Source organism: Saccopteryx leptura, chromosome 2 (genome assembly GCF_036850995.1).
Source record: "Saccopteryx leptura isolate mSacLep1 chromosome 2, mSacLep1_pri_phased_curated, whole genome shotgun sequence".
Classification (NCBI taxonomy): Eukaryota; Metazoa; Chordata; class Mammalia; order Chiroptera; family Emballonuridae; genus Saccopteryx; species Saccopteryx leptura.
In genome coordinates this window covers 220,064,376-220,136,014 of record NC_089504.1, presented here as the reverse complement: position 1 = coordinate 220,136,014, position 71,639 = coordinate 220,064,376, and the positions used below count along the sequence as shown (strand labels likewise).

Here is a 71,639-nt window from a genome sequence, read left to right as displayed (position 1 = left end):
CATCCTACATGTGTACATTGTGTAAGCTTTAGGTAAACGTCACACAAGCAGACCTGGTCTGTGCTAGTCCCAAGTGTCCCAGCATGGAGAACAATCCTGCCACTCAGATAAAACCCAGTAGAGTATTTTCTGGGTAAATGAACACATGAGTAGTAAATGCTACAATCTTTGTAGTCTAAGTTCCCATCCCCTCTCGCCTGAACTATTTCAGTAACTACCTCATTGGCCTCTGGGTCTTTGACCTGCTGCTACGTTCATGCTCCAATAAAAGTTTTGGTTGTATCATTTTCATCCAAATAAAATTCAAATTCCTGTAAATATTATTTCAGTCCTCTATGACTTGGCCTCGAATTACCTTCAGGAGCAGAAACCATCTCTACACCCACAGAGCTTCCTGTCTACGTTGAGATGACTTCACCATCAAGCCGCCTTCCCTCACTTGACGGCACTGTCCCACTGTGCTTGTCGATGACTTTATTATTCTAAGAAACCCTTGTCCTCAAGTTACTAACTTTATTGCTAATTATAGGATCGACTTAGAAAAATCCATTTAAATAAACATTAAATGATTCTATTATTCAACAGATAGTATCAAGGATTGTTTATTCTCCAAGGCTGTTTTGAAAATCCTGCTTTAAACCCTCACTTTGCTGTCTGCACTGTTATCCTGAACGGTTACGTCGTGACCCTACCCAATCCCAGTTGAGCTTCCTCCCATCTTGAAAACTGGCCAACCTCTCAAAACCATATTAATATCTCAACTATTCTGAACATTTCCTATCAATGAAATCATATAACACGTGGTCTTTGGTGAATGGCTTCTTTCACCTAATAGTATTTTCAAAGTTCATCCAGGTTGTTGTACTGGTATTGATTTTAAAGAGAGGAGAAGGGGGAGAGAGAGAGGCAAAAACCTTGGTTTGTTTCTGTATGTGCCCTGACGGGGACTGGACCCACAACCTTTGCCTACTGGGACAATGTTCTCTGGCCAGGGCAGCACTTCATTCCTTTTTATGACCGAATGATGTTCCATTGTAAGTATACATCTCAATTTGTTTACCCATCTGTCTGTCGATGGGCATTTGGTCTATTACACCTCCTGACTGCAGAGAATGATGCTGCTATGAGCATGCACACCCCAGTCTCTGTGTGGACATACATGTTCATTTCTCTTGGGCCTATTTCTAGGAGTGGAATTGCCAGTTAAGATAGTGACTTCATGTTTAACTTTTGGAGGAATGATCCTTTTCATCTTCACAGTAGCTAAATGAGGAATTGGAAACACTTATGATCATGTGCCTGAGGTGACTCAACAGAAGGAGGTAGATCCTCCCCTTTATTTCCACACATTTAGCTTGTTTGGCTTATTTCAACCACCATTTCCAATTGTCTATTCACCTGGAATGTGGTCTGGTACTTCTCAATTCATGTTTTTTTCCTCACAAGTTTCCATAATTGCGAACTCAGCAATGCTCCGTTTTGTCTCCACAGTCCCAGCCTCCCAGGCCTCTCCTAACCTGACCTCATGCCACAGGCATCCCAGCTTCCTTCGTTCTTCACACGGGGACCAGAAAGACGTTTCTAGAATGCATATCCACAGTCATTGCTACCCTGATCTACCTCCAGTTCAGCCCCTACCTGTACGTCTTCTATATTCTACTTAGAAGTCAATTGTTAAGACCCCAGTACATTGTGCTAGGTGTATAAATAAATCTCAGATTGATTCCAAAGAGAGAAGCGGATGTAAAGCCAGTAGCCACGGCCACCATCACAGCCGCCTGGCCCATGCAGGTTCACATTTGATTTGAACAGACGGTAATGAAACAACAGAGCCAAGAACTGGTGGGCCATTAGCTTTAATCCTAGCTTGCACCCGGTGGGCAAGAAATACACATACTGGAAAAACACTTCCCTTTCCATTCAGGGCTCCCAAAGCCACTGACTTATCCAAGTTTCCTAGAATCAAAGGTTTTACTTCACCAGCCCTATTCACCTCTGTTTCCTATCTCCTTCTCTCTGTACAAACTGGCTTCTCCTTCAGCACTCCGCAATCTTGGCTGCCTCTCTTCTCCTCCACGTGGTCTTTCTCTGCTCTCCTCTCTAATGCTAATCTCAGGAACCAAGAGAGAGCAAGCTCCTCGGTCTGCCCCATTTTATAGTGTAGAAATCAAAGCCTTTAATCCAATATACAAACAAGGAAGTCTCTGATACAAAGTCACTTATCTGAGGCATAATGGAATTCCTCATAAGAGTGCACCACCCCCTATCATGCAACAGTCAAGGGTGTGGGGAAAAGCTTAGTCTTAAAAATAAACCTTAGGCTATAATGACCCTTCCTGCTTACAGCCTGTCCCCCACACCCAATAAAAACTATAAGCTAGCAAACATATATATCATATTTACAAACTAATCTGACCAACACGGGATACTCATCTTTGGTGAAATGAGCAGAACCCTGGTGTTGGCACAACTCCACGTAATCATTAGAGGTTAACGTCTCCCATTAGGAACGCAGCACACTGAAGTGCTGGGGTTCAGATCTGCCTTCTTGAATCTCGTAACCTGACATTATCTGTGGAGATAAAGGGGTTCGATGGAAAGTAACCTCACAGGGTGATTGGATCATAAATTCCTCACTGGGTAGATAGCGGTGGGTAGTCACACCCCAGGCATAGAACTTCTTTAGTAAAAGGTTTATCTTTGCCTTAGGCAAGCCTTGTCCATTGGTTCTGTGTATCGAGGTTAACACATCTTTGAAATGCTGCTTTCCAGACCTTGGAGAAGTGGAATCACCCTCAAGAGAGCACATCATCTTGTTAGCTACCCTGTAATCCCATCACCGCCTGGCTTTCTCCCACCTCCATGTAATCATCCTTACAGTCCCTCCTTAATTCCAGGTGTATCATAGAAACAGAAAACTGCCATCTGGGAAGCATTTTTCTCAGCCCATGTAGACCATCCCTTTGTTAGGCTAAATTAAATTTTTGTGCAGTTCTCTATTGATTTGGACTTTCTCATGGTAACTGGAAGTAAGACCCTGCAGCACAGCAGAAGCCAGATCATTGTGGGAAGGTGTCTGTCAATCTCTCACACACCTGGGGAAGAAGCGAGGATGAAGAACCTCCCTGTAGGAGACATAACTAGGTGTGCAGAAAGCCCCTGCACCACTTAGATTGGGGATGGGTGGAGGGTTTTCAGGGAGACTGTGGGGCTGACCTTAAACTTTGCAAAAATTCTTTTCTCCTATTGTACCATGCCCTGAACATCTGTCCCATCATACCACTGCCCAAGCCTTCCCGGGTCACTTGGCTTAGAATCGAAACTGGCCGGAGGTCAAGAAGTCCTTTCTTGTAATATACCATTTAGATTGAGACCTGGTGAAAGGAGCCCATTTGAAAGAAAAATTCTTGCCTTGGCTGAGTGGCTCAGTGGATAGAGTGTAATCCCGGGGTGCTGAGGTCATGGGATTGACCTTCGGTCAGGGTGCATACGAGAAACAACCAATGGAACAATTAAATGGGACAACTAGTTGGTACTTCTCTCTCTCTCTCTCTTTTTCTCTCTCTATTCAATGGAAAAATTTTTTAAAGAGAGAAAAACTCTTACCCAGAATTTCAGCTTTTCTGACTCCAAATGGCTATGAGAATCTGGTCTACCATTTTACATCTCTGAAATTGTATATAGAAACAAACCTTTTAAGGGATTAATTTGGCATTCTAGATTTATGTCAAACATGGTCTGTTCAGGAAAAAGAGAGAACCTCTTTCAGAAGGGTAATCATATCGATCAAGCCTTTATCAAAAGGGAAGGTTTTCAGAACTGTAATTTATTTTCACCCAGTGGTTCACACTGGGCCTGCTAGAGAATGTTCACTGTTCACTAAGCATCAGGTTCTACTTAAGTCAAAATAGTTTCTACAGGTAGACCTCTGAGATATTGCAGATTATGCTCCAGATCACCACAATAAAGTGAATAATGCAATAAAGGCCCTGGCCGGTTGGCTCAGCGGTAGAGCGTCCGCCTGGCGTGCGGGGGACCCGGGTTCGATTCCTGGCCAGGGCACATAGGAGAAGCACCCATTTGCTTCTCTACTCCCCCCTCCTTCCTCTCTGTCTCTCTCTTCCCCTCCCACAGCCAAGGCTCCATTGGAGCAAAGGTGGCCCGGGCGCTGGGGATGGCTCCTTGGCCTCTGCCCCAGGCGCTAGAGTGGCTCTGGTCGCGGCAGAGCGACCCCCTGGAGGGGCAGAGCATCGCCCCCTGGTGGGCAGAGCTTCGCCCCTGGTGGGCGTGCCGGGTGGATCCCGGTAGGGCGCATGCGGGAGTCTGTCTGACTGTCTCTCCCCGTTTCCAGCTTCAGAAAAATACAAAATAATAATAATAATAATGCAATAAAGCAAGTCACATGAATTCTTTAATTTCTCAGTGCATATAAAGTTATGCTTACACTATACTGTAGTTGATTAAGTATGCAGTAGCATTCTGTCTAAAAAACAACGCGCATACCTTACTTAAACAATACTTTATTCCTAAAAATCGCTAACCGTTCTCTGAGCCTTCAGCAAGTCTTAACCTTTTTGCTGGTGGAGGATCTTATCTTCAATTTGTAAAAAATGCAGTATCTGTGAAGCACAATAAAAGGGGGTCTGCCTAATTTACATAACTTAAAGAAGGTCTTCAGAAAAGGAAGAAAAAGGCTTTGCTGAAAGTACTTCTGCTTGGCTTTAAGCAAATGCTTCTAATTCTTCTCACAACCCTAACGGGAATTTCAGAACATGTATTCCATTTTATAGAGTAAGAAACAGGCCTTGTGCTTACTTGGTTACTACAGAGGGGGGCGTAAGCTCTCACTCTCCACCATCTGATGTAATAAAACTAAACTTTGAAAAGACACTTATATTCTATAACAAAGCAGTGGGCAGAATGAAGACAAGAAAATAATAACTTCCGTTTCTTCTTAGTTTCCCATTTTTACTACATTTTACTAGGTTCTCGGACTTTCATATTCTACCAGGTTCTCAAATTAGAGAGGTAAACAATCCTACTTTATACAAAATCATAAAATTCAATTTTTTTTGGATGTGGTATAACCAATAACAGTGTTTGTGTTTCCAACACAGACTGTGCCAACACGTTGTGTATGTGTCTATAGATGGTGAGATAAATAGATCGATTGATCGATCATTAGGGTGGCTACTGACCCTCACAACATCATGTTACAGCTAAGGCCCAAAGATGGTCAGCACCTAGCCCAAGGTCACACAGCTAGTAGATGGCAGAGCCAAGACCTGAGCCATGCCAGTATCGAACCCAGGCTGTCTGGCTGTCTTCAAAATACATCCAAAACAAAACTCACACTTTGTATAATGAGAGCATTGAATTCTGCTAAATTGACCCCAAATCAAATTACACACTAGCATAACACAACCTAAAATATCCAGTTGTAAAAATATAAAAATAAAAAATGTGGCTGCATGCTGTATATTTGTTCAAAGGTGGCTGCTATTTGGCCAACTATTTATTCTAACGTTGGAATCCTACTGTTAAGTTTCCGTAGGTTTCTAATCCTAAATTTGGCAGCTTAGACCTGTTAAATTAATTAAACAAGGAAGCCATTAAACCAAGGTGATCCTCTTGCCATGGTGGCCTATGTCAGCAAACCAAAATCTAAGCCTATAAATACCTCAAGGTTAGGAAGTCAAAACATTCCAGGCAACCAATGACGAGCAGCCAAGGAGGCTTTAGGTTTGCAGTTTCGGTTGCAGCAGATCAATCACTTCATTCTTTGCTTCCACACTCTCTACAACCGTCTCCCCCCAACCCCCACCCTGGGGCCTGGTAGGGAGCGCTCCTAACAACTTCTGCTCTGGCATTCCCAAATTCAAATGAATTTTTTCTCAAATCACCTCTCAAAAATGTTACATGCCTCAATTGATCTTTTAACAGGCCCCAAAGATACTGTTAGAAATTATTAGAGAAGATCATTTAGATCAGTGGTAGTCAACCTGGTCCCTACCGCCCACTAGTGGGCGTTCCAGCTTTCATGGTGGGCAGTAGCCAAGCAACCAAAGTATAAATAAAAAGATAGATTTAACTACAGTAAGTTGTTTTATAAAAATTTATTCTGCCAAACTTAGTGAAGATCCAACATAAAGTACTTGGTAAGTAACTTTTATTATATGCTTTAACTTGCTGTAACTCTGCTTTATAAATTTTATAAAGTAAAGTTACTTCCCTACTTTATAAATCACCATTACTGTGGAACTGGTGGGCGGTTAGAAAATTTTACTACTAACAGAGATACAAAAGTGGGCGGTAGGTATAAAAAGGTTGACTACTTCTGATTTAGATGAAACCAATTTTAGCATGTCATGGAGCAGACAGTCTCCTTTTGGAGAGCTGCAGATCTGGGCGGAAGGCAGGAAGCTTTTACAGGATTAAGGATAAAAAACAGGAAGTGAGTGCAGAGCTGGGGGTTGGCTTGGGTCTGGGGACTGGCTGGCCTGATGGGCTGAGCTTCTGCTAAAGCACAGCATTTACAGGGACCTGAAAGGTATCTATTCTGTTTTGCAGACAGGGCACCCTGGGCAGGAGCGGCTCCATCTTAGGCCTCATCATTTATCTCAACAATATCTAAAGCTGCTGAGTTTAGTGATCACCCTAGCCCTTGAGGCTGGGCGATAAAGGTTCCAGGGCATTTATATGATCTGAGAGGGCCAACCTCAAACTCTTTGAGCCCTGCTGGGTTTAAGCCTCCATGTCTGCATCTTGACTGTCCAACTTTTCTTAAGTTTCTCCTGAAATTCCTGTGTCCCCTGATGCATCTGAGGCCACCACAAAGCAACCACTAAAAAAAAAGTATTCTCCATCAAGATAAGGATTTTCTCATAAAACGTATGACTTTATGACATCAAAATAACTTTTATTTTTTCTTCTTCAATCTGCTCCTATTTACTGAGCACCTACTACCTGCTGAGTGAATTGAGCAAAGGAGGGCTAGGAGTATGCATCATTGAGAAGCCTACATTTTCTCATCCCCTGTATTACACCAGTGGGGAAAACACAGTGTATCTGACTCAGGCACAGCCAGGATGGTCTCATGAATATGGTAAACTGAACAAGGAGTCCACATTCTCATAGTTCATTGGAAGATGGACAAAAACTTGTTCAGTTAGAATAAAAAACAAAGCTTCTCATCTTACCCACACCCACAATACTGGCCCAGTGCAGAAAGTTTACAATCAGTATGTTAGATTAGTGAATGCTACTGATCATAAGTGATACTAGATGAGTCAATGTCACTAATAAGAATGTTGAATTCTTATTAATAGAGAGATAAGAGTATTCAAATGTCATTTCAAAGGAATAAGTCTATGGTTTTTAAAAACTATTTCATGTTAGTGTTAAATACGGTGTAAAATTATTTACATTTTCTAACTTTTGTCTGTATAATTTCTCTAGATTTTAAAGCAATGACTTCTAAGTTGGCATTAGTGCTTAGCCTTGTCATGAGAGGTTATTTATAGGCCAAGATTTTGCCATCTATGCTTAATTATACTGTCATTTTATGACCAAATTCAATTAAAGAGTTGAAAATTTGAAAAAGCAAACATGAAAATGAATTTTTTATTTTATTTTCTAGAATATAGTACATTAAATATCTCTTTAAATTTATTGCAGTTTCAAGGAGTACATTAAATATTTAATAATTCAAATTTGGAAAGGCCACAAAACTCATGTCAGCCCATTTATTTTATATCAAAAGTGTCTCAAAATAAGGAATAAAAACCTTAAAATATAGGTTTTTAGTTAAAGCTGTTTGTTAAAGGAAAAAACGCTAAACTCTCTGGAGCTGGTCTTCCTGTTTCCAACTGCAACCTGGTTCCTTCTCTGGCTATGTTCCCCTCCCTTTCCTCCTCTCCAGAAGCCCCTCAGCCTGACTCCTATGGGACTGGTTTTACAGATCTCCATTCTACAAGGAGGACCACCCTGTGAGATTGGCAAATGAATAGTGGACTAGCATAACAGGTCCTGGGAAGGGCTTCTAAATCCCCACCAATTTCCTGAGCCCTGGCAGCAGGGCTCTAGCAGCCCCTGGACCCTGCCTGCCTGATGGTGAAGTCTTTGCTTTCTCAATCCTGCCCAGGCCCATTGAATGATGTGCATCATATTTTTCTACTTCGTTTCTGTTTGTCTCCTCGGCCTTTGATGGGGACAAGTGACTCACCTCCAATGCTGTCACTACTTTCTATATCTTGATACCATCTAGATGACTAATGCCTATGACACCTGTAGAGCTGGGTGAGGACACTGTTTGTTGAGACCTCACTCACTCTAAGGCTATTCTATTCCTTCCTAGAATAGAAACTGAAAGTTGTTGGTGACCACCACCAGATTTGTTTCCCTGTTCTCTAAACCAGAGAAGTTAACCCGGTCACAATTTCAAGTTGCTTGTTGTGATAAAGCCGACTTGGAGGTCATGGTGTGTCAAATTCACCTGTTCAGAACATAGAATGTTCTTTCAAGTGTGACCGCCAACCCAGAGCAGTTCATTACCTGCCCTCCATTGGTCAAGATTCAGTTTCAGTCACCTTTGTGCCATTCATCAAAGGGAATGTTTACCACAATTGTAATGACTCCTGCCATTGTACAAAAGGCTACACCTAAAACACACAGGCCTTTCAGAAAGCACAAAGGGGCATTGTGCAAACTGTGTCCCATGAGATAAACAGGCTGATAAACACGCCATTTACAGCCGTGCTCCGCGGGCCCATACCACTTAATCTTTGCCCGTGTATGGCCTTCGAGCCTGTGGCCTATTTTTTTCAGAAGCTGAGTCTTTGCTATGAGCATAATTAATTTGTTCTGTGTTTAAAAATCAAGCAAAAGCCTGACCAGGTGGTGGTGCAATGGATAGAGTGTTGGACCTGGACACAGAGGACCCAGGTTGAAAACCCCAAGGTCACTGGCTTGAGCGCAGGCTCATCCAGCTTGAACACAGGCTCACCAGCTTGAGCGCAGGGTCATTGGCTTGAGCGTGGGATCATAGACATGACCCCATGGTTGCTGGCTCCAGCCCAAAGGTCATTGGCTTGAAGCCCAAGGTCGCTGGCTTGAACAAGGGGTCACTCTGCTGTAGCCCCCCACCCCCGTCAAGGCACAGATGAGAAAGCAGTCAATGAACAAGTAGAGCTGCAACAAAGAACTGGTACTTCTCATCTCTCTCCCTTCCTGTCTGTCTGTCCCTATATGTCCCTCTCTCTCTCTCTCTCTGTCACACACACACACACACACACACACACACACACACACACACAAAATCAAGCAACCGCTAAACTTTATGCTGGGGAGAGAAACTTGGGCTAAGGTGAGATGTTGTGGGTCTGGTTTTCAGTCTGTGCTACTAACCAGCTAAGACACTTTAGAAACTCACACTGTCCCACGGGGAACCTCAGTTTTCTCAATTGACAAGTGAGGAGATTGGAGACATCAGAGTAGCAGTCTTCAAAGTATGGGACAGGAACCCCAGGGGTCCCTGAGCCTCTTATTGGGGATCTTTTTTGCTCAAAATGACTTTCATAAGTGGTATTTGCCTTTGTTAAAAAGTTTATTGAATTTATTGGGGTGACGTTGGTTAACAAAATTATACAGTTTTCAGGTGCACACCTTCTATAACATACCATCTGTACACTGCACTGTGTGTTCACCACCCCAAGTCAAGTCTCCTCCACCACCATCTGTCCCCCCTCTACCCTCCCCCACCTCCCCCGCCCCCTTGCCTTCCTGAGTCCTCACACTGCTGTCTGTGTCTGTGAGGTTTTTCACTCTTGCTCTCACAAGGGTACAGTGGAATTTCCCAGGGGCTTCATGACACGTGAGACGGCAACCGAAAGATGGAGGCAGGTATGAGAACCCACTGCTTTCTGTTGAGCCAGACATTGAGAAGATTTCCAAAAGTGTGAGACAATGCCACACCTCACCATAATATTTTGCTGTTTCAGAACATGTAGCTACTTTTCATTTAAAAATGTTATTCATGTGAACATGTGACAGGTTTATCATCATTTTTAAATAAATAAATATTTTCAATGCTCGGCAGTTGTGATTTCTTTTTTTTAATGTTTATTTTATTGATTTTTTAGAAATAGACTAGATTTTGATTTGAGTGAGAGACAGGAACATGGATCTGTTCCCGTGTGTGCCCTGACCTGGAATCGAAACGGCAGCCTCTGTGCTCTCGGATGATGCCCTAACCAACTGAGCTATCCAGCCAGGGCACAGTTGTGATTTCTAATATGGTAAAAATCAATAGACTCCACATAAGCAAGAAATTTTAAGAATGTAAAGGAACCCTGAGACCAAACTGTTTGACACTCAAGGCACTAGATCATCTTTAGGGATCTTTTGTCATTGGAACCTCCCTTGCCTGGTTCTCATTTCTTATCTTTTCCCCCCATTGACAATATTGTCATTTTAATTACTAAGACTTCACTTATTTGTTATGTTTATTATTTATGTGCATACCTCCTTTTTTTATATAAACTCCTTGTGGGCTGAGATATTTGTCTATTTTGTTCATTTATTTATCCCAGGCTGCCTAGGACTAGGGTGGCACATAGTAGGCCCTTGATAATATTTGTACAAGGAAGGGGAAAGAGGGCATAGTTCTCCCTGTATCTTTAAAACTGACAGGACAAGTTGCACTATCTCTGTGTTATGGGGGAAACTGAGGCTTCAAAAGTGAAGGGCCCTGGACAAGATCACACAGTAGGAGACAGAGTCAGAAAGCTTCTTCTTTGTCATGTGACTTTTATTTGACACCCAGAAGGGAGCCCCTTCTCCAGTAGAGCCTGGGGATATCAATGTCCCCTGGAATTGGTATTAGCAGAGAGTTTCTGTCCAGCTGGCCCTCAAAGGTGTGGGGACACCACTTCCCCCATGCACAGGTTGCCAGAAAATGACTTCAGAGCACTTTGAAAGAGCTTAGCAGGAAGGCTCAGGTCCACACAGGTGGTGTGAGAGTTCTGGGTCTGTGAACAATGCAGGCCATGGAGTCACTGGAGAGCCTCTGAATGAAATCTGGTGACACAGGTCAGGTTCCATTGCCCACACCTGAAGTGTTTCCAGCTATGTCAGGAATGCCCTCTGAGGGCTCCCATTGCTTTTGCTCCTGGCAAATAGATGATTAGGTAACCATGATCTCAGAGTGGGCCTTGCTGCTCACTCTGGAAATCTCCAGGGACGAAGAGGTAGTACTGCTCTTAGCCAGCCAGGATCCTGGAAGCCATGAGCTTGTAGGACCCATTTCAATCTCAGCCTCTCTAGCCTGGCAGTAACTGCCTACCAACTCTTCTAAAAGATCCTGGTGTTTCCTTCATGGATGGTCAAGACCCTGGAGAAAGGGGAAGCTTCTGGGCCTTAAGGAAGCTTTGGGTTTCTATGGAGGAATAGTCAGGCAACACTAACTGTTACAACCCAGAAATTAAGATCCAGGAATAGGTGCAGAAAGCCAGGAAAACTACTGTAAGAATAACATAAAAACAAGACCTAGTCCCAAGGGGCACCCAATATATTGCAATGATGATAGTCTCAGTCTGTTTGGTAGATGAAAACAGAAAACTGTAGATTGGTGGCTTATAAACAATAGATCTTGATTTTTCAAGTTCTGGAGGCTGAGAGTCAGACCCAAGTGCCAGCAGATTCAGTGTCTGGTGAAGACCCAGTTCCTGGTTCTCCTTGCTGTGTCCTCACATGGTAGAAAGTGGCAAATGAGCTTTCTGGGATTGCTATTATAAAGACATCACCCCATTCTTGATGTCTCTGTCCTCATGTTACAAAGTCTCCACATCTAAATACCATCACATGGGGATTAGATTTCAACATATGAATTTTGGGGCTACACAAATTTTCAGACCATAGCAATGATTATTACAAAAGGCCCTTAGCGCCCTGGCCGGTTGGCTCAGTGGTAGAGCGTCGGCCTGGCATGCGGGGGACCCGGGTTCGATTCCTGGCCAGGGCACATAGGAGAAGCGCCCATTTGCTTCTCCACCCCCCCCCCTCCTTCCTCTCTGTCTCTCTCTTCCCCTCCCGCAGCCAAGGCTCCATTGGAGCAAGGATGGCCTGGGCGCTGGGGATGGCTCCTTGGCCGCTGCCCCAGGCGCTAGAGTGGCTCTGGTCGCGGCAGAGCGACCCCACGGAAGGGCAGAGCATCGCCCCCTGGTGGGCAGAGCGTCGCCCCTGGTGGGCGTGCCGGGTGGATCCCGGTCGGGCGCATGCGGGAGTCTGTCTGACTGTCTCCCCGTTTCCAGCTTCAGAAAAATACAAACAAAAACAAAAACAAAACAAACAAAAAAGGCCCTTAGTAAACTTCTGTTCTCTTTTCTTCTCACTCTTTCCCTTTCCCTTGGCTGCATCTTCAGGTTCACAGGGTAGCTGGTGATGGGGAGTGTGAAATGAGGATGGCAATGCAGATAAAAGGCATGTCAAGCAGTTTAGATTTCACTCAAAGAGCAGGGCAGAGGCATTGAACATTTCTGAGCAGAGGAATAACATAATTAGAGCAATGGATTAAGAAGCATGTCTGGCTGCCTGGTGTAGTACTGACCTAAAGGAAGCTATGAAATGGAAGTTATCTGATGGGAAAACAACTGCCAGATGCTATTGTGCCTATAAGATCAGGGAGAATAGTAATAAGAAATTGATTGTTGAAGAAATTAAGGAGCAAGAATCCACATGCCTCAGTTCCAGATTAACTTGGAATGGGCAAGAGGAAGAAGAGCCTAAGGATTGCCCTTGGTTGGCTAGGAGATAGCCCAGAGGAGGTGCATATTTCACAGATGACTATGGTTGATCCCATTGATACTCATTCTCAGAATAGGTTCGTCCACCTAAAGACTATACTTCCCAGCCTCCTTTGCAGCTAGGTGAAGTCATGTGACTAAATCCAGTCCAATGGGAATGAGCAAGACTGCCATGCGTAATTTCCAATAATGCCCTTACAAGGAAGTGCCTCTGTTTCCCTTCCATCCTTTCCCAGGGAGGAGCATGGACATGTTAGTGAGCCATCTTTAGCCAGGAAGGACGAGGGCAGAACAAAATAAGGGGAGCCTAGGTCCTAACGTCACTAACCAACAAACCAACCTCAGATCACCTTTTTTGAGTGTTATTCTGGAGGACAATCAACTTCAACCTCATTTAAGACCCTGCAATTGTGGTGTCTTGTAACTGACATACTGCGTTCAAATGCTCTTCTCTGTGAAGGGCAGACCCATTTGCTTTCATTGTATTTTAAGTGACTGGGAGATTGAGAGACTGAATCTCCACCCACAGGCACTGCATCCATTTGTGGTGTGAAGAGAACCTGTGAGGTATCTGAGGCTCACGCCAGCTTGGGGACAGAGGCCATTTGGGTCTGCAACACATCTGGGCAGTAGTGGACACTTCGCATCTGCTCTAGCAGGACCAAGTTGGGTAACACACCTGCCAGTGAAGGCCTTGGAGTCATTAGGGTTTCGTGGAAACAAGTGGTAACTGTGTGACCTGACAGGTTTACTGGAAAAGCAGATAAGGCGAATGTGACAGATGTCGGTATTTGTTCTCCAGCAGGATATTCTCCAATGTCTTCTATCTTCAGTGGTAGTTACACAAAAAGAGTTAATCATCTAGGGTTAATGTCTCTCAGAGGGAGAGTCCTAGTGACATACCACAAGCTTTGCCTTAGTCACTATTTGTTGAATGGCTTGTTTATCAAGTTTATAGGTGGTCAATGAAGTCAGTAACAGAAGATACTTTGGATAACAAAACTCAGGAGTCATAAGAATCTAAGAGACTGGAATGATGCACTGAATCTCACCAAATTCATTCATTCATTCATTCATTCACTGAACACATATTAGTCGACACCTAGAACAGGCCATGTGCTGTCAAAGATGCTGGGCCATAGCAACAAGCAAGACGGACAAGGGTTCCACTCTCATTGAACCTGCATTTTAATACACAGGAGAACAAGGCAGCAAAATGAAATGAGAGGTAAATTAACAAGAAAATGTTGTAGCGATAAATGCTTGGAAGAGCGTTATCAGTGTGACGTGACAGTGATGGAAAGGTGAGCCACTTTCTGATCAGGGTCAGGAAGCACTGCCCTGAGCCAGTGACATCTGTCCTGGATGATGACAAGGAGCAGCCTCACAGAGCTGGGGGAAGAACCTTCCAGTAAATAGCAAGGGCAGAGGCCCTGAGGTAGGAGCAGGGTTAGGGTGTTCCAGGAGTAGTCTGAGGAGTATAATGAGCAAGGAGAAGAGTGGTGAAAGAAGAGTAAGGCCAGGTCTCTTAGGGCATTGAAAGAAGCTGGGGCCTCACCTGTGGTAGCACAGTGGATAAGGCGTCGACCTGGAAGGCTGAGGTTGCTGGTTCGAAACCCTGGGTTTGCTTGGTCAAGGCACATAAGAGAAGCAATTATAACTTGATGCTTCCAGCTCTTCCCCACCCACCCCCATCTCTTTCTACTCTCTTTAAAATCAATAAATAAAAGGAAAAAAAGGAAAGGAGTTGATCTATTTTATATGGACTGAGAAGCTTTCAGAGGATTCTGAGGAGAGAGGTGGCTTCACAGGATTTATTTTTTCAGGAACTATATTGGCTGCTGTGTGGGGGAGGGGTTATAAGAGGGCTGGAGCAGCGGGTGCTGAACAGTTAGGAGGTTGGTGCATGGTCAAGGTGAGCAAAATGGTGGCAAGGGTGCAGAAGCACAAAAAGTGAGAAATTAGTAGATCTGAGATATGTTATGGAAGTAGAGTCCACAGGACTTGCTGACAGTTTATGGGGCTGAGAAAAGAAGGAAAATCAAAGGCAACTCCCAGGACCTTGATTGAGCCACCGGGAAAGTGAGGCACTGGTGCCTAAGATAGGAAATGCTTCTCTTCGTCTCCACCATTAACTCACTGGCTCCAGCCACCTTCATCACCTACCTTGATTCCCACTGCAGTCACCTGGCTGGCTTTCCTGCTGCCACCCTGCCTGTCCCCCACAGTCTAGGATGAAGTTTGTTGAGATCAGCACAAAGGGTTCCACATCAACTCCATACATGCTGACATAAACCCCCAGTGTGGTTTATGCACAGAGGACAGGCTGACAGGTAGTCATTGTGTAGATTGTCCTTACATGTCAGAACTTGGACACAATGTTTGTGACAAGGGAGGGAAGGGACTGAGGACAGCAAGCAGGGGAGAAGTGTGAATATAAGAAATGAAACCAAGACAGGAGCTCCATCCAGGAAACCTGAGGTGACAGAAAGGGGAGGAATGTGCATAGCAGAGCAGGGACCACGGGAGTTCTCAGGACCCAGCAGTGACCCTGTGCTGGCCAGGACATAGTCCAATCTCCACCACACGGCAAAGCTGGCCATTGGCGTACTTTTGATCCCTACCCAGAAGTCCACAAGACCAGCCCAGTTTTCTTACCAACTCAGGAGCAGGAATTGCATCAGATCCAAAGCTGAAGAGCCCCAGAAAATCCAATTGGAAAAAGTAGAAATGAGCAGAAACAAGACAGCGTAGATGACCTTCTGGTTCCCTCTGATCTTCTGGTCACCGACCACTCCACATCATTATTAATATGCAATTGACATAAATTCATAAGTTCTTATATTTTTTATCTTTATGATCTTTCATGTGAATTGTAGATGACTCACCCCTGAGGCTGCCCTTAACATTCCAACAGGCAATTGCCACCATAAAGTCACGTTGCCCCCACTGGCTAGAGAGTTTGCTAAAGTGATTTCAGAAATCTCTTTTTTCTTTTCATTTTAGAGAATGTCAAAGATCCAAGTCACGACCTAATTTAACATTTTACTCTTTATCTGATTTTAAAAATGTACTCAAAACTTTCTTACTCATATCAGGATCCCTCGCTTTCTCAGAAAGCTTCGTTATCTTATGACTTCCATCCCTGGCACTTAATCAAAATCTGACAAGTTCGTTGATTACTCAACAAATGAAGTGCGGTGTGTCGGGAACTGTTCTGGGCAGAGCAGAAAAGCGGACACATCCCCTGCCCCACTGGAGCAGGATTGTGCTGCGGAGAGGGAGAATGAATGAACAGGGTAAAAGAACGTCAAACATAAGAATGTTAAATAGTGATGTGGCTTAAGGGAAAAAAATCACACTGGGTCAGAGGGGGAGTGGCTGAAATTTTAGAAGGAGTGACCAGAGAAGTGCTCAGCAAAGGTAACTAGTTAGTAAAGGTCTTGAGGGATGTGAAGGAAGGAGGCATATGGCATCTGGAAAGAGCTTTCCCAGGACAAGGAACAGCATGAGGTGTGGGGAGCCAGTGGCTGGTGACCAGAAAGGGTCCTGGATCTAGGAGAGGCCAGTGATCACAGAGACGGAGGGAAACCAGGTCGCAGCACCTGGTGGGGACTTGGGCTTTTCTTCTGAGTCACATGAGGCCATTGAAGGGTTTTTAGTTAAGGAGAGACAGATCTGACTGATGTTTTAACAGGACCCTCTGGCTGTTGTCCTGAGAACAGACATAGTGTCTAGAAACCTTCAGACATGAGTATAAGTATTCTAATTCACAAGTCACACTGAAAAATCATGCTAAAAATGTCAAATAATGTCAATTATATCTCAGTAAAACTGAAATGAATGGATGGATGGATGAATGAACAAATGAATGAATGAAATGTCAGGTGGTTGCTTTTTTCCCTTAAAGTACATGGTTCTTGCAGAAAAATAACTTACTCATTTTTCTATACAAACACTATAACATATAGGGTGAAAATAAAGAGACAAGGAGGCACAACTCACTAGGTGCAGTCAAACATTCTTCTTGCTACCAAGAAACAGGCACTCAGGTTCAGAGGGGAGGGGCTTCCTTGGTCTTCCTTCCCCCAGGAAAGTGCGCGGGAACCACAGGCATGTTCAGTTGGCGAAGTCTGGCATGAAGAAGTAAAGAAAACATTCCCTGGGAGCATAGCACACAAGGAGAAGTGATTAACAACAAGTAGAAACAGGAGGTACTGTACCTCAGTGGGTCTGAAGTAGACACAGTAGCTAAAATTCATAAATGCAAAGAAGTGGGGGTGGGGAAGACTTGCAGCCATTGGAAAACCATTCTTCAAAAGCTTGGATGCTACCCAAACATCCCAGTGACCTAGTGATGTACTAACATGGCTGCTTGAGTCTTCTGTGCTATTAGCTTCAAAATGTACATACGGGTTATATTTTGTCACCCAAAGTGGCATGCAAGTTAAATGACAAACCATCTGCGAGGCTGACTGACACAATAGTGGCCGACCCTTCTGTGTGTGTGAAGACTCCTGGTTGAGTGTTTCAGTCTTTGATATCCTTAATGAAGTCGTAGCTCGGGGCACGCCTCTGTTCAGTGCCTACTGTGGGAATCACAGCATGATTCAGAAAAAGCACACATCTGTACAGGTCTGACTCACAATGCAGACACATTTCTTTTAGGATTATCAATTCTATAGAATACAGCAGGTCCTCTCACTATTTTTGTTGTTTGGACTTGCCTGAAGCATGTCATCATGCAGCTTAAAACCATGGTGGATTTGGAAGGTGGCTTCTGTACTCTAGAGTCCTGCCTTATAAGGGAAATGACTGTCTGGAAGGACTGTGGTCCCAGCCCCACCAGGAAGTAGCCACATGACTGTGGGAAAGAACTGATTCTCCTTGGGCCTCAGTTTCCTCATAAAAACAGGAGTTGGTCCCACTTTGCCAATTCTCTAAAGCGCTTTCCAATTTGAAAATAGTGTTTCATGCCCTCGTCTCTTACCACTAAAGGCAAGAGAATTCTAGAGAAAGAAGGTGTGAGCCCCTATTGGCAGCGTTGGTCTTGACCTCATTCTTCATTGTGACCTGAAATCCTGACTGAAGTGCATAGCAAAGCCCTGTCAGGAAGGCCACCCACCAGGACAGCAAACTAGCTCCCCACCCCCACCATCAGGGAAGCTCTTACTTATCACACACTTAGACTAATTTTACACACTTAGATTAATTAAGTGCAGGGCATTGTTCTGAGTGCTCAAAAACATTAACTCATTTCATCCTCTGGCAATCCTAGCAGGAAAGTAGTGTTGTTATGCAAATTTGACAGAGAAGGAAACTGAGGCTAGGAGAGAATAAGTAACTTGCCCTGGGGTTCACAGTTGGAAGGCTAGTGATAGGCTGAGCTGGGATTTGACCCCAGGGTGTCTGATCCCACAGGCTGCCCTTCAGAGGGTAAGATCACAGGCTCCCTCTAGTTATTATGCCTTGGTGCCCACTGGGAACCCAAGAGACAAAGGAGGCTGCCAGTAAGAAGGAAACAAGTACAGTGGGGACTTTAGGAAAAGGCTGTGACTTCTGGAGAGCCCCATGTTGGCTATTCTCAGGAATTTTAAAGAGGAGTGTAGATACTGCCTGCTCTTGCATAGTTTGGGACCACCCTGTTGGGAGGCTGGGAGGCTGCTGGATGACCTCAGGTCAGTTGGGAATTCCTGGTACTTTTGGCATCCTACAAATGGACAAGAGTGGAGGGCCAGTTGGAAATTATACCTGCTGCACGTGTATACTCAGAGGTGGGATGGGGTGAGGAGGTTGGCAAGGTTGGAGGTGGTTTAAAGCTTGACGTTACCTATTCCTTGACCCCAAACTGTATCAGTAGAATAACTGTTGCTTTTGAGCACCAACCAGTGAGCCAGGATTAAAGGCAGCAAAGGAAACACAGGTGCAAATATACTTGAATTAAATTATTTCTAAGTGCGTTCTTCTCCTCTCCTGCCCACGCCACCCCCACCAGGAATTCCAAAGCCTCACATTTGTGTGTAATTTTAACAGTGCTGGGCACTATTTTTCCTTCCCCAAGGTCAGGGACGAAGCCTTACTCATCTTTGTATTCTCAGCAGGTGACACTGTTTGCTGAATGAATAAATAATGCAGCTCAGACCAAATGACGTCTGTTCAGCTTGCACCCTGAACTGTCTGTTGACTATTGACTTGGATTTCAAGGGAAACACAGACATATTTCCAAGGAAATGTTTTTTGCTAATTTTTAAAGGATGACTTGGTAAGCTAATCATTTTTAATAATTGCATCTGGATTCTAAAGAGCTTTTTATCTACGATCGATTCCCTAGACATTTGGTGTTTATAATGCTTGCGTACCTCTGTAGTATCCCTTTCCCCCTTTTGTATGGGCTTCTCTCTTTCTTGAGAAAAAAGAGACTGCTCTTGAACTCAGTTGATATAGTGTAACTGATTATTTCATCCCGCGCGCCTTCGACTGTTAATTTCCTTCTAACATCTTCGACTTTTGCTCTTGAAGCACAAGGGCCATCCTTTTATTAGGTTTAATTTACTGTGAAGCTCTGTGTTCCTTGTGAATCAAGCCATAATAGTCAATGAGTAATCACAGGCTTCAGACAGGCCTGGTCTTAGTTCAGCTGAGTAACTAGGAAACCAACTAATCACGAAGGTAAAAAAATGTTAGGAACCCTGATAGCGTCCAGAACGAGGATAAACCATTTAAAACAAACCAATTTAACCATGTGACTACCCAGACATAGAAGGGGATGGCCAGAGGGTAGGACCCAGGGCAAGGATGCTGCCTAAATGAGCCCAGGCCCCCTCAACAAGGGAATCAGGGAGTGACCAGGGCCTGGGTGGGAGTCAAGGGCCCAAGCTGGCAGATGACCTTGCTTCCCTCCCTGCCTCCTGTGTTGCTGTCAGTTCTGCCATTTGTGCGCTGGCCAGATAATTTTCAATAGGGTTTCACACACTTTCCACTGAGAGGGTAGGGATGATGGATTTTTTCATGTATATGACATTTTTTTCAAAGGGTCTCTTTCATATGATGCTCTCCAAGGGAAGTTTGGAAAATAAAACTTACTAACTAGATCATGTTGAGCCTCTCTGCCATGTGCTCAATGCTGATAAATTCTTGACCTATTTGGTACTACGTCATGTGTTCATCCCAGCCTGATGGCATAGGTTCCAGAATCACCATTTTTTCTGTAAAAGAGAGAAGAAGCCCAAGATTTAATAAGTTAGAGCAGAAGTGAAATTGGTTGTCAGGAATGGGTTGCCTGCAAACTGCCATGCTCCTTCTTTTGACATCTTTCTGCTCAAATATGTTGGAAACAGCCCAATATGAGCAAAATGCCCATTTTGGCAGTCCTGCAAACTGCACCAGCCCCTTAAGGAGAATTGATGCCTTCCCAGAGAGTCCAGGGACCTCAGTGACTCAGCTCCTGAGCACTCCACACTGAACACCCATGGGTGCAAGAGCAGGTGCAATGGATAGAAAGTCCCATTTTAGGCAGCTGAACTTGACCCCATGGCTGTGGGCATCAGCTTCTCAGACACTATCAAGGGCTGTGTGAGTAGCCTGGGGTGGGGGTACCCCTCTATATGATAAAACTGCAGCCCAGATGAGCCAGTATTTTCTGCTACAGTTAAAAAATGAAAAGTAGCATTCTCTTCATGTCTCCATGGCAACTTATATGGATCTGTATTACATTTATGAAACTCCTATCCATGTTTTTTTTTTACCTATCCATGGTTTCTGATTGGGCCTGAGTATACACTGAGAAGCCACCAGAATGATTTCAATATCCTGGAGATATACACCCCACCCCACCCACCCCATTGTATCTGGTTGTTTCAGCCATGTAGATCCTGCCATTGACCAGTGACATACTTTGAGAGCCTCAGGTACCTGGAAACATTAAGGTACGGTAGGATCTCAACTATCTGAATAACTTGGGATTTAGGGTTGCCATGGAAACCTGGAACCTTGGTAACGGAGAAGTGAGGCATTTCCTCTGGCTTCACAGCACTGGATCCCTGAGATGCACCAATTTTTAGTCTCATAGCCTTGCCTAAGCTGGGCTATTTTATTTTATATCCATCTTCAGGAATCTAAATTTTCCTCCAAAATATTGAGAATTCGATGTGAATTTGCATAAGGAATGCACACATTTCTAGCCACCGACTCAAGTATTTTCTGCTAAAAATGGAAACTGGCAGAGTATGGGTGATGGTTTTGACCAGGGATCCCCAAACTACGGCCTGCTGGCGGCATGCAACCCCCTGAAGCCATTTATCCAGCCTCACCACTTCCTGAAGGGCCACCTCTTTCATTGGTGGTCAGTGAGAGGAGCATAGTTCCCACTGAAATACTGGTCAGTTTGTTGATTTAAATTTACTTGTTCTTTATTTTAAATATTGTATTTGTTCTCGTTTTGTTTTTTTACTTTTAAAATAAGATATGTGCAGTGTGCATAGGGATTTGTTCATAGTTTTTTTTTTATTTTTTATAGTCCGGCCCTCCAATGGTCTGAGGAACAGTGAACTGGCCCCCTGTGTAAAAAGTTTGGGGACTCCTGGTTTTGACCATGGTTGGGAGTTATACATTTTATGACCCGGCCAGTTATTGACCTAAGGTTCAATTCCTTCACTTAAAGTGGGAATAATAATGCCTCTTAAAGTGGGATAACTGTGCGCGTTTGCCCAGAGAAGCTCAGGTTGGTTACTGTTAAGGCACTGCTCAACTGTAGGGGGTGCCACTCACACAGAGGCTGTGGGAACAGGGCTTTCCGGAGCAGGACGACCTCTCACAGGGCTCAGTTCATACGTTTATCATCTCACTTGAGTCTTTTTGTGATAAGAATGATGAATAAAAAAGCTAGGAAGAGGTCCAAGAATGGGGCTCCTTATTATCCAAGCCCTGCGGCCGCTCGGTGCCACAAGCACCCGCATACCGCTCCTGCCAAATTAGAGAGGCGTGCTTGATGAGGGACAAGGGGAGGGAACCAAGGAGAGGCTCTCCGCCTGAGCTCCAAGGCGGACACTCACCCGCAGGCCACCGCGGTCCTGGCACAGCTAGGGAGGGACAGATCCCCGAGGTCCCGGTCCCCGAGGTCCCGGTCGGAAAAAACTGGCTCCGCCCCCACTCCCCTCTCCTCTCTCTCTTTCTCCTCCCCTCCTCTCTCCTCCTCCGCCCATCCCTCTTCCCTCCCCCTCTCTTTTTCTCCTCCTCTCTTTTTCTCCTCCCCTCCTCTGTCCCTTCTCCCCTCCCCTTCCTCCTCCCTCTCCCCCCGCCCCCTCGGATCCTGAAGAGCTTGCAGCAAAGGGGCCGGGCCGGTTACTTCCTCCAGCGGCGAAGCGGAGCGCAGTGGAGCACCGGCCCCGAGCGCCAGATCCGCCTGCTCGCCTGCTTGCCTGCTCGCCTGCTCGCCCTTCCGCCCGCCTGCCCTCGTCCCGGCCTCCCCGAGCGCCCCACCGCGCCCCGGCTCCGGCCCCGCCGCGCTCGCACCCAGGAGCCCGGGCCCGAGCAACTGCCGCCCGATCGCGCGCCGGCCCTGTCCCAAGAGGCGCGGTAAGAGCGGAGTCCCAGGCTGGGGGTGAGGGTCCGTGGAGGGAGACTTCCAGCGCCGGCTTCCCTCCCTGGGGACCCAGAAACCGGGCTAGGGACGTCGGCAGCGCCGAGGTCCGGATGCCGGGGTCCAGGTGAGGTGGCGACTACTCCTAAGATTCGGGGTTCGCGCGCGTCTGGGTTCCGTGCTTCTCGGGTTCGTGTTGGGGCCGGCCGGGACTCTGGGTCCGGGGCAGGGCGCGGGGTGGGCCCGGTCGTGACGCGCGGAGCCGGCTGCGAACTTGGGCCGCGGCCCCGAGAGTCGCTTAGCAGGCTGGGGCGGGCGTGCGCGCCGGCTTATTTCGCTTGCTTTTGTTTTTAAAAGAAATCGAGGCCCTGGTGGGGGCTCCTGCCAGTGGTCACCCCGGCGGACCTGATTTTGCGAAGGGGCTGGGGAGGGGACGCAAGAGAGGATGTCCAAAGGGGCTCCGGCGCGCCCGGTTTGCGGTGACTTATCAGAACGCCCCGAGCCCGGGAGGATCTGGGGCTCCCGCCTCCGAAAACACCTGGGAGGCTGCGGCTCCCAGAAAACGCAGGGCCCCAGGTCATCTGCTCGGCCACGTCCAGTGCCGGGCCGGGGCTGCAGGCGAGGGAGGCAATGGGAGGCTGAGTCGGAGCGGCCTGCGCGTCCTGCCTAGAGGGTGAGACCCCCGATGGGCGCCCTGGACTGGTCGGGGTCACTCAGCCCAGCGAGGCGAGCACCAGAGTCTGTCTGAAACGTGATGCGCAATGCTGCCTTTATTTTCTCGTTCTTAAAGCATGTTTAATGAAGGAGTATCAGTGAGCATTTGTGCATGTGAGTTTTTTGTTTGTTTTTTTTTAACCACTGGAGACTTTTCATTTTGGCCTGTATTCAATTTCAAGGTAGCCTAAAATAGTAGTTAACGTGCTAATTATTTAGAAAGTAGAGAAGTTAGCAGTCCCCTTTGGAGATAAGGGTAATTTATTTTAATTCACCACTAAGATATGATGTTTGTTCCAGACAATGGAAGCGCCTATGCGCCATCTGCCTGCCCACAGCACTATCCATCAGGGAGATAAATCTCCAAGTTAAAGTTTATTAAAATTCTGAGTAATATCATATAAGTACAGTAAATGTTAGCACCGTGGGTCCTGTGAGGAAATATCAAACACTGGTTGAGATTAGTCATTCCTTTCGCTAAAGTGGTAACTTTCGAAGGTAAAAAGCACACCAGCCTTCAAAAAGTACATGGGGTGGGGGTGGGGGGGGGTCTGTTTTTTTGTTTTGTTACGTTTTTGGTAAATTTACCTAAATATAAACCTGTGGCCTAATCTCACATAAGTGATCACTTGTTCCAAGAAGGGTAGGTTATCTGCTTGTTTTAAAACTAACCATCCTCAGCACTTAATTTCTGCTATTCCCTCCACCCTCTTTTTTTTTTCACAAGCAGCGACTTAGAGGGCAACAGCAAAAGGACCCAAATTTGAAATTGATTTACATGGAGAAACTTGGCTGGTCTGCCACCTTAATGAGCCATGTTGAATAAAATAAGTGAACTTAAATTTGATTAGTTCAGTGCCTGCCTGAAACCACTTTGATTCTGCATGGTTCTTACAAAACAAATTAAAAGCTGGACAACAAAAGAATTCTTCCATTCTTTAGCAAGTAATTACAGCTCTTTATGTCTTTTCTCTCAACTATTTGTACACAAAACCCCCCATGAAGGTTTTCCATCACCTTCCATATCCATTCCCTGTCCATCTCTGAGAAGATGGGAAATTATTCTCCCATTTCCCAAGTCACCAAGGGTCTGCAAACCGGAAGTGGAAAAGAAGTTGGCCTGGTTGGGTAATTGCAGTACCCAAGATGCCTGTGCATTTTGGTCTTCTGTTTGAGGCTTGTGTATTTAATCAACAGGTTCACAGAACTTAGTTCATTCAGATAAATGACAGAAAGCTCTGAATTAAGGACTATTTCACATCATAAAGAGTAGCACACAGGGGCTGGGTCTAATAGTATCTGTGTGCTGTCTGATCTATAGGATGTGGTAGGAGAAGACCCTAGGCACCACCACTCAAGTTATTCTGGCACATGGAGGCATTCAGGATTTAAGGGCCACTCTCAACTGCCATGTGGTCCACACTGTGCCCCTTAAAAGCCCCCACAGTAGTTGTATGATCATGGGCAAGTTCCTGGAGGTCACTGGACCTCCTGTGTGATGTTCACTTCACAGGAATGTCTGGAGAGTTCATTGAGGTGGGAAGGGATGGTCCCCCAGCTGAGGCTCAGCCCTTAGTGAGGAGGAAACTGACATGGCAATCATCATCAGTAGTGGATATTGATTCTTAAGTGCATGTGGGTGAAATGACCCACCATGTTGAGTTTCTGAGCAAATGCCGCCACTTTTGATCCAGGATAGCCCCCCCACCTCCCCCCTTCCCCCATAGCACTGTTATTTATTTGCAGTGCTCTCCAGCCCCCACTGGCCACCAGGATAATTACCACTCTCTGAGGGTTTTAACAGCCCTCTGCAGTGCCTCTGGCCTCCCCCTGGCAGACCCTCACCTCCCACGCTGCCTTTCCAGCCATGGGTTGTGTGTGCATATGTGTGTGTGTGTGCATATGTGTGTGTGTGCACGCGTGTGCATGCATGCATGTTGTTCAGAGGTCTGGTTTAGCCCATAACATAGATCATAAAGAAAAAACAAGAAAGCACACACACACAAAATACCCCATTGAGTTACCGGAAAATGCAATCAATTGCACAATATTTAATTACTTGAAGGTCTTAGGTATAACAGGTGGGAGCACCCAGTGGAGTGGGGAGAAGGGGGGAAACTAGCACCCCGTAAAGCTGCCTTATAGGTCTTTAGTTCTGTGGTCAGGAAGCCAGGAGGGTGAGGAGGGCCTCAAAAGGTAAAGGTTACTATCAGCTATACAAACCTAGGTTATTCAAAAATAAGTTTTAGTTTCTCTGATTTTTTTTTTTTAATCTAACATTTTGGCGGCATTATCTAGGTATCCATCTTATTTATAAATATGTACCTTACCTGTGGCCAAACAATTACATTTTAGGGCCTCAAATAAGTTCTTGGTCTATTATAGCATGATCCAATTGCAAGCCACACGTGTAACTATAAATTTTCTAACAGTCATGTTAAATATGTAAAATAGGTGAACTTAATTTCTGTATGTTTCCATTCACTGAATATATTCAAAATTTTATAGAAACATGCAGAAACTATAACATTATTACTGAGATATTTTACTTTTTTCTATGAGAGATTTGAAATCACATGTATATTTTACATGCAGAACACGTCTCAGCCATGTGCCAGGCTCTCAGCCGGCCACATGTTGCTGGTGGGTACCACATTTTGCAGCACAGGTCCAATTTAAGCTTGGATGCTATCTATCAAAGTGAGTAAAGCAGATGATTGGAATGACTTCTTGAGAAAGTGCACAGCCAAGTGACATACAAAGCAGGCTTGTGTATTTAACAGGGGAGGATCTGGGACCAGGCAGGATGGGTTGGTTGGTTCTCCCTTTATTTTTTTATTTAATGTTTGAAGATTTATTGATTTGAGAGAAAGAAAGAGAGCGAGAGAAAGAAACATTGATTTGTTGTTCCCATTCATCCATGTATTCATTGGTTGATTCTTATAGGTGCCCTGACCGGGGATTGACCCACAACATTGGCATATCAGGATGATGCTGTAACCCAGTGTTTTTCAATCACTGGTCCGCCAGAAATTTCGTGCCAGTCCACAAAATTATAGTTAATACAACATCAGGGCGGTTTCCTATTTGTGGACCGGCACCAGTCAACAGACCGGCAGTTGAAAACACTGTTCTAACCATTTCAGATACTGGTCACGGCTGGTTCTCCCTTTGATCTTCCTGGGCCAGCGTTTCCTCCAATGTGGAGAGGAGAGGGCCTCCCAGCTGCTCAGCGTTCTTTCCTAGATCTGGATATACCTGGAGCTGCCTGGGGCAGGGCACCGCTGCGGCACCACTGAAGCTCCCAGGTGGAGCTCACTGCCAGCCCCCTTGCAGACCAGATGTGACCCATGGCCACCTGGCACCCCTCCAGGCTGCACCCTGGTGGCAGTGAACAGCAGTCCCTCCCACTACTATGGTGGAAGGACACGGGCTGCCTTGGGAGACTGGACAGCCAGCCAAAAAGTGACTTTATCTGTGTACCTCTCTCTTATCAAAGTGGAATTCAGGTGGGAATCAGCATTAGTATTTAACCACTTAAATAGCACAGCCTTTGTGAGAAGGGTCTTTTGAATAACCGTCCATGGCATGCGGTTTTGAATGACTGTTAGGCTGTAGAACTTGACTGACTGCCAGAGCTCAGTGTCTGTGTAGCCAACAAAAGAAATCTCCTTAAAAATGTACTTACCTTAGTGCTGCCTCTGACTCTTTCTTTTCCTCTTCTTTTTTTTTTTTTTTTTTTAAGATGAATGATTTTGGAATCAAGAACATGGACCAGGTGGCCCCTGTGTCTAACAGTTATAGAGGGACACTCAAGGTGAGTGAGCAAATCTTAATTAAAAGTTTAAAAAAAAAATATTTGGAAAACTCAATCTCTGGAAGAAGAAACAAACAAACAAACAAACAAACGAAAACAATGTGCTAGGTCCCAGAAGGCCTGTTCTAGCCCCAGCTTTTAATTTACTGGCTGTGTGACTCTGGACTGTTTGCTTAATCTCTCTGGGCCTCAGTTTTCTAGTCTGTAAAAGGGTTATTCTGATGCTTGTTCTACTTGTCCTCCAACATGCACATCCATTTAATTTATAGAAGATGAGGCTTTGGTAGTTTATTTCTGAGACTCCTACCAGGTGAAAAAGCCTGTGGTTCTCAGTGGGACAGGACTGGAGTTTGCTTAGATAATGGCTGTTTGAGGCAGGCAGGCCTCAGCGCTGCTTCCGTCAGACAGGGCTGAGCCCACTGGGCAGCCTGTGTCTGTGAACCAAAAAACAGATTAAAGATGAAAGCTGCCCTTGCTACATACATTACAAACACATGGCATGCATCTTCTATCTTAATTCCTCTCAGGAACATTCTGTAGCAACACACTGACAATTCCCCATTTGCTTTGTGAAAGTGTGATCTGATTGCTTTGAGCTGTGTGTGTAGTAAACACATCTCAGAAGCAGTGGTTTTAGATTGGCCTCTTCTGAGCTCACTGTTCTGTATAGATATGTGCCTCTGGCATGTTATAGTTTCCTCTGACGGTCACTGAGGGGTTGTCTGATAGAGCCCAAAGATCCCGACGTTGTCTCAGGCCTTTCTTGAGTCGTTTGTAGAACATCCAACTTCAGGCTAGTGAATTTTCTTGTTGGTTTGTCCAGAAATTTTCAGCATGGCAGAAACTGGACAAGATATGATGGTCCCAAGTTTGAAACCACACCCCTAGAAAAATTCTCCTGTAAATTAAAAGAATTTAATGATGTCCATGCGATTTCTGGATTTGGAGAAGAAACAGTCCCTGGAATTGATGTGTTGAAGTAACGCAGCATGAATTTGTATTGTCTTTTGACTTCCTGGTTTTAAAAAAGAGCTTATTGTCAGTGAAAGAGGGGCAGTACTAGAGGGAATTTTAAAAGTTGATGGAATATTTACACAAAATTAGTCCAAAATGATAAAGTAGTTAATAAATCCAGTTGAGTATTTTTATACTTACCTGATTGGTTTTTCCCTCAAAGTCCTAGGACATCCATGGGATGGCACTGCCTTGGGTTTTGGGGAGCTGGTGCCATCATGGGACATCATTGTTTGGGGTGTCTTGGGCCAGTTCCAACCTCGACCTGCCCCCTCACGCTATGTGTCATCCATTGTTCTGCATTTCTAAAACAAAAGCACACACACCGATTTTATTTGTAAATGTGTTACACATTTTCTTATTGGTGACTCACCAAGTGGGTCATCATATTACACATAACATGGGATTTCCAGCTTATGTTGGAGAAGTATAATGTTTCTTCACATTTTTTCCTTTGCAAGTTGGGCAATGATGAATCAAGACTTTATCTGTTCCTTATGAGCAAGCCTTACATTAAAGGCTGTTTCTTTTGACAAACATTAGACGAGGAGATCAGAAATAAACAGTGATCGCCCGAAGTTGCTGTTTATCTTTTTGTGTGTACCTCTGCTTCTCCTTTCCTTCCCTAAATAGAGATCGTTTAACTTCCAACCTGTCTCCTTTGGAAATCTTGCCCCATAGGCAATTGTGGGGCAAGGGAAGGGAGGTTCTTTTTAATATGCTTTGCTTTGATAAAATTGAGCTTTCAGGAACTTTTTCTGTGTTTTATTATTTTCTGAACCATTGGACTTGGTGAGGAAGGAGAAACACCTCATTTTCAGTTGAAGTGTTTCATTGTAAACATTTCAAAGTAAATGCTTCCACAGATCTTTTATGTTATTGTTTGATTTTCAGTTTTCATTCAATCGCATGCCTTTTGTTTTAACTGCGGCGACCTAAGACTGCCTTGCTGAATGTTTCTGTGATGATGTCATGAAAGGGTCCAGTGGGCTGTGAGGCCCCCTCTCCCAGCACTTTTCTTCTGGGATTCTAGTATTTTTAGGTTTGTTTACTTAATTTATTAATTTAAGTGGGTCAGGCCATTAACAACAAATTCCCAGTCGTTCTGACTCAGAGGGTGATTAAATGACCCAGAGTAAGGTAGGCTTCTTTCGGTCCCATGGGCCATCCTGGAAGTCTCTGAGTACTGCTGGTCCCTTCCAGGTGTGGCTTTCCAAGGGCTCATGTAAGCAGGGTGCATAGGTCAGGTTACCCACGGACCACTTTGAAAACAGGTTAATTAAGTAAGCAAATGTTACATTTCCGTTTTCTTTCCGTCCCCCTTTGCAGCGCCAGCCAGCCTTCGACACATTTGATGGGTCCCTGTTTGCCATCCTCCCCTCCCTGAATGAAAAGCAGGCACTCCAAGAAGTGCCAACAGGCTTGGATTCCATTTCTCACGGTAATCTCTCACCCAGATTAACAAATTGCGAGTGATCGCCCGAAGTTGCCCAGTTAATAAAGGGATGACAGTTGATGAGCAATGAGTACCGTGTCTTGAGTCTTTGGTGTGAAAGTCAGATGGAGGCTCTGAGCCTGGGACAGTTTTCCTTTTTGATGAGTGTGATGATTCTGGTGTCTTCCTTGCCAGACGCACCCCAGGGAGAGCCAACGTCCTGCTGTTGGCACCCTGCAGGGGACCTGGAGATTTACATCAGGGCGTTTTCAACCGGCAGCTCCTGGGTCCACTCTGCAAAGCAGACCAGGGCACGTTAGAATGCACCCCAGCTTCTTGTTCTGGATTCACAGATCAGACCCTGGAGTTTTGGTGCAACAAATAATTCTTACTGACTACCCATCTGTATTTACTCCTCTCATTCTTGTGTTATTGTTTGTTCTTTACAAAGGACTATGCACTTCAGGTAATGCCTTTGCAATTACTGTGATAGAGTTATTAGTTGGAAACATTCCAGAGATGACTTTGTCATATGAAGTAGGTGCTAGACAATAAAGCCCAGAAAATTAATTAAAACACATGTGCTTGCATGAGCATGCCATCATGTAACAGTCATTTATCATTCCTGAAGTGGCTGAGGGAACCCAGAGGAGACTGTTTTTCAATAAAAATGGAAAGTGTGCCAGTGTCATGGGTGCTGAGGGGGCTGTGTGTTAGTCCTGAGCTCCCAGTCTCTGCCTGCTGCTTAGTGTGATGGAGGGACTTCCAAACTATGTATTGACAATTAATCCCTTAAGCCTTTGGGCTAAAAATCATGCAACTTTGTTCATTGTCTAAAATTTTCCAATAGATGCCAATAGACGTTTTACCTAGGCATAACTACTTTATGAAGGTTTGCCTCATAAAATAAAACTTGAGTTTTATTTTTTTTAGTAAGTGAAGTTATGAGATAAATACTATTTTTTTCAGTGTCAAAAATTTTTTTGGTAATATTTATACTCTATTAAGGAGTTAGGTCAAGGTTTGAGATCAGAAGTGTTCTTTTTAAAACAAAAAAACTAAAATTTCTCCCCTAATGTTTTTTGTCTGATATTATCAGCTTGAACTCCTAATGTCCCCTGGGTTTCTTTCTAGACTCGGCCAGCTGTGAATTGCCTCTGCTGACACCCTGCAGCAAGGCTGTGATGAGTCAGGCCTTGAAAGCGACCTTCAGCGGCTTCCAAAAGGAGCAGCGCCGTCTGGGCATCCCCAAGAGTAAGTGCCGCTTTCTGCGTCGGTGCCATCCCAGACGAGCGAACTTGACTGCCATTGCTTGGGATGGGGTATATATTTTTATTTTTATTTAGACATTAAATTGAATGGGGTGACATGGATCAGTAATATGTAGTACATAGGTGTCAGGTGAACATCTCTACAGCCTTTGAACTGTTGATTGTGTTGTGTGCCCATCATGGGTTTTTTTAAAGCCTTTGTTTAAGGCATTTAATTGCAAAGAATGGCAGAGATGTGGGTAAGCTGAGCCAGTTTTCCTTTTAACCCTGTCACCTGAACACTTCACCCAGCCCTGGTGTTCATGTCTTAGAGGTTGCCTGGGCGTCTCACTGATTTCATTGATCTTTGGTGCACTGGGGGCTTTGTGGGTCAGTCGGGAGACGACACCAGTCTCACTGTCTTCTTCCATGTTTCCCCCCATGTTCTGTCTTGTCTTCCCTCCCCATAGACCCCTGGCTGTGGACGGAGCAACAGGTCTGCCAGTGGCTTCTCTGGGCTAGCAACGAGTTCAGCCTGGTAAACATAAACCTCCAGAGGTTCGGCATGAATGGCCAGGTGTTGTGTAACCTGGGCAAAGAGCGTTTTCTGGAGCTGGCCCCTGACTTTGTGGGTGACATTCTCTGGGAGCATCTGGAACAGATGATCAAAGGTACCCAGCTGTGGGAGGGAGGAAGGCACCATCGTAGGGTCGGAGTTTCAAGTGATGGAAGTTGCTTGAAAATGCCACTGTCATGAGTCAGATACGTGGCAGTGATTATAGGTCTGAACCCTCTTAAGTACGTGTGTGTGGCATTGAGTGTAGCCCTGAGGCAGTGGCCTTAGTTACTATTAACTTGTTCACTGTCGCTAGACGGCATTCATCAGAGGAGGATGTGTTGGCTCGGGTACAGAGGCCAGCAAGGAATTCCTCTGTTCTGCGCCTCACCTTATAGAACCAAAAGAAGCAAGGCAGCCTCGACGAACAGGAGCCTTTATTCAGACAGGCTTTGTGAATTTTACCATAAATTTTCCTAAGTCCAAATGGGTTCCAACAAAGAGAATTTTTGTTTTGTTTTATGTTTTTAAACAAATGTAGAAGTAATCGCTAGGTATTTCCACACTGGTATGTTATGCATAAACTGGCCAGTGAGCAAAGAACTCTCATCGTCTAGCCTTGATTCAGACCCTACCAGAGCATTGAGACCACTGTTAAAGATACATTGAGCTGAAAAAGAAAATAGTTGTAGTGAGGGATCACGTGAATGAAAACATTAAGGACAATAGCCCCTTTGTAGAGTTCAGAGAGCTAATCCTCATTTAATGGTGCACCGAGTTTCAACGTCTGTTACAGACTCAATCTTTTCTTTTTTTTTTTTTTTTCTCTTTTTTCATTTTTCTGAAGCTTGGAAACAGGGAGAGACCATCAGACAGACTCCCGCATGCGCCCAACCGGGATCCACCCGGCACGCCCACCAGGGGCGACGCTCTGTCCACCAGGGGGCGATGCTCTGCCCATCCTGGGCGTCGCCATGTTGCGACCAGAGCCACTCTAGCGCCTGAGGCAGAGGCCACAGAGCCATCCCCAGCGCCCGGGCCATCTTTGCTCCAATGGAGCCTTGGCTGCGGGAGGGGAAGAGAGAGACGGAGAGGAAAGCGCGGCGGAGGGGTGGAGAAGCAAATGGGCGCTTCTCCTGTGTGCCCTGGCCGGGAATCGAACCTGGGTCCTCCGCACGCTAGGCCAACGCTCTACCACTGAGCCAACCGGCCAGGGCCAGACTCAATCTTAACAAGACCTCAGGAGTCAGCCGCCAGCTCTTTAGGTGTGGCTCTCGAGGGCCAGGGAAACTTATTTCTAACAATCCCCAATTTTTACCTGAACTTGGAGAAGTCTGACCCGACAAGATTCTGGTGAAGATCTATTTGTTGGCAAGTTGGGTCTGCTTTGCTATTACTCAGATATGAGTTTGTGGGTGGTTATATGTGTTTTTAGGAGGTAGAAAAACACAGAACCACAAATCTTTTTCCCTTTTAAAGTTCCTAGGCATGTGTGTCCATGTAGCGGGTAGCCCCTCTCTCTCTGTAGCGCTCGCCACAACCTGGGGGACCTTTCAGGGTCTGAAACGGGCCCTGAGCCTCGTGGAGGCCACTGAGTCTGCTGTACTCACCTGCTCCATCCTGTTCCCGCCTGGGCAGGTGGGACCTCACCAGTCCTTTACTATTCGTTGACACATGCATGAGTGAAATACACCGTCTAGATCTTTCAAGTTTTGCAGTAGAAAACTTAACTTTGCCTACGACAGCATTCATGTTGGGAAACTTACTCTGCTTATTAAAAAAACATACATCTCTGTCTCTAGATTTTTAAAAGATGTATTGACTTGGAATACTGTCAGATTAAATGTGAACCACTAAATGCACTGAGTTATTCTGAAACAGCCACATCACAGATAATTCAGAAAGTCAATATTTTTCTTGTGTTGTTTTTAACTTTGATTTGCAATCTTTTCTCTCCTGTGTCTGTTTTTCAGAAAACCAAGAAAAGACAGATGATCAGTTTGAAGAAAATTCCCACCTCAACTCAGTTCCTCATTGGATTAATAGCAACTCATTAGGTCAGTCCAGTGGGTTTTGCCCGTAAGACCTTAATCTGAAGTCATCCTGTTAGTTCATAGATAGTCCAAAGGCACTGTCTAGACTAGTGCCAACCCAAATGGTGGCCACATGTAGCTATTAAGCCTGCTGGGCACTTGAAATATGGCTGGACCACATTGAGATATGTGATAAGAACATAATGCAACAAGATCTGGAAGTCTTAGGTGAAACAAAGAATAGAAACTCTATTTCCTTCCTAGTTTTAAAAATATTGATTACCTGTTGAAATGATAATTGATGTAGTAGGTCAATTAAATTTTTTAAATTACCCATTTCTTTTTTTAGTTTTTTAATGTGGCTGCTGGAAAATTTTATGGCTCACGGGTTGTATAATGGCCAGTGCAGGTGCAGGCCGCGCACGGGAGGGGGGGGTGATGGGGGGCAGACATAGTGAGTTGATTGTTGATTGCTGGGTCACATCTCATATAACAGATGAGAGGTGGCCAGCACAGGAAATGTGTGGGAAGCAATACCAAATTTGCTGTGAACTGTGGAGTTTAAAAAAGTGTTTCGGAATTCAGTTTCTCCCTTTAGTCACTGACATGGTGCACGTAGGTTACAGGTGCACCTCCCCCTCCCTGGTCAGCCTGGGACAGGTGACTGGAGATGCCCCTTAGGAGTCACATACTGGGGAGCACACCACTTAGTCTGAGCCTTAGTGTCTATGGAAGCCAAAGGAGCCAGTGTCCCTGTCACCGTGAAGGTCATGTTAAAGCCCCTGGTATGTAGAAACATTAACACTGAGACATTGCACCCAGGGTCCAGAGGCAACAGGCATATTGAAAAAGGGACAGTAAAGCTGGTTTGAATAAAGAGGACTTTGTGGAAAACTTGCCCACAAGTCCACCAAAGGTTTGCAAAGGGGGAAGCATACAGAACTGCTTGTGTCCTGTTTGGTGAGAGGTGTGGAGGGTCCCTAATTATCAAGTGCTGTCATCTAACAGTGCTGCCATCGGATGGTTCTGGCCCAGGTTTTGGTGTGGAGCAGGCACCGTATGGAATGCAGACACAGAATTACCCCAAAGGCAGTCTCCTGGACAACATGTGTCCATCCACAGCCACGCCTCCTGGTGCCCTCAGTTCCGAGCAGGAGTTTCAGATGTTCCCCAAGTCCCAGCTCAGCACTGTCGGCATCAACTACTGCTCTGTCAGCCAGGACTTTGCGGGCAGCAACTTGAGTCTAATCACCAACGGTTCTGGTAAGCAGGAGCCTCTGCGTTTTTTTCAGCAGGTTTGGTTCCAGGAGCCACGGTCAGACAGTGACATGAGCTTCCTCAACAGTAGTCCTATGTTGGATGAAGTCAAGGACTCATCCTGTTCTAAGTAACATTAGGTCACTATCACAGAGCACTGATTTACTCCGTAAGCACGCTCCCGTGTTTCATTCAGGCTGTGGTCTGGGTCCCAAGGGGATTGAGTAAACAAGACACAGTCCCTGCTATTGTACATAGATTCCTCCACCCAATGGGATATTTTAGGAACCGATGTAGGAATGTAACATTTCTTTTTTACGGAGATGTGTATACACAGTGCACAAATATCAGGATATATAAGTGGTTGAATTTTTACATACATAAACACCTGTGTGACAGCCACCCAGGTGGAGATGGAGAAGACAGCATCCCGGAAGGCTCCCTTGTACCCTTTCCCAGTCATCACTAGCATACCCACCCCATGAGGAAACCATTGTCCTGACTTTTATCATCATAGTTTTTCCTATTCCTGAACTTGATATAAGTGGCACCATGCTGTATGTGTCCTTTGTGTTTGTCTTTTGCTCATCGTTCTGTCTGAGCTTCATCCATGTTGTTGGGCGTAGCAGCCCTTTGTCCATTTTCACTGCTGTATAGTGCTCTGTCCTGTGAGGTTACACTTGATGTATCAATTTGCTGTTGATGGAAGATGTGGTTGTACAGTATACTTACCAGGAACAAGGCCCTCAGCTGAAGAGCATTATGAAGTCAGAATGATTCTGCCCCAGCAGGGAGTGTGATTGAATGGGGGGTGGCTGGCAGTGACACTGCCCATGAGGCCAGAACACCTGCAGTTCACTTACTGGCAGTAAGGTTAGACATGTCAGTGTCCTGAGGAGTCAATGTGTGTGCCTCACTTGCTTTTGCCAGGGAAGCCCGGAGACTGTGACTCCCCTGAGAACGGCGGGGACAGTTTTGAGAGCTCGGACTCCCTGCTGCAGTCCTGGAACAGCCAGTCGTCACTGCTGGAGCAGCGGGTGCCTTCCTTCGAGAGCTTTGAGGATGACTGCAGCCAGTCCCTGTGCCTCAGTAAGCCGACCATGTCTTTCAAGGATTACATCCAAGAGAGGAGTGACCCAGTGGAGCAAGGCAAACCAGTCATACCTGCGGCCGTGCTGGCTGGCTTCACAGGTGAGCGTGCAGCTCCTGGTGTCCTCATCACCTCCCCTGTGCCCTGCCCAGCACAGCCATGTTTATCAAGGGTGTTGGCTAGTCTGAGCACATTGTATCTGCGCCCCACATTTGATCTGTGGGGGTGTAATTCTGTATCTAGACAGCTGTGTGTCTGAGTTCTAGAAAGGCCAGCCTGGCGGGAATGTTTGTGTGCGTGGATGGAAATCCATGGCTGCTCCCTCCACCTGGGACGTGTTCGGCCATTCCAGGGAGGGGGAGGGCGAGGGCGGGAGGCAGGGGAAGGCAGAGGCTTCAGCTCTGACTCACCCACTCCAGGCATTTCAAAGACTGTAAACTGCCCCGGGGAGGGGCAGCAAACAGACTCACAGGACTGTTTACCTTTTCTTGCTTCTGTAAACCCATCTTATTTTTAAGTTTTGGGCAAGAGCTGTTCTAAGCAAGGGACAAACATTAAAGCTGTTTTTAGAACAAGATATTTCCAGTACTTGAGTGAAAATACTGAGATTTTTTTTTTTATTGCTCCATGTGTCCTTAAATGAGCTTTCTCCCCTGTTTTTGACTATATATAGAGCCACTGCTGATTTTAAAAATACTTACAAAAACATGATAGGTTAAAATAAGAATGTGTAGGCATCCATTGCTTTCTGTCATCTAAAACAAACAGCCACAGAAACCTGTTAAAATATACATGTTGGATGAGTGAGATGTGACACAGTTTTCACGCCCAGGGGTCAGGGCCTGATAGGAAAACAAAGTGGTGTTTGTGGGTTTTCCATTTTAGGACTTGTAACCCACCCACTCTGTGTGGCTATTAGCTAGGCACACTGTTGGTAGCTCTTCAGGACAGCCCAGCACCGGTGGGGTATGAACCCATTTTACAGATAGGAAGTGCCCTCAGAATGGCACAGCTGTCTGGTCACATGGGCAACCAGTTCTGCCTGGTTCCAGAGCTCCTGTCCTTCATGCCTCATAGCCAAGCCTTCCTGCCAGTGGTCCTTTGTGTTTTGGAGAATGGTTATCGGATGGGCGTGAGGTCCAGGGCAGGGCACCCGGCCTCTGAACCTCATCTTCTTCCTCATCTGTGGACAGTGCTGCTGTGATGCTTCTTCACAAGATGGCGGTTCTAAGTAGTAATCAGGTAAAGGCCCGTAAAGGGTGCTTTGCAGAGCACAGACCTCAGCACACAGAGGTGGTGAGGCCGCAGCTGTCATTCCAAGTGTCCACATGGCTCTTGAGGAAACTGCCTCAGATTAAGCAATTTAGCCACCATCATGTGGCTAGAGAATGACAGCGCAAGATTCCACGAGTAACGTGCCTTGTTCTGTGGTTAGATGCCCCACTTCAGCTGCCCCGATCCTGGCTCAACATTTGTAGAAATCAAATACTGAAAGTTATCACAGAAGGAACAATGAATGACTCAGGATGAGCAATTTTAGTGCCAGGAGTCGGTGGTCTTGACTTTTTTTCCCCAGAAAGACCCAACTCAGTAATCAAGGCCTAGTGATCTCTTTTCTGGGAGTAGGAGGCATGGAGGAAGATCTCCATTTGGTATTCAGCCTCCTCCCATTAGCACTCAGGACTCTCTCCAGCCACCAGGCGAGGCACCTTCATGTTGGCACCCAGAATTGGGGCTCACACTCCTTAGCCTGTTTGTTTCATTAGGATGGCTAAAGCCTGGCCGGTTTTAAGTCTGTAAACACCTGTAACTCAGCCCTCTCCCGCAGGAAGTGGACCCATCCAGCTGTGGCAGTTTCTCCTGGAATTACTCTCCGATAAATCCTGCCAGTCCTTCATCAGCTGGACGGGCGATGGATGGGAGTTCAAGCTGGCAGACCCTGATGAGGTATGGTCAGAGCCCAGGAAATCAGTCTTTGGGTTCTTAGCCCTGCTTTCATCCCTTGGGGGGGGGGGGTCACAAATTCAGTTCCCTGGGCACAGAAAGGGCTCCCTGGTACAGAGGAGAGTTCTTCTGTCACTCGGGAAACTTGCATGAGGTCCTGGCTCTGTTGATAGGTGTGCCCTGTCAGTGAGTCTGTACTTGGGCGCTGGCCAAAGCTCACCGTCTTGCTCTGTCATCAAGTAGAAAGGCACAGACAGTAAACTGAGGCTCTCTCCTGACCATGTGAAAATGCTTTGGGGAAGTTGCTTTTTCCTTTTGCGGGGAGCAAGCCTCACACCCCCATGCATGCGCACTGGCTGGGCTCCTATGCCCCTCCCTCCCAGGGAGAGCATTAGAGAAGCCCTGGGTCTCTGACTAGTAGAGCATGGTCTGTCATCTCCCCCTTGGGAAGCGGAAGCACTGAGGATTGCATAATGTTACAGGGCCCGGAACCCCACTCAGCAAGTGGTGGTGGGGAGAAGAACTCCAGGGCTGGGGAGACATAGCTTTTCCCTTGTCTCAGCAACCCCAATTCAGAATTTTTTTATCTCTGAGCGGTTTTACTGAGCAAGAGACTTCAGGAGCCCTGTATCAGACAGTGCTGTGGGTGGGGACACCACATTCCCCTCTGTTCCTCCTTCCATCCTTGGAGAGCCAACCGAGAGACTTAAGTCCCCTGGTACATGTCTTTAAAAAGATGGCACCTTTGCTGGGGTCCTTTAGTGGGCAAGTTCTCCCCAGGGAGCACACTTCAGCATCATATTGGGGGTGGGAGAGTCATTGACTTTTTCTTAATTGCCAAGTGGACTTGAACTCTTCTCCGTCCATGTTCACCACAGGTGGCCCGCCGGTGGGGAAAGAGGAAAAATAAGCCGAAGATGAACTATGAGAAGCTGAGCCGGGGTCTGCGCTATTACTACGACAAGAACATCATCCACAAGACATCTGGGAAGCGCTACGTATACCGCTTCGTGTGCGACCTGCAGAATTTGCTGGGGTTCACACCCGAGGAACTGCATGCCATCCTGGGCGTCCAGCCGGACACGGAGGACTGAGGCCCGGGGGACTGCCAGCGGGGCCATCCTGACCGACTGCCCCCAGGCCCCTGCCAGGCCAGTTGAACACTCCAGGAAAGTCGCCCAGAAGCAGTGGCCTTATTTCATCTGAAACCACAGCTTTTTGCCCAAAGCAGCACGGTTTGTCGCTTCTGAAGCCTGCAGACAGGAACACACTATTTATAATGCGGTCTCGTTAAAACGGCCGAGAGGGGAGCGTCTGAGCAGGTGGTGTGACAGGAACGCCCCGCTGTTGGACGTTCTCCAAGGAGTGAGCGCGTCGCAGACACACACATTTTTCCATTTTCTTTGGCCTTTTGCAACCAGGAATCACACATGCCAAAGCGGTCTCTGTCTCAGAGGGTCAGAGGGCAGGAGAGGCAAGGAGGCCATCGAGCCAGGTCTGAAGTGGGTTTGTATATATGATTGTAATTTTATCCTTGTTCTCAGAATCCTCTAACAGTTCTATTTAACAGAAGTTGTATATTGTAATTTAAAATAATTATATTACTGTATGTGAAATAAGGATGCAACGTTTATTTCATTTTTCAAGAGCACATATGACATTTTGCAAAACAGTCATCTGCCAAGGGCAGGCTAAGAGAATTTGTAAAATGTGTATTATTTACATTGAATATGCCTATAGAAGTAAGGTCTAAGAGAGTTAATCCCTGTTCTGTTTTGTTTGGTTTTACCTGGGTTGTTATCCGGCAAGAAATTTGTACATTTGGGGATTTTTATAAGAAACTTAATGTTATTATCTGGGGGCACATCTGGCCTCTCATTTCTCCTTTAATTTTAATGTAAAAGCTATAAAGCAGTATTTTTCTTGACAAATGGCATATGTTTTTCATTTCTGTGCATGCCTTTAAGTCTGTTGATACACAGAGTGTATTTTATTTCTTAGTTGCATTGTGTTCCCTGCCCCCGCAACAAACTTCCTTGACCACTACCCCATGCCCCACTCCCAAGCCTGAATGACCCCGTGCGATCAAAATAAGAATACTATTTTTGGAAATAGGCAACTTCTTTTCAGAGATCGGGTAGACTTATGTAGCGATTATTTTTATTATAAAAGTAATTCACTGGAAAAATGAACTATTTGTAAGAAAGCTTTATTTTTTATCTCCATTCCCTGTAAAGTTAAACATACTGTGCAGAGCTGAAGGTCCCCGAGGGAAGGGGAAACTGTGAAACCTGTCATACACGGAAGACACGTGTCAGTCCTATCCCTGCTCACTGTCTAGTCTCGGGCTGTCTGGAAACCATGCTGCTCTTTACTACTCAGTAGCCCAGCAATGTAGTTTTGTTTTTTCTTACATTTTGGATGCAGAGCACCCAGAGGCTAAGGGGGTAAGCCAGGTGGGAGAGAGAATGCATGGGACTGGTTCATGTGAAGAAAACGTGTGGATAGGGCCTTTTGCAGCTGTTTCTAAGGAGCACCTGGGTCAGCGTGTCTTCCTGGTCTGTTCACGATCCAGCCCTGTGGGTTGCAGAGTTGGGCAGGTTCCCCTCGCAAAGTGAGAGGACACCTGGACCCATCCACATGACGAGAGCGTGTGCTTGGCTAGCAGGACGAGCCGAGAGAGGCAGAGCTGCCTCGAGACCCACACAAGACAAGTTTCCAGTGTCTTAAACCACAGGATGCTCCTCAGGCAGGACCTGTTTATCGCTCGGATGTCTGTGTGTAGCATCAGCAGACATGTGACAGAGAACATGTTGCTGCCAAAAGAATTCTTAGCCGTGGGCTCATTTTATGTGGGGTCAAACCACGTGAAATCAGCTTTTGACTTTTTTTCTTATCGACCAAGTGGGCAGTTTTTCATGTGGTCCAACCTAATAGTGACAGGAAGTGAAGTCTCTTGTAAACCTCTGGCATGGCGATGAGCAGAACTTAAGTATAAGAATTTTGTGATTTGGCTGTTTCTTTCTCAAATAATAAAATATTTTGTTTATATAAACTCCTCGTAAAAGTCGTTCTTTGTCCCCACCCTACACGGAGGGGTGGAGGGAGGATACTGAGCTCAGAGCCGCTGCTCAGCAGCTGTCAGTCTGAGTCACGTCCTCGTTTAACCGATTTTATACATGGCCACCTAGGACATCATGACCAGCTGGAACCAGCTGTGAGCCCTCCCTGAAGAAATTCCCAAAAAGTGTTATTGAAAGCATTTAAGAAGCACGTAGAATAGTAGGGTTCAGGTTCTGTCTTTGCCAAGGGCTTGGCAGACCATACAGAAGAGATTTGGGAATGTTTACATTTAAGAACATTAGGCTTGGAGGTCCAAGGGCTTTTGTAATTGAGGCCGCACCTCTTCTGGACTCCATACAGGTGGGTGAGGGTACTAGAACACCTGTGCTCCGACTCCTCAGGGCCTCTCACCACTCCAGAATTCCTGAGGATGCCACAAAACAGGTGGAGTAGATCAGCCGTGGTTGGAGCTGGCTCACAGATGGTACTTTGTCTTCCCAAGTCTGCATCAGTAACAAGTTGGTAGTTTGAAGTTGGTAGTCATGAAAATGTTTACACCACAAATTTGGCACACTACCAATGAGGGAGGGCTCCCCCTACCCTGAGCCCTCAGGAGGCTGGTTAGTAAACATTTACCAGCACACCACTGGTCATCAATGTTTACCACACTATATTCAAACACTTCAAAGTGGTATTCATTTTAAAAAATGTGTTACATTTTAATATTTTTATGAAAGATAATGTTTTGTAAGAAGATGAGAAGGGCGTTGCAGAAAATCAGGCCTCCCACAGAAACGTAACTTGGTAAGAGGGCGGGGCATGTAGTAACTTCCAGATAATTATAGATACTGTTTTATATCAAAGTTGACAAATTATTTACAAGTTAATGGCAATTGAAATATGAAGCCAAACCAATAAACTTTCCTATGGTTAAAATAAATCCCACAGTCTGTCTTGCACTTTGAGTGGATTTTTTACCCATGAGCAATTTTGTAACATTGTTCATTAGTCACATGGAAAATATTGCTTCAAAATGTTGGCCCATTTCAGTATACAGCACCAAGCAATCACATTACTTACTATTACCGCCAGTTTTCATCAGCAAAGCGCTGGGAAGCTACTGAGCTTCCATTGGCAAATTCACATTTTCAAAAAACACAGATTTTTACTTCAAAGCTCAAATTTGATCATCGGCAAACAAACAGCGAGTCTCCTTTGAAGCGACAGACCCATTCCATTTACTTTTGAGGAAACAACTGTCAAATATCCAAGTCTAAATCAACATCATCTGCCAAGTAGTTCTTTCAATAAAAATGGCTATCATGAGTAGGTGGCTAACTTTAGCTTACAACTCAAACAAGTTCTTTCTTTTTTTTTGAAGGTGGTATATTTATTTTATATATCAAATTTAATATAAAACCATTTTTCTAATTTTTATTTTCCATATTGACATATGATGTTATACATATTAGTTTCAGGTGTACAGCAGAGTGGTCAGACATTCATATACCTTACAGAGCGATCCCTCCCTAATAAGCCTGGTACCCATCTGACACCATTTATAGTTAATACAGTATTATTGACTATAGTCTCTAGCAGCAGAAGTTCCTTATGTATGCTTTTTAATCTTATTATCCAGAAATTAAAAAGGCATGTACTCATGTATTCATAAAATTCATTTTTACCGCTCCACATAGGCCATTTTCAATGAGACTGGCATTTTCCCTGCAAGGTCAAGGTGGTCACGAGCACAGGGACTTCTAGCATAGTTCAGTGCCAAGGCCCTGGCGGTGTCTCCCACATTCGCTTTTACACCTGTCACTGCAAATGTCAGCACAGTAAAAGAGGCAAAAGCAGTCATATTATTATAAAAGTCATTCTGAGCTTGAGGACCCCCCCCCCAAAGCTGTCAGAGTCCCCAGTCATCGGGCGCCTCACTTAGAGAATGGGTCCGGAAAGCAGAGAGGGCGGGAGAGAACATCCCCCTATCTGTTCACAGCCAGGCAAGGAGCACTGTTACATTTACAGCAGAAAGCATCATCTGACGCTCTGCGTGATAAACCTCGTTCATATCTCCTATCCAAAACATTTTTTAATTATGTACATTTTTAATAAATGTACTTCTACCACGATTTTTTTAAATTCATTTTTCTTTTCTTTTTTTTAAATTAAGTGAGAGGCAGGGAGGCAGAGAGACAGACTCCCGCATGCACCCCCACCTGGATCTACCAGGCAAGCTCCTCCCTGGCGATGCTCTGCCTATCTGGGGTCATTGCTCTGTTGCTTGGCAACTGAGCTATTTTAGTACCTGAGGAGAGGACATGGAGCCATCCTCAGTGCCGGGGGGGGGGGGGGGAGTGAGGGGTGACTTGTCATAATGAGCCATGGCTGCGGAAGGAGGTGGGGAAAGAGAGAAGGTGGAGGGTGGAGGGTAGAGAAGCAGGTGGTCGCTTCTCCTGTGAGCCCTGACTGGGAATCGAATCAGGGAATTCCACATGTCTGGCTGATACTCTACCGCTGAGCCAACCGGCCAGGGCCAAAATTCATATTTCTTAATATACTCAGAACTGAGGATGAGGTACACACAGCCTGTCTTCTAGTCTTCCCACATGGTGGGGAAGAAGCAAAATTAAATTGCCTTTAACATCACTCCCACCATGTCCTGGTTGTCCCTCTATAGGGCCTGAGACCCCCAGTGATGGCCACAACAGGCGCAATGGGGCTGCAGGTTGGTGTGTGAGGGTGTAGAAAGTGGGGCCAGAGGAGGGGAGAGGGAGTGGGAGCAGTGTCAGGCAGCAGCTCGTTTCTCCTGCTTTGGGAACAGCAGGCAGGGTGGCAGTCTGGCATATTTGTGCTTTGGTGCTGGACCTTGGGACTGTTGTGTGCTGATGTGTAACCTTGGACATGTAATTTAATGACTCTGTACCTTAGTGTCCCCTCCATAAAGTGGGGTCGCTGGGTAGCGGTGGGTGGATGGATCTTTGGTATCAGATGGTCAGAAGTCACAGGACTAGTGGCCTCATTTAAGCCATGAGCCAAGCATTTTAGCAGGGGGTCTGCAAAGAAGACATGGCTCCTGACAGTCACGGCTCCTTTTTCATCAGAAGAAACCCAGGTGCATAAAGCTGGTTCTTAACCTCCACCAGGACTCAAACCCAGCTCCTCCGTTTCCTGAGGTTGTTCTCTGGCCAGGAGAACCATGCCATCTTTAGTTTTTCATTATCTCTTGTTATTCAGGGGCTCCCCAAGCTTCCACTTCCTTCTTTCACAGCCCTTGATTTGAATTTTTTTAATAAATTTTTATTAATGTTAATGGGGTGACATTAATAAATCAGGGTACATATATTCAAAGAAAACATGTCCAGGTTATCTTGTCATTCAATTATGTTGCATACCCATCGCCCAGAGTCAGATTGTCCTCCGTCACCCTCTATCTAGTTTTCTTTGTGCCCCTCCCCCTCCCCCTTCCCCTCTTCCTCCTTCCTTCCCGCGTCCTCCCTCCCCCCACCCCTGGTAACCACCACACTCTTGTCCATGTCTCTTAGTCTCGTTTTTATGTCCCACCAATGTATGGAATCATGTAGTTCTTGGTTTTTTCTGATTTACTTATTTTACTCGTATAATGTTATCAAGTTCCCACCATTTTGTTGTAAATGATCCAATGTCATCATTTCTTATGGCTGAGTTAGTATTCCATAGTGTATATGTGCCACACCTTCTTTATCCAGTCTTCTATTGAAGGGCTTTTTGGTTGTTGATTTGAATTTTAAATTATCCACAAACCTCCATCCAAAGAACACATGCTGTCCTCGTCTACGCAGCAGCTGGTGGCAGCTAGTTTAGTCTGAGAAGATGAGAGAACCCATAATCTGGGTCAGATGTTAATCTGTCTTTTTTGTGAGAGCAAAACAGAAGGGTGTGACTCGCAGTGGGGAAGGGGAAACCCCTTCTGTGCAACTCCTCTGTAAGTCCTGGGCAGGGCTGGAACACATGAGGCTGCTTGGCATCTGACATTGGGGGAAGGCCACATTTTGGTCATAGCTAGTGTGTGATGACACCACAACTGGAACTTACATGGCCTTTGTCCACATGCTATGAGTAACAGCCCCCTCCTTGTCTCCCAGAGTCTTGTTCAGATGGCAAAACAGCCCAGGATTGCCAAATCTGGCCACCGCCAGCGCCTGTGGCTTTATATGCTGCATGTGTGTAAGCTGGGCTCAGCATGCACATGTCTTTGCCTGGCCAGAACTGCTGATCTGTGGAAGCCTGTGGCCTTGAATGTGGCTGGAGAATGAAGCACGGCAGTGAGGGGGATGACAGACAAAGAAAACTGGGTGTGAGCTGTGCCCTGTGTCCATGGAAGCCCATGAGAAGCACTTTTACCTTGTGCTGGCCAACTCCACAGAACTGCATTCATCAACATGCAAATATGTAATCAATAATTGTGAAATGTGGCCCTGGCCAGTTGGCTCAGTGGTAGAACGTCGGCCTGGCGTGCGGGGACCTGGGTTCGATTCCCGGCCAGGGCACACAGGAGAAGTGCCCATTTGCTTCCCCCCCCCCCCCCTTCCTCTCTGTCTCTCTCTTCCCCTCCCGCAGCCAAGGCTCCATTGGAGCAAGGATGGCCTGGGCGCTGGGGATGGCTCATTGGCCTCTGCCCCAGGCGCTGGAGTGGCTCTGGTCGCAGCGGAGCAACGCCCCGGAGGGGCAGAGCATTGCCCCCTGGTGGGCAGAGCGTCGCCCCTGGTGGGCGTGCCGGGGTGGATCCCGGTCGGGCGCATGCGGGAGTCTGTCTGACTGTCTCTCCTCGTTTCCAGCTTCAGACAAAAAAAATAAAAAAAGAAAAAATAATAATTGTGAAATGTGGTACTAATTTCATCTGATATTTCCCTGTGACCCCGGAAGCTGGTTTTATTATGCTCATTTTACAGATGTGAGAACTGAGGGGATTTACTGGAACTGTCAGTGGCCCCTGATCAGTTGTGCCTGAGGTGCAAGCTGGGGTAGTGGAGGACTCAGTGGGCTGGAGCCCAGAGCTGCCACTGCAGCTGAGGAGCTGGACAGTCTTTCAAAGACTGCCACCTTCGTCTTCCCCCATCTGTCCCAGGTAATTATCAACAGTGCTATAGGCGCTCTCTTTCGCCATCCCGCCCTGTCCAGGAGGACAGTCTTCCATCACCCTGAGGACTTGATGTCTTGTTTATAATGCTCAGGTCCTGAGCAATCAGACTAGTATTTTTGATCAAACTTGCATGGATCCCAGAACACATCCAGGTGGTTGCTCCACCAGTTTTGTTAACTTCCATGCATTGGTGTTTATAATCTTCATCTGGCTGTTCAGTTACAAGCGGTTAGTAAGTGTCAGCCTGTGGGGACACCAGATCCTCGAGATCCAGCCCCTCCATGCTTTCGAGAGTACAGTTTCCAGTGACAGAGCCTGACACGAAGATGGTAACAACGTGTGAGTTCCACCTAGAGCAGTGGCCAGAGTCCAAGTGCTGCAACTGCATCTGTGGCTGGCATCCATAGAATAACAAGCATGTCAGCATGGCAACCGAGGGTCAGGAATCAGCCTTGCAGAGTGCTGTGACAGGGGCAGGTCCACAGATGTGCCGGCGTGTCTCTACAGTCAGCCCTGCAGCCGGGACGCAGACAGACCTGGGTCCCAGAACATCTGTGCACGTGCCCACTCACACACGCAAACATGCTTACACATGCATGAACATGTATGTGCACAAGCACTCCCACTCATACACTTGTGCACACCCTTGCACACATGCACAAATGCACACGCACACATACCACACCCTTTCCTTCCTCCCTGCAACCATCTCTGCTTCTCCTCCTCTTTTGGTCACCACCAACCTCACTTTCTCTTCTATGTCAGTGTCCTGGGGTGGCTGTAACAGAGTGTACAGATGGGCTGACTTCAACAATACAAATATTTTCTCAGTCTTGGAGGACAGAAGTTCGAAATCAAGGTGTGGGTCAGGTTCGTTCCTTCTAAGGGCTAAGAGGGAGAGTTGCTCCAGGCCCCTCTCCTTGGCTTGTAGGTGGCCATCTTCTCCCTGTGCCTTTACACTGTCTTCTTTCTGTGTGTGTCCATGTGCAAATTTCCCCTTTATGAGGATACCAGTCATGTTGGATTAGAGCCCATCCTAAGGACATCACTGTAACTCAGTGACCTCTGTAAATCGGTGACATACTGAAGTATTAGAGGGTTAAGGCTGCAATATTTGAATTCTTGGAGAACACAGTTCAACCTGTAACATCCTCCAACACTAAATACATTAAGATCAGCAAAAGTGGGCTCAAAAGACCGCAGTCGTACAGGTGTGTGTGGATCTGTTGTACAGGTGCACTGCAAACACAAGGGCAGCTACCAAAACTTTTAAAAAGAAGTGTGATCAATAATGCTACAAGAGAAGATTAGACAGAAATGTTTAAATTGTGCCACTCAAACCACAGAAAGCAGAAAAGGAGTTAAAGAAAAATAAATAAACAGAACAAAGGCAGCAAAGAGAAAACAATAATATATGTGGCAGGTATTCATCTCGATAACCATTTTAAATGTCAATGGTCTAAATACATGAATTGAATTTAGAGACTGAGTGGATTAAAAAACAAGACCCAACTGTACTGTTGCCTCCAAGAAACCCACTTGAACTATAAGGCACAGTGAGGTTAAGAGTATAAGGATGGGCAGGTGCACCATGCCGACACTAACTTTAAACAACGGGAATCACAGTATTCAGATCACACAAACCGGAGTACAGAGCAAGAAAAGTTCTCAGGGGTTCTGAGGAGGGCAGATGATGTGGCAGAGCATGGTGGGGGGGGGGGGGCAGTGATACTACTCCATAGGCCTGCAATGGTGTGCCCAGACATCACACATTTGTCAAAACCCACAGCACATGCAGCACAGAGTATGGACCCTAATGTAAAAGGACTTTAACTGACAGTAGTGTACCAATATCGGCTCATCCATTGACTATATAGCCCCACCACAGTCATGCCAGATGTCAGTAGCTGGGGCTTGTTTGTGGGGGATGTCAGGGTGTCCCTGTGAACTGTCTATACTTTCCACTCAAGATTTTTATTTTCTTTAAACCTAACATTCATCTAAAATAAAAAGTTTTATTAAGAAGAAGAAGAAAACAACTCTCATTTCAGACCATGAGAGTTGGTCTGAACTCACCCTCACCACCAAACAAGCTTCTGTTCTCTCCAATCAGGGAACCCTGCACCCTCAGGACCTCCAGAATGGCCGCGGCCAACTGCTGTCTCTTCTTCCTCTCAAGTAAAAAGATGGAAACAACCTGTCACGGCAGGGTCCCAGGGGACAAATTGAAAGGCCAGACCTCAGTCTGCCACAGAGATGCTAGGGGAATGAAATGTGGGTTCATTGGCCTGAAAAGTGGCAACTTGAACCAAAGGAAGGACATTCCCCGTTCAGAGACCACTTATGACGATGACGCAGTGGACTGGACACCCTTCCTGAGGCCACCCCGGGAGGTGTGGGCTGATGATAGCAGGAGCATACTAGGGAAGGAGCCCAGGTCATCGTGTCACCTAGGAGCAGAATCGTCCCCTTTAAGAAAACTTGGCTAAGACATGCTGACTCCACAGACTCCAGGATGGCAAGACTCTCCCAGTCTTAACTGATTTCTCCTGAGATGTTAGGTTTGGAATCTAGGTCCCTTAGTTAATACTTGCTGGGACCCCCTTGAGTCCTGGGCCCCTGCTTTCCCACACTGAGTACACATAAGGAGAGAGGGAGCCTCGGAGGAGGGACAGTCTTGGGACTGCCAGGGGCAGCAGCGGGCATCCGTGCAGCAGAAGGAAATTTAAATAAAGAGAACAGGCCTCACCTGGAAACTGTGCCACCATCTGCCCTGACTGGCTCTTTGCACAGAAAGAGACATGACCTGGCCTTGCTTTGACCCTCTAGGTTTGCTGTGGAGCCAGGTGGGCCTAGAGTGACCAATCTCCGGGCTGCCATCAGCACTCTCCTCTGGCCCCAGGACCTGTAGAAACGGATCACTTTCTATTTCAGAGCAAAGGCAGGGACTGTTTCCTAGACCTACTGGCCTCCCCTCTCCAGCCCAACTGATCAGCCCTGGTTGTCAAGCGCCTGTTAACCTTAGAGACAGAACACTCCTCAGGGTTCTGAGCAGTTACTGGTGCCCAGTGGATCCTGGCAGTCAGGGGCAGAGCTGGGAGCCCGAGCAGCCATGGAGGGCCGGTTGCCTGCCACCACACCCACCTCCCAGCTGCTCTAGGAGCACCTGAGCGGTGCCCCGCAGGTGATCTCCGAGAGCTTGAGACACATCCCAGGTCTCGCTGCATTCCCCTGGGTGATCCTCGTGGGTGCTCTGGTGTGGCGTCTTAGATTATAAAGGGATGACACACTTCCCTTTCAAGAAGTGTGAAGGTGCCAGGTAAAAGGTGTCTTGCCTGCCACAAAATATGTGGAAGATGTAGGGAGACTACTGAACCAGTGACAGAAGCCAACGACACCCTCAAGTCACCTGGGGTGAAGGCCAGTCCTCTCTTGTTACAGACCTTGTGTTTGTTGGCATTGACTAAATACCTGAGCACGTGACCACTTCAGGATGTGGTTGACTTGAAAATGGCAGGCAAGAGCCAGCCTCTTAAACTTTTCTAAGGGACCGATGATGAGCCCATCTCAAAGGCATCGGGGATCCAGGGAGAACAATTTCAGAAGAAGGTAATGAATGACTTGAATGAAAGTAGTCGTTATCCTGAAAGTCCAGAACTGCTCCAGGAAGAAATTATGGGATGGAAGTAGGAAACCCAGGAGCAGGAGGAAGAGAAACAAGGGCTGGAGCAGCCAAACGCATGATTGGAACAAGTCCTGCAAGGTAGGGTCAGCCTATTGGTGTTTGTGGCTGGAAACCTGCCCCAGGCCGTCCCCAAGCCTGGCAACCTTGGAGATCACATGGGTGATGAGAACTGAGAATTCCCACAAAAGAGGGAGGCGGGAGAGAGGGATCAGTTTGTCTACGGGCCGGAAGTTGATCTCAAGGGTGTCCTGTGGGGTGCTGCCTCAGTGTGTCCCTTCAAAGTGCTGACAAGGAAAGTCAGAAAATAGCTGGACCATTGCGGGAGGCAAAGCAAACAAGCGAAGAGCTCGCAGCAGAAACACTGAGTCTGCAGGCCAAGGGAACATCTTTGCAGCATGGAAATTCAAACCTGGCTGGTGAGGTTCCACAGCCGAAGCTGGAGCTTTGAGTTCTGCCCAATCCACATGGAGTTCATGTGACACAACTCCAGGAACTGCTGTCCAAGGAGGAAACACACTGCTTAGACATAGAAAAGTAATTTCCCAGCATCTGGAGAAACAGGAACGCCACCTGTCTGATTCGGAACACGTGTAAGAAGATGGCCCAGGTCATGGACCAGGAACTAGAAAGAAGTACTTCCTACCAGGGAAATGAGATCCTTGTGCCATCAGGAAAGAGCTGAGGAGGCCCGGATGGCAGCTGAGCCCGTTGAAAGAAAGCTCAAGGACCCGAGCACCCCAGGCAAATGCTAGCCATAGATTAGAAATCTTTGAATTTCCTGCTTTATAGCTTTTTCTTATTCTTTTGTGTTTAAAATGCTATTTACTTTTTTAGCATTTCTAAATTGTATGCAGTTAAAATAAAAATGGTTTCTCCTGATGGTAAACACACACACAATGAAAATACAGGGTCGTTGTTGTTTTGAATCTGAAGAAAATGCAAACATAGAGGTGCAGATTAACCTGGCTCCTACAAGAGTCATGAGACAGAAGTTGCAGGACAGAAAGCTGCACCTCACACCCTGACCTGCTCAACACTGTTCTCAGGAAGAACCTCATCCAATCTCCCATCCTGCACCTGCTCCCACCATGGCCAAAGGCACAGGGTTGACCTTGGGCAAACCACTAAACCCCAAGGAGCTTCAGTTTATCTGCAAAACAAGATTAACCATTCTTGCCTCGCAGGGTTGCCATATAAATGAAAAGAATCACACCGGTGCTGTGACCAGCACAGCAATTCTCATTCTCGAGAGGGTTAACTGTCAGCTAGCGCCAGGCGAGCTCTCTTGGGATCTGGGGCAAAGGGGAAATCAATCGGATTCTCTTTATTTAAAATGTTACCATTTTGTTCATCGGTGATATTTTTGGCATTAATTTTGATTTTTAAAAAATACTGCATTTAAATATTATTTATCTTGATTACTGAGTGTTTTTGGAACCCCATAATGTTTTTATTATTGCAAAAACTATATAAAATGTAGCATTTTAACTACTTTTAAGTGGGCAGGTCAGTGGCATTAAGTACATCAACACTGGTGGACAGCCATCACCACCATCTCCGTCTCCAGAACTTTGTCATTTTCCCCACACTGAAACGCTGTCCCCATTAAACACTAACTCCCCACCCTGCACCCACAGCCCCTGGCACCCCCTCCTTCTGCTTTCTGTGTCTATGAATTTGAGCACTCTCTAAGAACCCCATGGGTGGAATGATATAGTATTTGTCCTTTTGTAACTGGTTCATTTCACTTAGCATAATGCCTTCAAGGCTTATCAATGTTGTAGCATGTGACAAAATTTCATTCCTTTTTAAGCCTGGATAATATTCCACTGTATGTATATGGCACCTTCTGTTTCCATCTGTCCACCCATGGACACTTACTTGGTTGCTTCCACCTTGACTGCTGTGAATCACGCTGTGGTGAGAATGGGTGTGCAAATATCTGAGTCCTGCTTTCCATTCTTTTGCATACTTATTCAGAAGTGGGATTGCTGAATCATATTGTAACTCTTTTTAAGTTTTTGAGGGACCCTCCCCCCACTGTTTTCCACAGTGGTTGTACCATTTTAAATTCTCACCAACAAAGCACAAGAATTCCCATTTCTCCCTCCTTGCCAATACTTGGTATTTTCTGATCTTTTTTTTTATATACTAGTGTAAGGCCAGGAGCCACCATCATGGCCATTCACATGCAGGTTCCCATTGGATTCGGGCAGATGGTAAAGAAATGGCAGAGTCAGAGGATGGTGGGCCATTCTGTTTATTGGTGTCACCAAGACAGGCAAGCCACAAGAGAAGACAAGGGAAAAGCAGAAAACCTGCTTTTCCATGAAGGGCAAGGATCAAGGAGGCCCTTGCAATGGTGATAGCAGGAACTGAGAGAGAGCAAGCTCCTGGTCTGCTCTACTTTATAGTATAGAAATCAAAACCTTTAATCCAATATACAAACAAGGAAGTCTCTGATACAAAGCCACTTATCTGAGGCGTAATGGGATTCCTCATAAGAGTGCACCACCCACATCATGCAACAGTCAAGGGTGTGGGGAAAAGTTTAGTCTTAAAACTAAGCCTCGGGCTATAATGACCTGGCCTGCTTACAGCCTGTCCCCCTCCACACACAATGCAAACTATAAGCGAGCAAACATATATATCAATTTACAAATTTATTTGACCAACAACTAGCCATCTTATATTTTGTGCCTGCCACAAGTTTCCTTCATCTCACCCAGTCATGGTGTCCTCATCTCTGATGAGTAGCCCAGGAAAGAGCCTTACTTCTGTTCATAAATTAGGGCGTACCCAATGGAAACCCAAAGGTGTTGTCCTGTGACTGCACATGGACACATGGATTGTGTCCCTGGGCCCAGCAAGAAGTTTCCACAGATGTGAATAAGCCGCTGGAAAAGTGGGTAGGACAAGGTCCTTAAGCGCAGGTAGGTCCCGGCCACGTAGGAGCTGGACAGCCTCAATTTGGTGACCAGAACTGTCATCTAACTAACAAACAGAAACTACTGAAAAACACTTTGCATTTTTAAAGGCATTTGGAATAATAGCATCCTGTATGTATTCTTCTGCGACTGGATTTTCTCAGTCATCCGTATAGGAGGTTGGCTCATGTAGATAGTTGTAGCTCCTGTTCTTTCATTTGAGGGACTGAGGAGCCTCTAGGGCAGGAAGGTCCCCACTTATCATATGTTGGGGACTGAAAAGTCAACAGGGTTTTTTGCAGTTTAGATTTTTGGGGGACAGAGGTGTGGGGAACTGGCTGTAAGCTGACAGTCTGTCCAACCCCCCATCTCACTTGTTCTGTGAAGTTACTAAAGACTTTTAAGCTGTGATGCTGGATTGTTTACACTACTCCCCCCCACCCCGTGTCCCCCAGAAAGACTGGAGGTAAGTTTCTTCTATCCTTTGTGTGAAGTTAAGATGTTATGTATGGTGGGGGTTTTCTGCACTTGGTAAAATTCTTGGATTGCCTTGGAGATATGATCAGAGATCTCACTGACTTGCTAATGGCCCACTTTGCCCTATAAAAAAAGGAGAAAGCAGCCCTGGTTGGTTGGCTCAGTGGTAGAGCGTCGGCCTGGCGTGTGGAAGTCCCGGGTTCAATTCCCGGCCAGGGCATACAGGAGAAGCGCCCATCTGCTTCTCCACCCCTCCCCCTCTCCTTCCTCTCTGTCTCTCTCTTCCCCTCCCGCAGCCGAGGCTCCACTGGAGCAAAGATGGCCCGGGCGCTGAGGATGGCTCCTCTGCTACAGGCGCTAGAGTGGCTCTGGTCGCAACAGAGCGATGCCCCAGAGGGGCAGAGCATCGCCCCCTGGTGGGCATGCCAGGTGGATCCTGGTCGGGCACATGCGGGAGTCTGTCTGACTGTCTCTCTCCGTTTCCGGCTTCAGAAAAATACAGAAAAAAAAAAAAAAAAAAGGAGAAAGCGGTTTTTGAGGGTGCTCTGTTTCTGCTATCAGCTTTGCAGAGCCCTTCCAAACCCATTCTTTAATTCTTTAAAAGTATTTTCTTAATTCCGCACCATTCCCACTCAGGACCTGGAATTACTAGTTGCGCTGGTTCATGACAATCATCCCCCTGTGGGTGTGTCTTGGTGCCTGACCTCCACACTGTCCACCACTGCAGGAACCTGAGAGAAGATTTCCTGATTAAACCCCTGATTAAAGATCACCTCTGGGGAGTCTCCTGACCTGGCTATAGGTTCATTCCAGCATCAATGAACAGAACAGGATGCTGGGAGTCCCAGTCATGAGGACACGGTGGACCCTCCTGGCTGGCAGGGCAGAGGGACAGTGTGTTCTCCCTGGGACCCCATTTCACACCAGTCTGAGAAGGCCACAGGAGTGCAGGTGCTAAAACTGGACACTAGAAACTCGAATGCCCAAGTGATCTAGACAGGGAGAGCTAAGACAACAGGGAGGAAGAGGTTAGAACGCGCCACACAGGTCATGGGATTTATAGAGTTCACAGCGTCATGTTCCAGTTTCCACCCGGAACTTTTTGAGCTAAGCAGAAAGGAAAACAAAACCAAGAATGACACCATCTTCATAGAAGAAGAGACTGGCTGAGCTGTCAAAGAACTCTCCCAGGGGGTCCACATGGGAGACCCTGAGGAACGAAGTTCATGGGTGTGTCTTCCTGTGGTTCTCCCTGATGCCCTGTCTGAACGCGTGATCAAAGTCAGATTCTCCGTGGGACGGATAATCACTGCCTCTCCAGCTCCCTTTTCTTAGCTGATCGGAGTTGTAAAGCATTTTAATATCAGGCCACATCCTTTCTGCAAACAAGGTAAACCCCTGATTAAAGTTCACCTCTGGGGAGTCTCCTGACCTGGGTCTCTAGCTTGCGATTCACTCCAGCATCAATCCTGAACAGCAGTACCCTTAGGAAGCTCCCCCACTCCCAGCTACGGTCAGCACCTGTGTGGGTCTGGGTGAGTCCCCCAGGGAAGACCTCTGCCCTGCCCCTGGTCTGGGGGGCCCTGTGCCTTCTCTGCCAGCCTGCGGCGATGGCAATCCATCCACACTCACACGCACATCCCCGTCCAGCCAGCATGGAAACCAGAGGACAGTCCCACACTCAGGGCAGGGGATCTGTACCTACTCAGGCAGCCAGTTATTAGGAACAGGGGCCAAGGTGTTAATTTTGCCCAATGTTCCACCTGGAAGACGCGTGGCCTGGTTTTCAGGACCACGCAGAGTTTATCAAAGGATGTTTGGAAAAGGGACTTGTTATTTATCGTCTCTAAACTGAGCCAGCTCGGATGCCGGGAAGAGATAGCTGGGGACAGAATGGGTGGGGTTTATTCTGTAAGAACACGCTGCCAGGGAAATGTGAAACCTGAGTCCTCGCTGTCTATAGCCCCGGGACAGAAGGGAAGACAAGTGGAGAAACATTGGGCTCCCTTCAGATCACAGCGTCAGGGCATCGGTTTGAGAATGTCCACGGAACGAGCTGACGTGATATGGCTCTGAGCACTGACACCCCCAAGTCAGTTCTGTGGGTCTGTGGCCAACAGATGACAGGGCCATGGGCTCCCTGTGTCCAGAGAGAGCAAGAGCTGCCTCACAGCTGATTTGCCCAGGGTGCTCCTCGCTGGTGGGACTGTGGCATCTTCTCCAGAAGGACCGTGATGGGTTTGGAGTGAAGAGCAGGTGGAGAGTCAGGAGTAGTTTTCAATGTTAGCACGCTGAACAAATGTTCTCTTCTTGAAGCCTGAGTGAGCAGTGGTTCACGGGGACAGGTGACGTCAGGCTCACATCATCTGTGTTTCCATCCCCCCGGGCGCTGGCCAAGGCCAGGCCCTGCCCTGTGTCTACACTGGAGTTGATAACCCTCCCAGCGCCTCTCTGACTCCCCAAGGCATGAGTGAAGCCTCCAGTCTCCAAGTGAAAAACGATCAGATTCACATGGCCCAAGGAGGCCCAAGCAGGCTTCAAACCCACACTGCTGGGGTGGGGGTGGGTGGGAGCGGTGGGCTGCTCTTTGCTCCTTCCCTCTTCCTTGCCCCTCCCCTTTGCCCACACTTAGCCCTGGTCTCTGTTCTCCTCCCTCCACTCTCATTCTTTCTCCTTCATGCCTCTTTCTCTCCCTTTCCTTTCCCCACATTTTCCCTCCTTTCTTTTCATCAGCTCCTCTTCCCAACTTAATCCAGGTTAGCCGTCCAACATCCCACATAGAGGGAGCACTGTGCGGGCCCTGAGCACTCAGAGAGGGGAACATTCTCCCTGACCTGGAGCACTTGAGAATACGCCCCTAAATTACACAAAAGAAGGTCGTGCTCGAGGTTTTCATGAAAAAATCAAAGTAAGCTGAACACTTGACTCCTCTCTCTCCAGTTGGTTTCCGTGTCTATGTAGCATTCTGTCAGTCATTTACGGTAAAACCTGCTAATGCCTAATTCAGCTTTGGGGAAGATGGGGGACCTGCTGGGTGGCTGGGGTGGGGTGGGGGCAATGGAAAGGAAGGGAAATGGAGGGGAGAAAATTTAACCTTCCCCAGGACGAACTCAGACTTTCTGGGAGTTTCTGTAATCCTGTAGGAAAGCAGAACTATATCAGGGGAAATCTCTCCCTGATTTCTTGATCCTTTTTGGACATAAATCCTCTCTGAGCCATCATTATTTATATACTGCCTGTCCTCCGACCTGTACCTGTGAGCAGGGCTTTTCCAGTGTAAAGGCTAAGAACAGCAACCCTCTGGGTGGCTCAGGCTTTCTGTTGTCAGCACAGATGGAGAGCTCTCAGTGAAATATCAGAAACCTATAGCTTCACTACCAGCCCAGAACACTGCAGCCCCTCTTTGTGGTGTTAAACGGCAAATGACTCCTTTAAAAAGTTAAAATTTAACTAAAATCGGTTATCAAAGAATAAGTCAAAAAGCCATTAAGAGATCACAGATACTAAAATCTGGGAAAGACTTGGGCAAGGAGAGTTTGGAAAACCCAGTGTTTCCTGGGTGTAGCCCAAAGCAGATGTCATGTGCTTGTCTGTTTCCTTCCTCTCCTGGGTGCTTTCTAGCTGTCTGCTCTGTTCACATCTTTCTTCAAAGGCGCTGGCCTTGGGAACAGGTCTGGCACCGGCCCCCTCATGGACCAGAGCACAGGTTTCACCTTGGAGTGAAGGAGGAATGGAAGGCTCCTGGTCAGATCTTTCTGGATGAATTCCAAGCCTGCCACTTACTGGTTCTGTGTCCTTGGGGAACTTATCCACTCTGTGGGCCTCAATCTTTTCATCTGTTGAACGGGGTTAGAGGGGCTATTAATACCTACTTCACTGTGTGATGGTGGGGATTCCCTTAATAACACATGAACAGTTCCTAGCATTGAGCTGGCTATGGGAAGAGCTGGAGCCCCCTTCGGCAAGCTTGGAAAGCCTAAGGACCCCTTTCCAGAACCCTAGTTTTAATGCATAACATAAAACTTAGAAAGAAACAAATTACATGGAAATGCATATTATAGTTGTGGAAAAGTGATATAGGTGTGCTTTGACCACACAGTAAGGTCCAGTGGCAGCTCTAGTAACTGTTGCAATTTCAAAGTCATGATGAGTAGAAGGGGCCTTTTGAGAGTCCAACACAACAGCCATGCAATAAGAACACCTGTGACTTCGAAGAGTGATGAGTCCCAAGTGTTGCTAATGCTGCTGTCCTCGGTGGTCTCTACTCAGCAATCGAAGACAAGGCTGCATTTTAGTTGGACGCTAGTGAAAGTTAAAACACAGAGTTCTTTTCCCATTTAAGCTTATTCGTGAATCCTGAGGAGTCACTTCTCTGAGTTCTGTGATGACTGCCAAGACTAGGAGAGCAGGGCTCCGGACAGGAAAGCACTCACTCCTCGCTGTGAGTCAGGAGCCGCACTGAGCGGAGCGGGTGGGTGTCAGAGGCAGTTGGCATCTTGCTACCTTCCCTTCTTAAGTTCTCCTAAGAAGCAGGCGCTGAGCGATGGCGCCTCGGAGGCGGGGGCGTTCTCCCAAGCACTCTCTTTATTTGCCTGAATGTAAAGTTCAGAGACACTCCAGTCTCTCAAAGGAAACCTGTGGGTGGAACACTTTGAAATGTCAGATCCAAATGAAGCAGTCTCTCTGCCGTAGCGGGTGCAGAGGGACTGCGAGCCCTTGGCTGTCATTATTTAGGGAGCACTTTCACACTTTCAGAGTTGAGAAGCTGTCAGTGTGGAGCAGTTTTAGAGGCTCCCCTTCCCCTGCTGTCAATTTATCCCTCCTCCAGCTCACCAAGTGCCCAAAGCACATCTGAGCCAGGAGGCTGGTCTCCACACCTGCTAGTCAGACCGAGGCTGACCCCGACCCACATCTCTGCCCTCTTCTCTTGCCTTCTGGAAACTGACCTCTCAACCTAGGAATGGCCTCCAACTTCTAAGTACAGGTGGGTGGCCATGAGATTCCACCTAGGCCCAGCCCCATTTCACAGATGAATAAAGACACGAGGAAAGAGGGACCTTGTCTCCTTCTGAAATCATATGCACCAAGAATCCTGTAATCCTGGGGCACCAATGGCCATCAGGTCCCTTTCGAAGGTCCCTGTTTGAGACCTTAGCTGTCACAGTGAAAACAGTAGAACCAAAACACATCAAGAAACAGAATCCTGATAGCTGGACCCTGGATCCAGCTGTTCCTGAAGCTGCCTCTCCTAGTCAAATGACCTATACCAATGATTCCCCTTTGAGGCTTAAACCAGTTTGACCTTCTGCTCCTTGCATGTGAAGGAATATTATTGGTTATATTTTATGACAATCCTGCCAATGAGCAAACTCTGTGTTAAGTAGAATTTCTACTCAGAGTCACAGAGTCCATCAGAACAGCCAGGGTGAGACAGCTCACAGGTTCAGTTGGCCATACATGGGCTCATACGTTACAAGGATAAGAATGGGACCTGATAAGTTGCCTAAGAGGTAGAGCATTGGCCCTGCATGTTGGAGTCCCGGGTTTGACTCCCAATCAGGGCACACAAAAGAAGCAACAATCTGCTTCTCCACCCTCCCCTTCTCCTTTGCAGCCATAGCTCAAATGGTTCTAGCAAGTTGACCCCAGGCTCTGAAGATGGCTGCATGGCTTTGCCTCAGGCACTAAAATAGTTTGGCTATCAAGCAACAGAGCAGCCCCAGATGGGCAGAGCATGGCCCGGTAGGTGGCTTGCTGGGTGGATCCCGGTCAGGGCACATGCAGGAGTCTGCCTCTGCCTCCCCACCTCTCACTTAATAAAAGAAATAAACAAACAAACACAAAAACAAGTATAAGAACAGCGGCAAGTTTCCCTGTTTAAAAGTTTGCAGGGCCTTCTCCCTCTGGATTTACCCATGGTTCCTTGATGCACTCACATTATGAGTCCTGGGGAAGTGGCATTCTTTTGACCTCTTCCAAACCTCCCCAGTGGACAAAGCAGAGCCCATGAGGCTCAGCCTTTACCACTGATCTGCCAGGTCCATGGTGGGTTCCTCCTGAGAGCAGGTCTGGCTGGGGCTGGGAACTCAGAGCTCCTGTGTGTGAAGGGGAACCTCCCTTCAGGGTAAGTTTATGGGGAGGAGCTGCCAACACCCTAGAGAAGGAGAAGGTCACTGGAGATCAAACTCAGGCTCTTCTGTCCCTAACAATGATATGATACATTTCTGGATTTCTGACTGAGGGTTTTTCCTGGACCTTCCAAACCCAGCCCTGAAGCCATGTCTCTCCATAGCCTCCCTGGGCTGAGGCTGTAAAGGCACTGCCCAATCAAGGCCCATGCTTGCCCAGTAGTCCTCCTCTCTCGCTCATCAGGCCTCTGCACATTCAGTGGGAAGCAGAGGTTGGGGCTGACTGGACACCCCATCCTGAGACCCCCAGAAGCCAGAAGTTATTATTAACAATACCAGAAGGAGAGGCTCCTAATTAAGCAGATCCACAGAGCTCACATGTCATCTGACGCATCTTTTCCCTGTTGTTCCGCACCAGCAGCTGGTTACCTACCTGGGCACATTCACACGGATGCAACTCCATCATGAGTTTCAATGATGGCTGTAAAGCCAGTAGCCGCGGCTACCATCACAGCAGCCCGGCCCATACAGGTTCGCATTGGATTCGGACAGTAGGTAAAGAAACAAAGGAGCCAAAAACTGATGGGCCATCATCTTTAATCCTAGCCTGCACCTGGCGGGCAAGTAAAAACACACACTGGGCTCCAAAATCCACTCACATTCAGTGCTTCCAAGCTACTGACTTATCCGAGTTTCCTAGAATCAAAGGTTTCTAGCTCACTAGCCTTATTCACCTCTGTTCCCCATTTCCTTCCTTCTCCCTGCACAAACTCTGCACAAACTGGCTTCTCACTCAACACTTTGCCATCTTGGCTACTTCTCCTGGCCTCCTCCACGTGGCCTCTCTCTGCTCTCCTCTCTGCTCTCTTCTCTCTAATGCTAATCTCAGGAACCAAGAGCAAGCTCCTGTTCTGCCCTCATTTTATAGTGTAGATTCAAAACCTTTAATCCAACAACAAAATAGGGAAGGCTCTAATACAAAGTCACTTTCTGAGGCATGATAGGATTGTACCACCCCACATCAGTAGGGGTGGGAAAGGCTTAATCCCCAAACCAAGCCCCAGGCTACAAGAATCCTGCCTGCCCACAGCCTGCCCCCAACACACATTAATATCACCTGAGTGACGGCCTCCATGTGGGCAGCGCCATCTTTAACAAAGTGAGCATAATATATTTTATCTGCCCAACAATGGCCAACGTGGGGCTGGTGTTATATCTGAATATTCTCTCCTGTTCCCACTGCTGATGAAATTTCAAGTCGGAATCATAAGGTCAGGATGAATGAAACCTGGTAGACTAGAATAATCATAAGATTGAAGTTAATGGGCAATTCTGTTCCCATGCCTCCTGAATGTCTCATTTCAAGCATTAGACAGAATCTTTAAGCAGAAGTCACACCTCTGCCCACCTCTGGACTCTTGGAAGGGGATGAGAAAATTAGGCAGCTATTGCCTCATCTGTGAAGATTTATAAAAATTAGGCTGAAGATAAAAGATATAGTCTTTATCTCCTGTGCAAATTTAATGCCAGGTTACAACAACTAACTTTCTAAGAGAGACAGATGGGTGCAGGGAACCGTGTTTGTAGAAAATGTGTGTATTTCTGATATCCCTTCTCTTATACTTAAGGAAACAGAAATAACTAGACAAACAACCCAGAAAAGTTAAACCCCGTCTCCTAGACATTTATTTTAAAAGTGATCTTCTCGGAATGTCCTGAAATCGACACAAATTCATCATGAACTTGACCAATGACATTGAGTTCACAGTTTGTACTTGGGTGTAATACTGCGAATGCCGGGTAGTGTCCGCTGGGCTTTGCTAACCCGGCGGGAGGGCGCGGCTCTGCCGTCTGACAGGCAGGGAGGAAGGATAGGGGAATGCTCACCCTGACTCCTAGAAGTTCGATGTAATTCTCAAAATGGTGTGTTCGAAGGAGGGCTGGAGACTCTGATCCATGGATTCTACTTCTGTGCAGCAGCTCTGCTGTCTTGGTTGTGAGTGCAGAAGTGGTCTTTGCCCTGGCTGGGCAGCTCAGTTGGTTAGAGTGTCATCCCGATACTCCAAGGTTGCGGGTTTGATCCCCAGTCAGGGCACATACAACCAATGAATGTGTAAATAAGAAACAAATCAATGTTTCTCTCTCTCTCTCTCTCAAATCAATAAAAAATTTTAAAATTAAAAATAAAAAAGAAATGGCTCTAAGTCAAACTTACCTGGGAAAAGTGTTTCTCCAAGAACAGGGATGAGATACTGTCGTCGCAGGGAGCCTTGCCACAGACACACAGCCCCAGGACAGCCGTCCACTGCCACATTCACAACGCTGTGCAGCAGCCCAGAGCCCTGTGTCCCTGTGCACCTCCTGCCTGGCCTCGATGAATCAGGATAGGCTACCTGAAGGATGGCCCTGACTGTTAAAATAAACACACTTTCCAAAGATGAGGGTATACAGTGATCATATGCTGCCAGGAATTTGATTCCTTTGAAGGAACTCTTCTTGTCTTTCAGAACAAAGACGGTCAAAATGGAGGGAATCGTTAGGAGGCCTTTTCCATCATCATGCTTTTTAGGTTGAACTGACTGCGATTGAGGGGAATGGACCCAATCTCTTGGTTGTTTCACTAGTGAAATGATCATGGTCATTGTGTTACAAAACCTAAGCTCCCGAGGGAGGTCCGATGGAGGGCAGGAGCAGTGGGTGTCGCTTTGTCTGTGGTATCTTGTTTAAGCAAACATTATTGTCTTATTTTGCAGCCAGAAAACTGAAGTTCAGACTGGTTAAGTGACTTGACCAAGATCAGAGAATTAATGATTTACCAACTGAAAATGCTTTGCCCCAAAGCCCATGCTCTTCTCCCCTGGCCCATACTTAGAAGTTTAGGCTGGAAGGGCTGTTATTGGAAATCTGGTCACGTTCCCGCCCACGATGGATGAGACCTCGAGGTCTAGAAGTGGGTCAAAGGACCCATCACTCAGATTCTCCAACAAGCAGCTGTGAAGCTGGGAATGGAAACCCAGATTTCCTAAGTCCAAAGTCTTCTTCACATCTCTTTTTCTTCATAGAAATAATTTTGATTTTACCAAATCAACCATAATGTAAGGAGCATAAACACTGCAGTTTATTTTGTCTATGTTTACCACTATACCTAGCATAAATAATAGCAATAAGCAATTGAGATGCTCCATTTGTTGAACAGACGGGTCACAGAAGGTAAGTAGTAAGTGGGTCAATTACATCTTGCAAAGAAGTTTCCATACTCTTCCTACCTTTCACTCCCTCTCAAGTTTCCACTCAAGACAAAGGGTAGTGGAGAAGCCCAAACATCAGCCAGGACCCAAAGCCAAAAGGGAACTCAATTAAGCCTCTTTTCCTTACACTTTATTAAAATCAGTAAACATACAACCATCTGTTTTCTTTATAGATATTCTAATCACAAAGAGATATATCAAAACTTGGGAAATTCTGCTTATCTCATCCAACTTGGCTTTAGATGGCCAACTCCTCTGGCTTTCTGTTTTACCCGGTTTTAAATATACGACCCCTTAGGAATGCAGGAAAACTGCTCATTAGATAAATCTCTAAATGTGGGATTTATCAACCCATGTATTATTTATTCTCAAGCAATTAGCAACATCTTTTCTGAAAAAAAAAAAGGACATGAGGACTGAATCTATTTGTGTCTTTTTTTCTACAATTCTGCTTATTTCTGTATGTTCAAATCTCAGACTGAGCTTGGTTTAAGGGATGTTTCAGTAAACAAAACTGTTATGAGTAATTAGTACACAATTAGGTCAAAGGTTTCATGTCTGCGTAAATCAAGACCTCTTTTTTCCAATCTTTGGGAAGAACTAAGTAGGTCAGGCCTCTGTTTACAAAGCAAGACCCAATGCTGACTGCTCCCGACATTTTATAAGTTGCTGTTAGGATCTGGACATCTAGACAGAGCTACTCAATATTTTTTGTTGCCCCTTTCTTGCTGCTGAGAGAAAAGGGGCAAGACTGGCCCCAGTAATCTAGGTCTTTCCTCTCTGTGCTCATCGTGTAGGAGCTTCCTGCTCACCAGCATTACTGAGAAGCTTCATCCTAACACAGAAGGAAGATCATGACACTGCTCTCTGGGGGAAAAGGTCATGACACTGTTCTTTTCATCATCAGCCTGTTTCAAATGACAAACCTAGAGTAAGAGCCTCTCTACTAACATGAGTTTGTGCCTGATTTATTTTTCTAAGCTTTGTATAATGATGTGGTAACTTGTGTCTTCTCTCTGCTCTTCTGAACAAATCTAGGTTGAGATTTATCAATTTCATTGAATTTTTTTTTTGAAGAACCAGCTATAGATTTCATTCATGTTATTGTTTTTTTTGTTTTTTATTTCATCAATTTTGACATTTGTGTAACCAACACTTAGATTCAGCATTGTTAAAATTTTGCTGACCCATTTGAAACTGAGTTACATTGTAAATATTTCTGCATGTATCTCCTAAGGATAATGACATTTTTTATACAACCAAAGTGATATTATAAAAAATAATTTAATTCATTTAAGTTATTGAAGTAATTGGAGTAACATTGCTGATAATGTCTCCTTACTATCCTTTTAGAGTCTATAGGATCTGTAGTGATCTTTCTGTTTCATTCCTGATGTAGTAATTTGTGTCTTCTGTTTTTCTAAATAAATCTAGTTAGAGATTTATCAATTTCATTCATTTTTTTCAAAGAACCAGTTATGGATTTCATTTATGTTATTTCTTTTTTAATTCATTGATTTCTACTTTTATGTTTACTACTACTTTCTTATTTTGGGGCTTAATTTTGTTCTTCCCTAGCATTTTAAGTTGGAAGTGCGGATCATATTCTTTAAGTTATGCCCCACAAATGTTGCCATGTTGTGTTTTTATTCTTATTTAGTTCAAATATTCTTAAGCCCCCTTATGATTTCTTCTTTGATCCACATGTTATTTAGAAGTAGGTTGTTTAATTTTTAAATATTTGGAGATTTTTTCCAGATATCTTTCTTTTGTTTTCTTATTAAATCCTGCTGTTGGGAATAGCATAAACTTCATATGATTTCAGACATTTTAAATGTGTGAAGGCTCATTCCATGACTCAGCACATGGGCTATCTTAATGCATGTTTCACATGCACTTGAAAAAAACAGATATTCTGCTGGTGTTGGGTGGATATTACTGAGTCAGGTAGGACAAGTTGATGAATAGTATTCTCCTTGCTGAATTTCTGTTTACTTGTTTGATAAATTATTAAGCAAAAAGTGCTAAAACTTTCAAATGAAATTGTTAATTTGCCTACTCTTCCAGGTCTGTCCGTTTTTGCTTCCATTACTGTGTATGCACATAATTAGGACAGTTATAATTTTTTTGGTGAATTGACCTCTGTCACCATAAAATATTCTTCTTTATCTCTGTCAATACTTTTCCTGAAAGTCTGTTTTCTCTCATGTTAATAAAGCCCTCTTTGTTTTGATTATAGTTTGCATGGTGTATCTCCATCTTTTTATTTTTACATATTTTTCCATCACATTTAAAGTAGGATTTTTTTGTATATAACATCGTTTTGTTCTTTTTTATTTTAAAAGTTCTGTCTTTTAATTAGAGAGTGGACTATCACATGTGTTATAATTTTTAACGTGGGTGAATTTGAATTTAAATCTATCATCTTGCTACTTTTTCTGTTTGTCCCATCCCTTCCTTATTTCTTTTTTCCTCTTTTGCTACTTTCTTTTGGATTAAATGTATATGTATGTATTTTTACTGTTTTATTGATCTACATTATTTGCTGATAAGTTACTCATTTTGCTTTATTATTTTGAAAGTGACTAAGGTTTATAATATTCAACATTGACTTATCATAGTCCATTTAGTAGCATAATATTATGCCACTTTGTGTATAATGTATACTTTTCACAAAAATTATGGGATATTTCAAAATGAATATGAAGCAATAAAATATCCCCTAATTTTTGTAAGCATTATACAATTCTCTGAACATTCTACTTCTATTTTCCCTGTGTTGTTGGTGTTACTATGCTATTGTCACACTTTATTTCTCTATTAATATCAAACTCATAACACATGTTTACATTTTGCTTTAATATTCAATGATCTTTTAAAGGAATTTTAAATGAAGCAACAACAAATTTATGTTTACCACATATTTGCCAGTTTTTGGCAGTTTCCTGTTCTTTTTGTACATCCAAGTTTCATGTGGTCATAGGTTTCATATTCTTGTGAATTAAAGACTTTGGCTTCTATTTATCGCAGAGCAGAGATCCCAGATGTGAATTCTTGCAGCTTGTGCTTGTCTGAAAAGATTTTATTTTACTTCCAATTTTCAAAGGATTAGCTTCCCCTAATATATAATTATAGGTCAACAAAATTGGCTATCCATCTATTGATCTATTTATATCTCTTTGCTATTTCATTCTTTATAGCCCACATATTTTCTGATAAGATGTTCACAATCATGCTTACCTTTGTTCATTTGTACATATGTTTATTTTTCTATTTCTGTTTTGAAGAATTTTAAAATACTACTAACTGTAAAGAAAGGTTCCAATTAACTCATATCCTTGCCAAAACTAGTCACTTTCTTTTTTAAAAAAAATAAATTTTAGTCTTTCCTGTGGGTTTGAAGTGAATTAAATTGTAGTTTTGATTTGCATTTCTTGAATGACTAATGATGTCAAGCATCTTTTCGTATGCTTATTGACCATATGTGACTTAGATTCTGACAAGCAGCTGCCTGCATGAGACTAGAAGGATGTTAGCGATGTGAGGAGGTGGCCAGGCTCAGGGAACTCAGAGAGCAACAGATACATTGGTCTTCCTGGGGCAGCTCTGGCAGAATTTCTGAAGTCTGGTTCTTGGTAATTTTGGTTCTGGGCAATAAGTGTTGACAATGGTGGGGTGTTCACTAAATGAGTTCCATGCACTCTGGGGCATTTGCGTTGGTTGCCATTGTATCTGATGATGTAGCAGTTGGATTTCATGCCCTTGGTCTCACTGAGATTCTGTAAGCTTCATAATTCTTTTGTTAAAAAGAAAGACAGCCTGACCAGGCGGTGGCACAGTGGATAGAGCGTCAGACTGGGATGCAGAAGACCCAGGTTCGAGACCCCGAGGTCGCCAGCTTGAGCGTGGGCTCATCTGGTTTGAGCAAAAATTCACCAGCTTGGACCCAAGGTCGCTGGCTCAAACAAGGGGTTACTTGGTCTGCTGAAGGCCTATGGTCAAGGCACATATGAGAAAGCAATCAATGAACAACTAAGGTGTCTCAATGCGCAATGAAAAACTAATGATTGATGCTTCTCATCTCTCCGTTCCTGTCTGTCTGTCCCTGTCTATCTATCACTCTGACTCTCTCTCTGTCTCTGTAAAAAAATAAAATAAAATAAATAAAAATAATTTAAAAAAAGACAAATCACTTTCTTTCTCAACGAACTAGAATGCATTCTGTTATCTGTTACTATGAGCCTTGACCAATATAACCAGTGTCTAATCAACAATGAAAAGACAGGTAATATGTTTTTCTGAAGCCACCTTCAAACGTAGATAAATATTTGTTCCTGGACGAATACCTAGTTTCTAAAAGGGGGAAAAACCAATATGGTGCTAATTCGGATTAAGAATTCAAGAATGTTGACTCATTTTGAAAACGCTTTACTAAAGAAATAAAAGTAAGTTATTTTGGAACTAGTTTGCCACTTTTGATAGAATACAAGAAAGCCATGATTTCCGAAACAAGGTTAGAAACCCAAAATCTAGAAACAGGCTATGGTGAAAGAGAAGCGACAATGAGCATTAGTAACAGAAGGATAGTAGGTAGTGCACTGGATGTGGGCACGTTTCCACCCGCCCCATAACAGTGTCCATCAGTCATGTAACGTCCGAGAAGGATAAGTGTGTGAAACGCAGCCAGGAGCTGATCTGCGGGTCTGACATGGTGAGCAATGCCTGGGACACACTGTGTACGTGGGGCACTGGCTCCCAGGAGCAACCATGGGTGTCGTGCCCCATCTCCTCCCACAGAGATCGAGGAGTGCTTGAAAGGGAGGAGCAGGCCGGTGCTGAGAAAGTTGTGAGCAAGGAGGAATTTCAGGGTGGATGGATAGCTCCAGCCCCAGAGTCACTGCTATTTCACCCGAGGTGGAATGCCCTCTGGTGGAATAGGTGGGTGCCCTCTGTCCTACTACTCAGCAGTGGTTCCCTGCTGAAGACAGGAGCCCCTAGTCTGCTCCTGAAGGTGGGACTGCAGCCCTCACTGCATGGGTACAAGCGACCACTGAGTTGTCTTAACTGCTTTTCCACAGACAATGGAAATAAAATGGATGGAAAATAAACATCAGTTTCTTAAAAAAAAAAAAATGAGCCAAGACTAGAAGATGAGACAATATCCAGAGCAGGAAAGATAAGGAAGGATTCTAAAAGAACTAAAACTGCAGCAACATAAATATGTTTTGGAGGAAGCAAAGAGTACAGTGACAGGTTTGATGTAGTGGAACACTTATATAATAGATCAACTCTAGGGAAATATAATCAACAAAACAGGAGAAATTGACAAATATAAAAATGAGAAAGGGATAAAATAGATAAATTTCTGGCAAATATAATCAAGAAAAAAATAAGCAAATAAAAATTTACAAATAAGAACTTTCAAGAAACAAATGGTTAAAGGGAGAAATACAATCAAAGAAATATAGGAGACATAGCAAATGATTGTCACGTACAGACTCAATCAAGTACACTATGTAGAAGGTAACTGGGAAAATGTGAACGCTAAATGGGTATTTGATGATGTTAAGGAATTGTTCATGTTTTAAGTAGGTAGTGGCATTTTTTATTATTTTTGGAGTTCCTGTATTTTAGCTATGAATGCTGAAATATTTATAGATGAAAGCATGCTGATAAGATTAGTTCAAAATAACGGGAGCCTGGAGGGAGGCAGTGAGTGAGCAGGTGAATGAGGGTGTAGACAGAATAAAGCTATCCATCAGGTTACCAATATTGAAGCCAGGGTATGCGAAGAGTAGTGCATTGTTTATTTATCTCAATTTTTTGTAGAATAAAAAGTTTTAAAAATTAAATTGAGGTGATAACAAACATAACAAATTATGACATTCTATTCCATGCAAAATATGCTATGCAAATCTTTATTTAAAGAATGAGTTGGAGGGGACACTTTTCTGGGCATATTACCAAAATTGACATAAGAACAAATTTTAAATGTCAACAGATGACTAAAAGAAATTTAAAATACAATGAACTTATCTCAAAACATTCTCCCAAACTTTTAACAATTAGATTATAGCAACTACTCCCAAACATGGAAAAAGACAGAAAGCTGAATCTATTTAATGAAGCTACTACATTAACCCTGATTCCAGCACCTAACAGCGATAAAACAAAATAAAGAAAAGTGTAAACCAGCCTCATTTCGGTGTAATTTTTAAAATCCTAAGTTATGTAGTTTCAGGATAAATAGTATCTTAAAAGAAGTCTCTATCCATGATCCAGGAAAGCTTATCTTACCTTGGGATTAAAAAAGAGTTCAATATTAGCAAATCTGACACTGTAATACTTTATGTCAGTTGCTCCCACTTTTATTAATGGTTCAAAGGAAATAACACCTAAAACATAGTCCCAAAATTTAAAAAAATCCTTAGGAAAAACAAGAACTAAAGGATATTTCTTTCACATAATCTTTATTATATGCGGCTTAAGTGTCTGTTTGTCACCGATAGCTTATTGGTTGCTTGTGTAACTGTACTAGCCAATGGGGTGAAGTTGCCATGGCTGAATGCAAATTGAGCGGGTCAGGGGGAAGGTGAACATTTGTTTGCATTGGCAATCATCTGTTTTACATAAAAACTACGTCTTAACGTAATTTCTTTTAAGAATGCCTCCTAGAAAATACAGCACTGGAGAGAAAAGGAGCTAAAGCTGCACAAAAATGGCTTTCTCGACAAAAAGAAACCACTGAGCAGAGAAAGACAAGGCTTGCTTCAGTCGCAGAGCAAATGCGTCTTTCTCAGCAAAATGAGACTGATGAGCATAGAGAAACAAGGCTTGCCTCAGATGCAAGACAAAAAAGACTGTCTCAACAAAATGAGTCCCTTGAACAAAGGCAGGAGAGAAATGCAAAAAAAACGACAGAGTAATGCTGACTGAAACGCAAAAAGGATTAAAACAGTTTCAAACAAAGAAACTTTAATTTTTGAGCATTCCTCTGGTGACATGAATATTAAATGTAAACATTGTCAGTCCTTAAACTTCAAGTTAGAAACTAATCGATTTGACCGTGGCAAGAAAGGATTTTCTCAATGTTGCAAGTACTGAAACATTGTAGTTCCACTAATTGAGAATTATCCACCACTCTTGAATAAATTATTGACTAATCCGCATCTAAATAGCAAACAGTACATGGATAGCATTCGATCCATTAATAGTTCGTTTGCTTTTGCGTCCATGGGAAACAAACCAATTGACTTGCCTGGACCAGGACTTTATTGCTTTCGACTTCATGGTCAAGTTTACCATCAAACTGGAACTTTGCATCCTTCTGACGGGAAAAGAAAGTTTGCTCAGACCATCAATAAGTCTCAGGGCCAAACGCTTAAGCGTGTTGGCATTTTTTTACCTGAGCCTGCATTTGGACACGGTCAACTTTGTGTTGCCTGTTCAAGAGTTCGTGAAAGAATGGACGTAAAATTAAAAATAATTGATGGTCCTCTGCAAGGCGAGCTTAAAAATGATGGAAAGATCTACACAAGAAATGTTGTGTACAAAGAGATCTTTGACATGTGAATTAACATTTTATTATTTAAGTCACCTTTATTTATTGAGCTAGTGGTGCCTCTTAAGAAATGTACCGCCAGTGGTTTCCTTCATTGCACTCTAAGCAATTAAGCAAGTAGAAGGGGGAAACCCCGTGGGGCACTAAGCAAAGGGGCGTCCTCACCACCTGCCCTGGGTAATTCAGTTTGAATTAGCAGACATCTTTGCACAAATCATTTTAATTACAATTTATAATATCTAGAACAGCGGTCATTTCGTATGACCGCTGGGCTTCCTAGTAATCATATAAACAAATGGCCAAAATCTTACACAATAGAGTAACACTGAAGGTATTTCCATTGAAATCAGAAACTGGGCAGGTGTGACTGCTTCGAATACTAGTATTTCACATTGCTTAAGAAGATATGACTCATGTAATAAGATCTGAAAGAAATATGAACTACAACCAGTAGAAAGGAGGAAACAAAAAATTGATTATATACCAACAATATGATTAGATAACCTAAATACTTAAGGGAATCAACTCTGAAACACTCAAGTTTAAAAGAAAGCTAAATAACATGGCCAGGTTAAAAAAATAATAAATGCACCACAGTTGATAGCTTTTTCATAAACCAGCAGGAAGCAACCAAAATATACTCTCATGGGCAGACAAGATTCAATTTTTATTAGCAACAAGAAGTAAGCCACAAAACTCTACTGATGCACAGCAGAAACATAAGGACGAGCAGCACATAAGGAAATGTTAGACAGCCATTAAAAATCTGTAATGCGCCTGACCTGTGGTGGTACAGTGGATAAAGCGTCTACCTGGAAATGCTGAGGTCGCCGGTTTGAAACCCTGGGCTTGCCTGGTCAAGGCACATATGGGAGTTGATGCTTCCAGCTCCTCCCCCCTTCTCTCTCTCTGTCTCTCCTCACTGTCTCTCCCTCTCCTCTCTAAAATGAATAAATAAATAAATAAATCTGTAATGATATGTGAAAATCACTCTGGAAAAGCAACACAGAAGAAATAAAAATCAGAATTCATAGATTATAGCCACATGAGTCTTTTTTATAGAATAAAAATTATATATTAGTCCTCCCCCCAAAAGATTGCAGGTAAACCTAAGAAATTCTAATAATTATTTTGTAAAATAGATTATCAGATCATTTGCATTTTCTCTATAATTTTATGTTATATACCTACAATAAGCAAATATTACTTTTGAGGTCAGGAAAAGAATTATTTTATTGAATTGACTTGAATTTAAATCCAATCAACTGAAAAATAATAAATTTGTTGGCTACTTATAATTTTCAAGATTCAAAATTACAATTCTTGGTCTCGCTTGATAGCTCGATTGGTTGGAGCATCATCCCGAACGAAGTGCAGAGGTTGCCAGTTTGATCCCCAGTCAGGCCACATACAGGAGCAGCTCCATGGTCCTATCTCTCCCGTTCTCTTTCTCTCTCTTCTTTTCTATCTCCCAGAAATAAATAATTTTTTAAAAAAAGTTTATGATTCTCTGAATCACCTTGGGGGCAAAGAGTCTGGGACAAAGTTCAAACGGACCAGCATGAAAATATTTCTTTGTCTTTCCTGAGCTGGCCAGTCTGCCTAGGAACTAATTTAAGAATATGAAGATGACATCATTGCAGGTGTTCTTTCAAAGTAAAACATAAATATATAATGTTTTGGCTGAAAAAACTGGAAGGGAGACAAGCTTTTAAAAGTCTCAGATAGTCTCTTTGTTGACGCTCGCCATCTTTATCTTCAAATAGAAGTATTTATATTTCTTCTTTCTGCCCCCGTAGGCTCTGGTTCTTGGTGAAGAAATGTCTCATAAACTTCAGAAAAGGAAGATAATGCACACAATGTTCTATAGTAGATATAGATAATAGTACACAATGTTGTATTTTTTAAGACTATGAATCTTTTAACTTCTGGAAGAGACCA

General features: G+C 45.0%; 1 protein-coding gene and 1 long non-coding RNA gene across 3 annotated transcripts; one reads left to right on the top strand and one right to left on the bottom strand.

The window, feature by feature from the left end:
• Positions 1 to 16,802: 16,802 nt before the first annotated feature.
• LOC136395427 (uncharacterized) lies at positions 16,803 to 21,953 on the bottom strand. The gene is made up of 3 exons (XR_010749328.1): positions 21,851 to 21,953; positions 19,884 to 20,005; positions 16,803 to 16,933 (listed from the first exon to the last, which is right to left on the bottom strand). It is a non-coding gene; the product is annotated as an uncharacterized lncRNA (long non-coding RNA).
• A 145-nt stretch (positions 21,954 to 22,098) lies between these two features.
• ETS2 (ETS proto-oncogene 2, transcription factor) lies at positions 22,099 to 40,542 on the top strand. Of its 2 annotated transcripts, none has more exons than XM_066370182.1 (10): positions 22,099 to 22,373; positions 26,837 to 26,908; positions 29,252 to 29,363; positions 30,492 to 30,611; positions 31,078 to 31,278; positions 33,137 to 33,220; positions 34,232 to 34,459; positions 35,384 to 35,644; positions 37,372 to 37,490; positions 38,366 to 40,542. In XM_066370182.1, the coding sequence occupies exons 2-10, from the start codon at positions 26,837 to 26,839 to the stop codon at positions 38,579 to 38,581; spliced, it is 1,413 nt and encodes a 470-aa protein (XP_066226279.1). In that variant the 5' UTR covers positions 22,099 to 22,373; the 3' UTR covers positions 38,582 to 40,542. The 2 variants fall into 2 exon arrangements, with proteins under 2 accessions (XP_066226279.1, XP_066226278.1); XM_066370181.1 differs by having other exon boundaries at positions 34,205 to 34,459.
• Positions 40,543 to 71,639: the final 31,097 nt, after the last annotated feature.

Coding starts and splice junctions, on each gene's coding strand:
- ETS2 (XM_066370181.1), top strand. CDS start 26,837: ATGAATGATTTTGGAATCAAGAACATGGACCAGGTGGCCCCTGTGTCT. Junction 31,279..33,136: donor TCTGGAACAGATGATCAAAG/GTACCCAGCTGT, acceptor TCTGTTTTTCAG/AAAACCAAGAAAAGACAGAT. Junction 33,221..34,204: donor GATTAATAGCAACTCATTAG/GTCAGTCCAGTG, acceptor GTCATCTAACAG/TGCTGCCATCGGATGGTTCT.